At 32.6% G+C, this 70,174-nt stretch overlaps 9 protein-coding genes and 2 long non-coding RNA genes across 15 annotated transcripts in view; 8 read left to right on the forward strand and 3 right to left on the reverse strand.

Moving 5' to 3' along the window:
- The first annotated feature begins 2,667 nt into the window (after positions 1-2,667).
- On the forward strand, positions 2,668-15,242 carry ABCG31 (pleiotropic drug resistance 3). Of its 4 annotated transcripts, XM_085715879.1 has the most exons (24): positions 2,668-3,279; positions 3,385-3,505; positions 3,593-3,681; positions 3,901-3,985; positions 6,815-6,977; positions 7,266-7,342; positions 7,454-7,598; positions 7,989-8,290; positions 8,375-8,656; positions 8,830-9,146; positions 9,228-9,388; positions 9,464-9,567; positions 9,938-10,094; positions 10,258-10,317; positions 10,444-10,580; positions 10,703-11,035; positions 11,120-11,410; positions 11,508-11,591; positions 12,561-12,694; positions 13,077-13,304; positions 13,445-13,616; positions 13,707-13,794; positions 13,918-14,084; positions 14,809-15,242. In XM_085715879.1, exons 1-24 carry the CDS (start codon positions 2,948-2,950, stop codon positions 15,088-15,090), a joined length of 4,311 nt encoding a protein of 1,436 aa, XP_085572005.1. In that variant the 5' UTR covers positions 2,668-2,947; the 3' UTR covers positions 15,091-15,242. The 4 variants fall into 4 exon arrangements, with proteins under 4 accessions (XP_085572005.1, XP_085572004.1, XP_085572007.1 ...); XM_085715878.1 differs by having other exon boundaries at positions 2,733-3,279; positions 8,830-9,388; XM_085715881.1 differs by lacking the exons at positions 2,668-3,279; positions 3,385-3,505; positions 3,593-3,681; positions 3,901-3,985 and adding an exon at positions 6,310-6,759 and having other exon boundaries at positions 6,921-6,977.
- Positions 15,243-15,687: 445 nt separating this feature from the next.
- Positions 15,688-26,713, reverse strand: LOC146923166 (vacuolar cation/proton exchanger 3-like). The gene is made up of 11 exons (XM_085715882.1): positions 26,281-26,713; positions 24,420-24,487; positions 24,219-24,247; positions 23,366-23,562; positions 22,727-22,942; positions 22,167-22,283; positions 21,923-22,039; positions 21,736-21,789; positions 21,265-21,381; positions 21,072-21,165; positions 15,688-16,079 (listed from the first exon to the last, which is right to left on the reverse strand). The coding sequence occupies exons 1-11, from the start codon at positions 26,548-26,550 to the stop codon at positions 16,054-16,056; spliced, it is 1,305 nt and encodes a 434-aa protein (XP_085572008.1). The 5' UTR covers positions 26,551-26,713; the 3' UTR covers positions 15,688-16,053.
- On the reverse strand, positions 16,272-19,335 carry LOC146923167 (uncharacterized). Its single transcript, XR_015012738.1, has 3 exons — positions 19,003-19,335; positions 16,701-17,758; positions 16,272-16,505 (listed from the first exon to the last, which is right to left on the reverse strand). It is a non-coding gene; the product is annotated as an uncharacterized LOC146923167 (long non-coding RNA).
- LOC146923168 (uncharacterized) lies at positions 16,394-17,900 on the forward strand. 2 transcript variants are annotated; one of them, XR_015012736.1, is made up of 3 exons: positions 16,394-16,438; positions 16,720-17,412; positions 17,610-17,900. It is a non-coding gene; the product is annotated as an uncharacterized LOC146923168 (long non-coding RNA). The 2 variants fall into 2 exon arrangements; XR_015012737.1 differs by having other exon boundaries at positions 17,613-17,900.
- A 5,099-nt stretch (positions 26,714-31,812) lies between the features above and the next one.
- Positions 31,813-34,848, forward strand: LOC146923169 (protein FAR1-RELATED SEQUENCE 5-like). The gene is made up of 3 exons (XM_085715884.1): positions 31,813-32,030; positions 32,194-34,497; positions 34,620-34,848. Exons 1-3 carry the CDS (start codon positions 31,959-31,961, stop codon positions 34,626-34,628), a joined length of 2,385 nt encoding a protein of 794 aa, XP_085572010.1. The 5' UTR covers positions 31,813-31,958; the 3' UTR covers positions 34,629-34,848.
- Positions 34,849-49,050: 14,202 nt separating this feature from the next.
- Positions 49,051-50,183, forward strand: LOC146923170 (uncharacterized). Its single transcript, XM_085711663.1, has 3 exons — positions 49,051-49,142; positions 49,235-49,792; positions 49,923-50,183. Exons 1-3 carry the CDS (start codon positions 49,092-49,094, stop codon positions 50,181-50,183), a joined length of 870 nt encoding a protein of 289 aa, XP_085567789.1. The 5' UTR covers positions 49,051-49,091.
- Positions 50,184-51,735: 1,552 nt separating this feature from the next.
- On the forward strand, positions 51,736-52,635 carry LOC146923171 (uncharacterized). The gene is made up of 3 exons (XM_085711664.1): positions 51,736-51,819; positions 51,941-52,288; positions 52,393-52,635. The coding sequence occupies exons 1-3, from the start codon at positions 51,736-51,738 to the stop codon at positions 52,633-52,635; spliced, it is 675 nt and encodes a 224-aa protein (XP_085567790.1).
- An 803-nt stretch (positions 52,636-53,438) lies between these two features.
- LOC146923172 (uncharacterized) lies at positions 53,439-56,494 on the forward strand. The gene is made up of 5 exons (XM_085711665.1): positions 53,439-53,660; positions 53,747-53,943; positions 55,353-55,419; positions 55,514-56,086; positions 56,211-56,494. The coding sequence occupies exons 1-5, from the start codon at positions 53,439-53,441 to the stop codon at positions 56,469-56,471; spliced, it is 1,320 nt and encodes a 439-aa protein (XP_085567791.1). The 3' UTR covers positions 56,472-56,494.
- Positions 56,495-60,849: 4,355 nt separating this feature from the next.
- LOC146923173 (uncharacterized) lies at positions 60,850-62,451 on the forward strand. The gene is made up of 3 exons (XM_085715885.1): positions 60,850-61,151; positions 61,240-61,707; positions 62,031-62,451. Exons 1-3 carry the CDS (start codon positions 61,077-61,079, stop codon positions 62,280-62,282), a joined length of 795 nt encoding a protein of 264 aa, XP_085572011.1. The 5' UTR covers positions 60,850-61,076; the 3' UTR covers positions 62,283-62,451.
- A 127-nt stretch (positions 62,452-62,578) lies between these two features.
- LOC146923174 (uncharacterized) lies at positions 62,579-63,703 on the reverse strand. Its single transcript, XM_085710880.1, has 3 exons — positions 63,290-63,703; positions 63,054-63,219; positions 62,579-62,944 (listed from the first exon to the last, which is right to left on the reverse strand). Exons 1-3 carry the CDS (start codon positions 63,304-63,306, stop codon positions 62,702-62,704), a joined length of 426 nt encoding a protein of 141 aa, XP_085567006.1. The 5' UTR covers positions 63,307-63,703; the 3' UTR covers positions 62,579-62,701.
- A 2,181-nt stretch (positions 63,704-65,884) lies between these two features.
- The window catches only part of MIK (pfkB-like carbohydrate kinase family protein), a 5,797-nt gene continuing 1,507 nt past the window's right edge, over positions 65,885-70,174 (forward strand). The window contains exon 1 of the mRNA XM_085715883.1: positions 65,885-67,063. Coding sequence (XP_085572009.1) covers positions 66,221-67,063 — 843 coding nt within the window. The 5' untranslated portion in view covers positions 65,885-66,220. The remainder of the gene's footprint in view (positions 67,064-70,174) is intronic.

The following is a 70,174-nucleotide window of genomic DNA, read 5'->3' on the forward strand; positions in this document are numbered from 1 at the left end:
ATGTTTTTTTCTTCCATTTAACTTTATTTTATTTTATTTTTTTGAACCGTTCCATTTAATTTTTTACGGAGGTTCCATTTAATTTTTTTATCTTTTTTTCAAAGAAAATTTATTATCTTTTTATCACTTATATATTTAATTTCAATATCGTTTAATCATCACAACCTCACAAATATTCTTATTCACGCTGTCATTTAATGATATCAAATATTTTTTATTTCCTTTCTTCAACCTCGCGAATATATATACACACATTAAAGTTTAGAGTAATATTTTATGTCTGTCTATCTGTTTTTTTGTTATGCTAATGCATATAATTTTTTTTAGTGTTGCTTGGTTGAGTGCTACCTCACCGATTTTTTTAACTATTTTTCAATTTTTTTATATTTTTAAAAACTTTTAACTATTTTTCAATTTTTTTATTTTTAACTATTTTCCAATTTTTTCCCCCAAATTCAATTGTTTCTACACTGCCGTTGTGGGAGATTAAGATACCGTTTGACCCTTTTTTTTCAACTTCTTTACATTTTTAAGGAGAAGTTAGGCCAAATACAATATCAATTAAGTACTTACTAAAAAAGGTACTTTTTTTTAGTGCCTAAAATTGAATAGAATGAGCTTTGACCAAAAGTTGTTGAATGTTATTTCAAAAAACTACTTCTGGACAATTTATTTCACAAGCATCTCTCTTTAATTCACGTTGGAAACTTTTTCATTTATTTTTTAATATTATATTTCAATATGTTTTTTTTCTTCCATTTAATATTTTTTTGAACCGTTCCATTTAATTTTTTTAAGGAGGTCCCATTTAATTTTATTACCTTTTCCAAATGAATTTTATCATCTTTTTATCACTTATATATTTTATTTCGATATCGTTTAATCATCACAACCTCACAAATATTTTTATTCACGCTGTCATTTAATGATACCAAATATTTTTATTTTCTTTCTTCAACCTCACAAATACACACACACACACACACATTAGCATTTAGAGTAATACTTTATGTGTGTTTGTTTTTTTGTTACGCTACTGCGCATAATTTAATTTTGGCGTTGCATAATGCGTATTATTATTTTTATAAAATTTTGATTTTAATTAAAAGTTAAATTGTAGATGTCTTTTCTTCAAAAAAGGTTTAGATGCCTAAAAAATTATACTTATATATATATATATATATATATATATATATATATTTTTGCACCTTTATATTGTAACAAACAATGCATATCTTTTTCTTATTTAAAAAAACCAAACATATATGTTTCCATGACACCAATAATGTAACAAATATAATATCATATAATATAAATTCTTATTTGTTATAGATTATAATTGAAATAGAAAAAACCAACTATTTCGATATTAGTTATGTTATTATTTCAGGGTCCTTAAATTGTTTCTCCTATTCAAATATTTAACAAGTCATTTATATGATGATACATATTTGTATTCATGTTACACAAAATAAACGTTATTGAATAATATAGTATTTGTTAAAAAAAAAAATCTTTTGGCCATCTAAATCAAACTTGGGGTAGCCAACTATATATTATTAGGAGTAGCTTAATATAAAAATATACCAACTCATTCAATAATTTTTTTATCTTTGAGGTAGCCATAGCTACCCCTCTAACATGAAAGCAATCACCCTGTCCGGATTACCAGTGACCCTTTTCGCTGTGAACGGAAGGTTTAACACACACAAAATCTATTTTTTTTTATAAAGATTTTTTTTGAAGAAGCTAAACTAGTCCACTTAAGTTGACACCGGAGAGAATCGAACATGAGACCTTGAAGAGGAGCACACCCTCCAGGTCCTAAGTCCATACCACTAAGTCAACCCAAGTGGGTTATTTTTTATAGAGATTATTATAATATTCTAAACATTTATGGAAAAACTCAATTAATAATTTGAAGTGTGCACATAATTTGACTTAAAAGTAAGGAGGATTATACATGTGGACGGAATTTTTTAGAGTACTAAATGTTGAAAACAAAATTTAAAATGATTAAAACCAAAAGTTAAATTATTTATACAACCAAAAACATATTTTCTCTTTTTTTTTTAATATTTATTAACTAATCAATACATTCCTTAAAAAAAAAACTAATCAATACTCGTGCACAGTGGCGGAGCTAGAAAATATTTTGGGGGTGGGCCAAATTATTTTTTATCCATTCAAGTGGCCAATTATTTCATGTGCAAATTTACCGCGTAAAGGAGTTTTAGTGTTGGATCAACCGAAACCTAAAACCGACATAAAATTGTATAAAATCTCGCAAAATAGACCTATAATTGAATTATTTAAATTTTTTGGGTGGGCCACTACACCACTTTACGGAAATTTGGATCAACCGACACCTAAAACCGACACAAAATTGTATAAAATCTCGCAAAATAGACCTATAATCGTTGAATTTTTAATTTTTGGGGGTGAGCCGTGGCCCACCTCAGCCCATGACTATCTCCGCCACTGCTCGTGCATAATTTTTTCACCATAAAATTAGGCATTTGTTTTGGAAAATGATAGTAAATGAAAACATTCTAGAATAACTTATATGAGTATGCATGCATAAATAAGAGCACGTGATTAGTCATTGAAATTGGTTCACTCACAATGAATGCAAAATTTAAAAGCAGCGATTCGAAAGAATAGGACAAAGCATTTCAATCCAATAGTTTGACACTTCCAATTAATTTCCCATGCACAACAGAGTCACCCATACAAACTTGGAAAAACAAGTGACAGCTTCTTTTCTTTTCCCAAAACCATAACCAACTGCACCGCGAAACTCGGAGGGCATTTCCGTCATTCACCATTCTTCTTCATGTTCATTCCGTCAGAAGCATAAAAACTCGTACACACACTCACTCTCTCATTCTTCTTCTCAAAAGCCGTTAGAGAGAGAGAGCGAAAACGGTTATAGAGAGAGAAAAAAATGGCAGCTTCCGATGGAAGCGAGTACTTCGAAATCGGATCAATCGGAAGCGAGAGTTTTGCGAGAGCGTCGAATGCAGAATGGGTGGAGGAAGACGAAGAGGAGCTTCATTGGGCGGCGCTTTCACGTTTACCGTCGCAGAAACGCATCAACTTCGCCGTCCTCCGTGCTTCATCTTCCCGTCAACCTTCAAAGGAAAATACCGGCGAGAATTTAGTCGATGTGAGAAAATTGAATCGGTTTAACCGTGAACTCGTCGTTAAAAAAGCACTCGCTACAAATGATCAAGATAATTACAAGCTTCTCTCCGCCATTAAAGAACGTCTCGATAGGTTCGTTGTTCATGTTTCTATTATCGTTATAGATCTGCACTTCTGATCGACGTGTCAGTCTTGTATCTGGTGTCTGTAGCTAACGGTATTGTGTTTATGTGATAGGGCTGGAATTGAGGTACCGAAGATTGAAGTTAGGTATACGAATTTGACTGTGAGTGCTGATGTTCTAATCGGTTCACGAGCTTTACCGACTCTGTTCAATTACACTCGCGATGCATTAGAGGTTAATTTTTGTGTAATTATTAAATTAAATTTAATTTTTCTTTTGGTTCGTGATGAATGATGCATGTGTGAACTTGGTTGAACGCAGGGTATTTTAACGTCGATGAGGTTGTTTAGAGCTAAACGGCATTCACTTACTATTTTGGACAATGTTAGTGGCGTCATCAAACCAGGAAGGTGATTATTGTTTCTTCTCCTCCTTCTTCTTTAGATTGTAAAAGTTTCTGTGATTTTGATGATAAAGTTGTTGCTATTTTTGTGTGGTTGAAATGGGGGATTGAATCGGAAAAAACGTGATGTTGTTATCACGGGTAAAAGAGTCTATGTAGGTTGAGAAGTTTGAATATGTGTGATTTTGCTACGTGGTAAGCGGGTAACTCGCTTTTTGTTGTGTAGGATGACTTTGCTACTTGGACCTCCAGGTTCCGGCAAATCCTCTTTACTTATGGCTCTCGCGGGAAAACTTGATAAAAATTTGAAGGTAGCTGCTCTCTCTCTCTCTCTCTCTCTATTTTTCTTATAGAACATTCTTTGCTTTTGAATTGAACAAATTTTATGCATTAATTTTTTTTTTATATATAACTTTATTCTTCTTTTATAAAAAAAAATAAGCAAATTGTTGGTGGATATCTTATACTATGAGTGTACACTTTGAGTTGGAAGAAAGAAAAAAAATGATGTGATAAGTTTGGATAATTTAATAGAAATAATATGTTAAATGGGTTTGGGGATTAATATGGTGTTTAAAATATCAATGTTAAAAATTGAAGGACAAGAGGCTATTCTATGAGTGGTGTGTTGATCTTGTTGATTGTTTGTGTAGGGGTAGCATTCTCTTTGTTTTACTCCATTAATTTGTATATATAGGAGTTTAATTTGACCACCCATTACCCTCTAATTTATATATGATTTCATCTTTGTCTTTATAATATATATATCGTAGGATTAACTAACATAAGTCTGAGATTAATTGTATCCTACCTATATTTCCAACTTAACAATCTTCCATTTTCCCATTAAAAAAACTTCCATTTTCTATCAAATATACTTTTCATCACACTCAAAACAAAGGGATGATATGCTGGTCTAGCTTTGTGACCCTAATTTTTATCAAACTAACTTGCGAGCAAGTTCATTTAACTTATGAGCTAGCTTGTCCTTGTTTTCTTTTTCTTTTTTTAATATATTTAAAATAGTTTAATCAAACGGATAGGCTTTGTTTGTTTGTGATACGAAAACGACATTATAGTACTTAATTAATTAATGTCATGTAGTAAATCTCAAGATACATAAGTTTTCTAGATTATATATCTACGTGATGTAATACAATTGATAGAAAATCAAATTCATAAATACTCCATTATAACCCCATTTTCTCCTCAGTGATTTTTCTCTGCGTGTGATATAGATGATTTGATTATGTAGAATGTTTGTATGGGAGCATTTGGCTTCTCTTTAAGTGAATTTTTAGATTAGTCCTTGTAACTATTGGTCGGATACTATTAAGTAGGGTTTTCAGTTTTTGTCAAAAAAAAAAAAGTAGGGTTTTCAGTTACTTCATATAGTAATAAATGACACTCGACAGCCGGACTTCTTAAGAAACAATCTATTCTTTTTCCTTTTAAGGCTTGGGTACAAAAATTTACAAATAGTCAAATTAAATAATCATATTGTACCAAAAAAAAAAAAGACTAATTTAATCATATTTATCACAATTTTGTTTTCAAATTCTCATGATATTCATTATTACACTTTATGGTTTCAACAAATTGTTTCTAAACAATAAATAAAATTCCTTAAAACAATAAATAACACAATAATGTGTAGTGGTATTAATGAGAGCTATTTGTAAATGGATTGCACCAAATAATGTTTTGCAACATCAACAAATGTGCCGTTTTTTTTTTATTCCAACAAATGCGTTTGAAAAAACAAAATTTGTCGTATTTATTAATTAATCTCTTCATAAATATTTTCTTAATAAAATATTCATTAAATAATGTGACAAAACATGTGTGAAGAAATGACTAAAAATTACTATAAGTATATAAAAAATTAAATCCTTCTTAAATTCTTGTACTTATATAAAAGGAACATTAGTTTATTGTCTGCGAAAGTCAAACTAATTTAGCGTGTATATATATATATTTTGAACCTTTTTAAAGTATACAAATTTATACATAGTAAAATCCATCCAATGAAAAATAATACCCATTTTCCCTAAATACGGGATCAAAGAGAAAACGTATTGGATCAAAGAACAATATAAGATAAAAAAAATGGGGAATTAGTCACTTTAGTCCCTGAATCGGAAGGGGTTCGTCACTTTAGTCCCTGAATGCAGATAAATTGCAAAATAGTCCCCGAATGTAGACTTTGTTAGTCAATTTAGTCCCTGAATGCAAAATTCGTTAGTCAATTTAGTCCCTGAATGTAGACTCTGTTAGTCACTTTATTCAGGGACTGTTTTGCAATTTCTCTTCATTCAGGGACTAAAGGACGAATCTTCTCCCATTCAGGGACTAAAGTGACTAATTCCCCTAAAAAAAAAAAAAATATATATATATATATATATATATATATATATATATATATATATATATATATATATATATATATATATATATAAGATTGAATATGAAAATTACTCATCGCAATTATAAGCGTAGGTCATAATAGTGTTTCATTTTTTTTTTTTTTTGAAGAAAAATAGTGTTTCATTTTTGTAAATTGGAAATTCTTAAATATCACATATTCACATTTACGTTGGGTGATAAAGAGGTGAAGGGCACCCTTTCTTAAATTATTCCTCCCAAAAAAATTTCCTTCACCAATTTGCCTTAGGAATTGGGCTTCCAGTGCTACTGTTTCTCGTTGCAACTTTACCAAAAGAGATGACACCAAAATATAGATTGGATGAATTGGGGTTCATCCTGCTTGTTATTTTTTTGGGTGACTGAGAAGGTGCAAAGCCCAATTTTCTGCGTGTGAAAATCTGCTCCTGTAATTCAAGGCAGCCAGCTACGTACTGTAGTTTTGGGATGGGATTAGGAAGTTTGTATGCAGTAATAGTCTATGGGTGTTCGCACTTGTTTCCGAATCGTAATCCATTGTGGAGAAACTATATGCCTACAATCTCCTAAAATCCATGTTCATCTGATAGAATGTTACTCTCCATCAAGCATGCACATTGGGACACCACACTGACACGTAGACATTGTAATAATTTGAGAAAGTGGAAGTGATCATAAACAGGTTAGTCTCACCCATCATCTTCTTACTGTTTTTGTTTTGTCTGTTATTCTTACAGAAAACTGGTAGCATAACATACAACGGCCATGAGATAGATGAATTTTATGTTAGAAGGACTTCTGCATACATTAGCCAAACAGATAATCACATTCCTGAACTGACAGTGCGAGAAACTCTGGATTTTGGTGCTAGATGTCAAGGGGCAGAAGAAGGTTTTGCAGGTATACCAACTTTATTATGTTAATGGATTTTATTTTATATATTTGACAGTAAACTTTATGCCAAAATGCGTTTAAGAAAGTGTCCATATGGCCTAGCGCCCTAGCCCAACTGATAATGTTGATATTGCAAGGCTGGATGCCTTCGTTTGGGTTTCAACCCGAGACCTTACAATTATGTGTGTGAGTTCCTGATGGTGTTTGCCACTTCGTTTAAAATGAAATGCATTTAAGAAAGTTAATTTACTGATGTATTTCCCTTCCTTTTAATCTTTCAACTTTTTCCCACAGAATACACGAAAGATCTGGGCCACCTAGAGAACGAAAGGAACATACGACCTAGTCCAGAAATAGACGCATTTATGAAGGTTATCATCTTAAATTCGTCGTGTTGTATTGTATTTATGATATCTGATTGATCCCCCTGTATATGCAGGGGTCTCCTAATGATGTCTAATGGGAAACTATTAACTCTACAGGCATCCTCTGTTGGGGGTAAAAAGCACAGTGTGAACACTGATTACATTTTGAAGGTACTTGGTCTTGATGTATGTTCAGATACAATAGTTGGTAACGAAATGACCAGGGGAGTCTCCGGGGGCCAAAGAAAGAGAGTTACAACAGGTATCATGCTCTTCTTCTAGAATTAACTTTATTTGCCTTTAGTATCTAATGTATGTCACTGTCCCGGTACACTTTCTTTCCCTTTGGGTAAAGTTATGTTTCTAATTAAAAAATGTGTAAAGAATTTTCGGTGAGATGAATAAAAAGAAGTGTTCCGTTATCATTTGTAAAGGTTATTGCATTGTTGCGAATATTGACACACAGTTTGTGGCGATAGTGCTTGTAACTCATATATATCACATCTGTGTTTGATTATGCATAACTGAAGACAAATCCATTAATTTTATAATTTGGCTTACTTCATCTGAACTAGAAGACTTCAAATAGTGTGATGACTCTGATTTAAGTTCAGTTGCAGTAATCACTGACATCTTATATTATATTTTTTAGGCGAAATGATCGTTGGTCCTAGAAAAACGCTATTTATGGACGAAATATCAACTGGGCTTGATAGCTCTACTACATACCAGATAGTGAAATGCATAAAGAATTTTGTTCATCAGATGGAGGCTACAGTACTCATGGCACTCCTTCAACCAGCTCCTGAAACATTTGAGCTATTTGATGATCTGGTGCTTCTGTCCGAAGGGCATGTTATATATGAAGGCCCTAGAGAAGATGTGCTTGAATTTTTTGAGTCAATAGGTTTTCAACTTCCACCACGTAAGGGGATTGCAGACTTCCTTCAAGAGGTATATATATATTTATATATCCTGTAAACAGACTCTCATGGTCAAGTGCTTCATATGATTTTTGTTTAACTTCGCTTTACTCAGGTCACCTCTCAAAAGGATCAAGCACAATACTGGGCTGATCCTTCTAAACCATATGAATTTATCTCAGTTCGTGAGATTGCAGAAGCCTTTAGAAATTCTAGATTTGGAAGGTATATGGACTCCTTACAGGCTCATCCATATGATAAATCGAAGTGCCATCCTTCAGCTTTGGCTCAAAAAAAATATGCTGTGTCAAAATTGGAGGTCACAAAAGCTTGCTTTAACCGAGAAGTCCTTTTGATCAAAAGGCATAGTTTCCTTTATATTTTTAGAACCTTCCAGGTATTTTTTTTTTATTAGATACAGTATTTATACTTACTCTTTGATTTTTTTTTTTTTTTTACTTCAAAATTAAAAAGAAAGAACCTGTTATTCTTATATCATTGAAGTCTTTATTATTAATTTATTTTGTAACTAGTTTTATTTATTTATATATTTGATCATGTTGCCCCTAGGTTGCTTTTGTTGGATTCGTCACATGTACAATATTCCTGCGAACAAGGTTGCATCCTACAGATGAGTCTTATGGGAGCCTTTATCTCTCTGCTCTATTCTTTGGGCTTGTTCACATGATGTTTAATGGGTTTTCTGAGCTTCCTCTGATGATATCGCGGCTCCCAGTATTTTACAAGCAAAGAGATAATTTATTCTATCCTGCATGGGCATGGTCTTTTACCAGTTGGATTCTCCGTGTACCTTACTCTGTTATTGAGGCTCTTATATGGGCTGCTGTTGTATATTACAGTGTTGGATTTGCCCCTGCAGCAGGAAGGTATCTTTATTTTATTGCATTTTTCTGTTCAAAGTATTCTTTTATACCTTCTATGTCATTGCTTTTTGTTAAATGTTTCAGGTTTTTTCGCTACATGTTTATACTTTTTGTAGTGCACCAAATGGCATTAGGTCTTTTCGGGATGATGGCTTCTATTGCACGGGATATGGTTCTTGCCAATACATTTGGCTCAGCTGCACTGTTGATTATTTTCTTGCTGGGAGGATTTATTGTACCTAAAGGTAAGCACAGATCCACATCTTGTTAGAGAAATGTTAACAGCATTGCTGTAAGTTATTTGGTTGTTATTCCTTCAGAAATGATCAAGCCGTGGTGGATATGGGGCTACTGGTTGTCACCCCTTACCTATGGACAACGTGCAATTACAGTTAATGAATTTACTGCTTCCAGATGGATGAAGGTATTATATTTGGCATACCTAACTGCTTAATTTTCTGCCAATGAATTCATGTGTTAATAAACTGTCAAGGAAGAACTCTAATGAGAAAATTTTGAGTACTTTTAAATACCTTACTCCTGATTGTCTTTTGTGCTTTATGCGTGGTCAAAACTTAGGCCTACTAAAACTAGAAATTTTGCTAAAACTAAATTTAAGTACTATAAAGAATATAGGATTCAAATTTTGACAACCTGATTATGGAGACTTCATTGATATGCCAACAATCAACTGATCAAAATCTTAGTATGAAGGAATAAATCATCATATCTATCTTTAGTTTGAATGATTTTATAGAATATTTATGAACTATAATATTAATTATTGTCTGCAGAAATCAGCAATTGGGAACACCACAGTAGGTTACAACATCCTCGTTTCAAACAATCTACCAGTTGATGATTACTGGTACTGGGCTGGTGCTGGAATTTTAATACTCTATGCAATTTTTTTCAATAGCATGGTCACTCTGGCCTTGGCCTATCTGAATCGTAAGTTTTGAATTATATTTTCTCAAGTTTTTTCATTAAGAATATGCACTCTCTCCTAATATATAATTATTTTCTATGGGCAGTGAGAATCTAGTCATACATTTTTGTATTTATATGTTATATATTGTTATGATATCCTGTTTTTTTGTTCCTTTTAATACAGCACTTCAAAAGGCACGCACAGTTATCCCTCTGGATGATGATGGTTCAGGAAAGGATTCTGGTAATGAGCTAGCCATAATTTGCACGAATAATGTCTATTATCTACTGCACTTTGATGGACCAACATATTTAAAGATGGATAGTGTATTGACCAAAAATATCAACAATAAATGAATTGGCTATGCAGTTAGTAATCAGGTCTCTGAAATGAGTACCCATTCCAGGTCTAGAAGAGGCAACAGTAATTCGAAGGGGATGATTCTTCCATTTCAACCATTGACAATGACATTCCATAATGTCAATTATTATGTTGATATGCCAAAGGTGGGAGGATTGTAATTTCTAATTCCATAAAATACTGTCTATATATATGCAAAAGACATAAGCACCTGAAAAATTAGGAGATATATTTTCGATTAACTTATTCTAAAGGATTACTTTTACAGGAAATTAGAAATCAAGGCATAGTTGAAACAAAGTTGCAACTATTATCAGATGTAAGCGGAGTTTTCTCACCGGGTGTCCTGACAGCACTAGTGGGGTCTAGTGGGGCTGGAAAGACCACTCTAATGGATGTACTTGCTGGCAGGAAAACTGGAGGGTATATAGAAGGGGACATCAAAATATCTGGTTACCCAAAAGAGCAACAGACATTTGCCAGAATATCGGGATATGTTGAACAAAATGATATACATTCTCCTCAAGTTACCATTGAGGAGTCGCTGTGGTTTTCTGCATCTCTTCGCCTTCCAAAGGAAATCAGCATTGATAAAAGACGTGTAATTTTCTTCATAACCCATTGTATATCTGATTGTTTTGACTATTGAATTTTACAAACTTTAACTCACTAAAATATTTTACAGGAATTTGTTGAACAAGTAATGAAACTGGTTGAGCTTGATTCTTTGAGATATGCTTTGGTTGGTATGCCAGGTAGTTCTGGTTTATCAACAGAGCAGAGGAAGAGATTAACAATTGCAGTGGAGCTTGTAGCAAACCCTTCCATTATTTTTATGGACGAGCCTACATCTGGACTTGATGCTCGTGCAGCAGCTATTGTTATGCGAACTGTTCGCAACACTGTTGATACTGGAAGAACTGTTGTCTGTACCATACATCAACCAAGTATTGATATTTTTGAAGCATTTGATGAAGTTAGTTCAATTATGTCTTTTGCTAGTTGATTGTTTTGATAACTAATGGTGCACTTGCTTCTATCAACAAGTCTAAACTTCAGTTTTTGCTACCCAGTTACTTCTTATGAAACGTGGGGGACGAGTTATTTACGGGGGAAAGCTTGGTGTGCATTCACAGACATTGATAGACTATTTTCAGGTGATGACATTACAATTTATTACTGTTGTTGTTGTGTTGTTGTTGTTGTTATTATTATTTATTATTATTATTATTATTATTATTATACTTTCATCACCATCATCACTACTTTTTATTCATTGATCATATGATTATCCGTACACCATGGTGCAAACTTAACAAATGAAACTTAAGATCACACCATCTATTTAGTGCTGCATGCTGCGAATAATTTACTTCTTAGTGTCTCTCCTAAATGTCTATCTTGTGTGCACAACTTGTCTGTCGTCTACAACTGCATGAAAAGATCCTATTTTTTCTTCATAACTAATTTTGTTGTCTGACTTCTTTCTATTTTATGAAATATTAGGCTTGAATAACGAAAATATGCTTTTCTAGAAGTTAGATGTTTATGACCGTAGCTCAATTTTTTCAGTAGTCCTAATTTTAAAGATTTGAAGATTATTCTCGGCATTTCTAGCTTTTACTAAAAGGAGCCATGATCAGAGTAGTTCTACATGGATTTGGATCCTCTCCCACAAAACATTTCTGCATCCTTCTCCCACAACATTTTTCTATATATCTCTTAATTATTTCCTTTTTTTTTTTTTTTTTTCTATTTTCAAACTCCTAAGGATCCAAACCTGTTCTACAATGTGGAATTAGGTCCTACTTTGATGAATATGTGTTTAGGGAGTTGCGCGGAAAAGAATAGGACACTTACAAAAAAACAAAGAGAGAGAGAGCCTAGACAGTGGAGAATAATGTATAAATGCATTATTTTTTAAGGAGAGCACTCTTTTATTGTCTAGATTTAACTTCTCATCTATTTGTCTTTTTCCAATACCTAAGCTATCCAAGGAACATGTATTACCCAGAAATGCCTATACTTCATTATTTTTCTGTATTTCTTTTTCTGAAACAAATGTCAGAATACAAGTGCGCTTTCCTGCGATTATATTTTTGGTTGTTTTCCTATCTGCTCTGCAGGGAATCACTGGTGTCGCCCCTATTCCAAGTGGCTACAATCCAGCTACCTGGGTACTTGAGGTCACTACACCTGCTGTTGAAGAGAGAATTGGTTCAGATTTTGCTGAAATTTACAAGAATTCAGCGCAATTCAGGTGTTTCTAATGTTATGTTTATTAGCTTCTATTGCCCAAGTCTTTTCATTCCTTTTTTTAGGTAATGCTGGAGAGATATGGTATGAATGAAAGGCTCATGTTCTTGAAATGTTAAAGAACTAATAATAAACTGAAATTTGTAAGAATTCGGCACAATCAGGTGTTTCTAATGTTATGTTCATTAGCTTCTATTGCCCAAGTCTTTTTGTTCTTATTTTTTAGGTAATGCTGGAGAGATATGGTTTGAATGAAAGACTCATGTTCTAGAAATGTTAAAGAACTAATAATAAAAAAAATAGACAACCTTTAAGCTACAGGTGGTAGAATAGAAATATTATTTTTAAGATGAATTACTTAACTGTTAAGTCAATGTTTTGATCAGGGGGGTGGAGGCTTCTATTTTGGAATTCGAGCGTCCTCCTGCAGGATTCCAACCACTGAAGTTTGACACAATATATTCACAAAATCCGTTGTCCCAATTTTATCTGTGCTTATGGAAACAAAATCTTGTGTACTGGAGAAGCCCGTCATATAATGCCATGAGGATGTACTTCACCACAATCAGTGCTTTGATATTTGGTAGTGTATTTTGGGATATTGGTTCAAAAAGGTAATTTGTGTGTTCTCATTTATTGTAAAGGAGCTATTTCATGAATGCTTAAATCAAATAAGAGACTGAAATTGGAATAATAATATATACGATGCTTTATTCGGTACAACTGACACAGTAAATCTAAAAATATTCTGTAGATCATCAACACAAGAGCTGTTTGTGCTTATGGGAGCTCTTTATTCTGCGTGCTTGTTTCTTGGGGTAAACAACGCTTCTTCTGTACAACCAATTGTTTCAATAGAAAGGACAGTATTTTATAGAGAGAAAGCAGCAGGAATGTACACTCCATTGGCATATGGAGCAGCCCAGGTAGGTCTCACAACAGTGGAGATTATATCCACGACTTATTTATACCATGTTAATCAATTACTTATAATGATTTTTAAATCTGCTTGTCAGGGACTTGTAGAGATACCATACATTGCTGTTCAGACAATAGTGTTTGGCTTAATAACATATTTTATGGTCAATTTTGAGAAGACAGCCGGTAACACGTTCACTTCCCATATTTGCTTGTAAAAAATATATATATCAACTTTCGATATTCATATATTGGTTGCTTTATGTATGTTTGCATTCCGCTTTTAATGTATGATTTTATTTATTGCAGGGAAGTTTTTGCTCTATCTATTGTTCATGTTCTTAACCTTTACCTACTTCACCTTTTATGGAATGATGGCTGTTGGTCTTACACCTTCACAACAATTTGCTGCTGTTATTTCTTCAGCATTTTACTCCCTGTGGAATCTTCTTTCTGGTTTTCTTATCCCAAAATCGGTAAGTTTCAATCTTTTTAAATCTTTTAAGTTGTTTTTTTGAAAGCTTGATTATTTACATGTTGTCAAACTCTGGATAACTAGATTTTTTTCTTAGGAACTTGATGCTTAAGACAATATAAAAAGTGAGTTAATAAAGCTAATGGCCATACTGAGATTGCCTTAAATTTAGAAAGTTTCTTTGCAAACTCAAATAAATTAGTCATTAGTTTAACATGGCGTAATAAGGTGTTGAAAACTCGGAATAATATGATAGTTCATACCGTGTGTGTGTGTTAGAATTTACAATTGGAGTTTGTAGTGTATTTTATTTTATTTTTTTTATTTTTTTTCAGATGGAGTCTAATGTTTGAAATCCTATAATAATGTAGTTTATATATACTAGCATTAAGACCTGTCCTCTTTCAAATTGTAATGGTCTCCGAATGTTTAGTAAAAAAAGTAATGGTCTCTTGATGTGAAGCACTATCACGATAATCTCTAAATGATTTGAATTCACAAACACATCCGTAGTTCCTTTTATATTATTATTAATTTTAACATATTTGATGACTAAAAGACTAATAAAAGAGACACTTGTGATTTTTTTGTTTGTTGCAGTTTTGGTATATCCAAAATGTTTGTTTACACTTTCTTGTTTACACTTTCTTAAAGAGAGAAACTTTTCCAGGCTTGTTAAATATTATACTATACTAATAATGTGTCAATGATTATGGATGTCTCAGCATATTCCTGGATGGTGGATTTGGTTCTACTATATCTGCCCTGTTCAATGGACATTACGTGGCATTATAACATCTCAGCTTGGTGATGTAGAAACAAGAATTGTGGGACCAGGATTCGAAGGCACTGTGAAAGAGTATTTATCTGTAACTCTTGGATATGATCAGAAAATCAACGGAATTTCGTCCGTGGGTCTTTCTGTGATAGTTCTCATTGCATTTATTCTCCTATTCTTTGGTAGTTTTGCTGCATCAGTCAAATTATTGAATTTCCAGAAGAGATAAAAATGCATTATTGTTAGGTTTGGTATAGGGGATTAGCTACCCTTTGACATCATAGTAGTAATAGATGATTTATGCATTGTATAAGGTTTTGGATGCTACGAAATCATGTTGAAGGTACTCTAGAGAATTATTATTGCACGCTGTTTATTGAAGATGACGTGAGACCCAGCTGTTTTGTTAATTTTTGTTGGGTCATGCTGATGCCAAAAGAAATTTCAACTTTAGAGCCAAATTTTTCTGGGGATTTTCTTGAATTGTTTTGCTCAACATTTGTAGTGTTCTTTTTATAACAATGGTAAGTCCAAACAATGGTTCAATTTTGGTTTTCCCTCATTTTTTGTTATCTTGAAGGTTTTGCAGACTACTTAAAAATAATGGAATGACCAATTATATAAGAAAAAGAATAAGCTTTAGAAATAAGATCTATATATGTTATTAATTATTTGCAGATTCAATATAGGACAAGATAACTTGTGAATCGTTCCAATATTTTTAAAGAGGTGGGCAAAAATTATAAACAAAAAGATTCACCACCTGAGTTTTTTCTTCCTAGATTCGTACTCTTTTATTTAATTTAACATTCGACGCAATAGGGAATACTTGTAATGTTTTTATTTTTTGAGGGAGTGGAATACTTGCTATGTTATAGACTTGTATATGAAATTGGGTATACATGAATTAATTCCATGAATGTGGAGAATCAAAACAAACAGCCAAAAAGATAATGTTAAACCAAATTTCCAAGAACTTGACCAAAAAAAGCCTTATTGCCAAGAAAAATACAAGTATTCAAATATCTACTTCAAATTTATGATTAATCTCACAGCTTCAGTTTCGAAGGCAAACATGAAATCCATTTATAGAAATCCATCTTCGAATCTGGAGTGACGAATTTCAATCATCCGCAGGGTCAGATTGTTTTTCTCACAACGGGGAAACAAAGTCATTCAAACGACGATAGCTTCAAAGCATGGCAACACCATAATGATCTGCAACAGTAAAGAATGTTTAATCAATAAATCTTACAAAAGACAATAGCCAATTTTGCCTAATTTTTCCTGTTCATCTCCATTTCTGGTGGGTTATTACTTGCTGGGGAAGAAATTTTGGCAGACATAAAAGGACAACTTGACAACGTAAGGACACTTTCCAGCTGAAAAAGTGAATGTAGCCTCACAAAGTAAAAACACTTTCCAGATTTTGTGGGATTTTATTCCATTTTTTCAACCTTTTAGCACTACAAAAATTCATATAGCCTCTAAAAAAAAGTCTATAAATAGCTTTGTCCATTGCATTGGTGTTCATCTCCATTGTGGTGAGTTTCTCCATTCCATTCCAAAATTAACAGGTATGTTTCCAACCTTTCCTATCTACTTGATCCTTTTCTCCCTTCAAACCTTTATTTTGTATGCAATCTGCCAAAAAAAAAAAGATAAGAAAACAATTATTGAAAATACTTCATTCATACGAAATTCATAAATGTCAATCACAAAATGAATCATGATATATTTTACTACTTTTTTGCTTCAAAGAGAACAAAAATTACTCAGCATGAGTTATATCTGAATTTATATATGCACATGTATAAGTTATTGTAACTATTAACTTACGTTCATTTTTTTCCGGCAGCATAAGTGAATCGTCAAGGTGACATCTACCTTTTGTATATTCAAAATCTAATTTCTATAAGGCTTTTCTTGAGTTTTCTGAATGCAAAGTTGGCAGATCCTTCATTCATAGTTTCTCAATGTACCAGAATCCCAGAAAAGGTTGAATCACACAAATGAAATAAAATGGGAGGATGCTCTTCGGATTTGAGAATGGAGTTTACCATAGCACTACTCTCTTATTACTCACTTACTTCACTTTTTCTATTACTCACTTACCTCACTTTTTCATACTCCTAATTGTATGTATTCATCATATTTTACTTCTCTAACCTCAAAATTTATCATCCACAAAAAGAGAACATTAATCTGAACATAGCACAACCATGTTTAAACAAAAGAAAACAATACTAAAAATTTCAATATATGCAGCAAGTTGATTATTTTCAAATTTAAAAGTGGAAATGCAGGTTAATTATTCTCAATATATGTTGCACATGCAGAATAAAATTTATGGTATACATCTTCGCTTTTTTATTTTCACATATTCAAAGGTAATCATCAAATTTATGGTATACATCTTTTCATGGCATTCATAAAATTTCTATCATCCCCTTCATTTTTGCAGTTGGAGGCCATCATTAATTTATTATGAAAGCAAACGATAGATCTTCTCTAAATCGAAAAGTTTAAGATATAACATCTTAATGAAGAGGCAAGTCTAAAGCTTTATTAAAAACAGAAAGTTACTTCACAGAGATTTTTCAGAAAGTTATTAATAAAGTGAATGAATGAGAAGTAACTCAAAAGTGAAAAGCCAACATTTTCATCTAAACAAGAGATTCATTAAAACAATTTACACAAATGTTTTCATTTTTTTTACTTACATAGTGATAATGTGTATTTTGACAGCAGCCTAGCAAGCATGTAAATAGTGCCTTCAGCAGGCCCATCAAACATGTAAATTGCTATCCAAACCCTTTGGTGGCTCCACCATCAAGACAGTTTCTCAAAGTGTTTGGGTAGCAGCCAAGCAAGCATGTCAACAGGAACATGATCACCTGCAGATTTGTGTAGATTAAGAAAGTAGCATCAGCAATAAGATGTCTCCAGAAATTATAATTTTATCAATGTAACTAAACATGTGTCTAGAATAAATTAATTCTTCAACAAGAAATTATAACATACCATGTTGCCATCTTACTCATTTTTGTTTCAGTAATTAAAAAAAAAATGATTAATCATCTTAAAGGTTTTTTAGAGTTTTTTGTTTATTTTGGATGTGCAGTGGAAAGTGAATTAAACTTATTAACTCTTGATGGTTCAACGTGTAGTGGAGTGTGAGTGAAAATAAAATATTTTTTCATGTGGGTAAAACACAAATAAAGTATTGTTAAAACACACTTTTGAGATTCCTGCACATGATAATTTATTTTGTTAATAGTGGAACACCCACAGGAAGAAAATTATTAAACAATGACGCAAATCGGATTAAAAAAAACAATAAAACAATACTAAAAGCTTCCGAAAAAGTCATCACTCTCTATCACGAAATATGCTATTTTCAGATTACAATATTAGAGTTCAAAATAGAAATTGGAAATTAGAGGTTTATACATAAATGAGCACCAGAAACAGGTTAAGCAACAAACAAATACAAGATCATTAGGTTTTAATTTGAAAGGAAAGGAGATCAAGGTCTCAAGAAAAGGTTGGGACATTACTTTTTTTAATGCAATCTGGCTAACAAGAATAACTTTTCTTCAACAAAATATCAGTTTAGCTGCATTAAAGAATAGTATAACTAATTTTTAATTTAAAATGAATCTTTGAATTGATAGTGAATAGCCAAAACTCCTTAGATGTTTCAATTATCACACCAAATGTTTTTCTTATAAAAAATTGATATAGTTCACACAAATCACAAATTCTCTTTCTGGGTTATTATTGTTCACAAATCAAAACTCTAAAGCCCTTTCTAATTCAATTAGATCCAAGTATAACATAGCAGTTCAGCATGAAATGTAATTATGCTCCTTTGTGAAGGAAAAAAAAAGTGCTTGGCTATCGAAAGAGTAATGGTGGGTTCTCAAAATTCATCGCAAGATAATTTGTTGGATAGAAATTTAACCCTACTAACATAAATACATTTCATAAAAAAATAATTAAATAAAAAGAGATTTGGGGGTTTAAGTTTATACACACCGAACAAACTAAAACAAGTATATAAGTAAAAGAAAATAAAAAAGAGACATGCAGACCAACCAAACTAGAGAAAGAGAACTGAAAATAGTTTAGGATTTACCATTTTTGCTCAGTTGGTACAGTCTTCTATGGGTTTTGCAGAGAATAAGGAGATGAATGGTGATACGGTGCTGGATTGACGACACAGGGTCGGCGCTACTTGGAAACGTCATGGAAAGCGAAAACCCATATTTCTTAAATGGCTCTTTCGTGATAGAATCGTTGTGGAGATGAAGAAAATGAATGTATTTTGGTCAAACGATGCCGAACTCATCGATGCATAGGGCCGGCGACGCTTCAAAGGGAGAATGAAGCGTTAGAATTGTCTTGGGGTTTCAGGAAATGAGGAAGAGATAAGATGGGCTGAATTGTTTTGGTGTGAATAGCAATATTTGCAAAATTGTATTTTTATTGGATTAATAAATAAAACAATTGCAAACCTTGAGCTTATATCATTTTTTCCTCTAAAAAATGATTAATTTAATATGGACTAAAACTACGTGCTGAATTTTTTTTTATAGGAACCAAAATATGTTACGTTTTTTATGATGAGGACTAAAAATGAAATTGACTATATTTTTTAGGGACCAAACATTTATCTAATCCAGAAAAATGAATATGTTCTAGGAGAAAAATTGTTGTTGGATAACACGTTTGAAATACGAGAATTGATGCAAGGATATTATGTCGATTTTTTTTTTTAAGTTTTAGTGTTCTACGCTTTGTGTCTGTGTGGTGTGCACGTCGTTGAGTATGTGGCCTGTCGTTAGCTGTAATGCACTTAATATTAATTTGTGATCATGTGTTTGGTTAGTATAGGAGTCAGTTTTAGGGGAATGTTTATTTTGGTGGGTGTTGTCCTTATGGGTGTCGCACGAGTGTCTTTGTTGGTGTTTGTTTTCGGGTGTTCCGCCTATATACGGCGCCTTAGTTTGTACTTTTTGTAACATCGGTCTCTGTCCGTTTTGTGCAGATACTTGGTTTTTAATAAAATTTTGCTGATTAAAAAAAAATTGTGATCATGTGTCATGTAGAATGTGGACGAGGTGCAGTCCAATGTCAACCGTTTTCCACCCGTGCGTCGCACGGGCAAGAACACTAGTTAAGCACAAAAAAGAACAAAAAACTTGGAATTCACTCCTTTGTTTGATGGTGCACTATATATAGTCAAGTAATCACAAAAATTGACGGTTCATGGAAAAAGTGATAAACGTTCCAAGATCTTGTAATTTATTTGTGAAGAAACATTAGAATGTTTTCTTTCAACTATCCCTTTAATTTTTTGAAAGAAAATAAGAGTTTCATGACTAATAATTTGTGTGTACAAGTGCTTATAGACACTCACTTATGCCACTATTCTTTAAAATAACTTATCTTATATACACCCAAAAAAAACTTAGAAATGAAATTCTCCACTTCTTTTGAGACAGAGAGTATGATGTTGAGAGTTAAAATGGTTCTTGTAGATATAAGTATTAACTGTCCATTTTTTAAGTTTCTATAATCACAAAGAAAGCCATATTCATCTCCTATAAATAGGATTAGGAACACATGTAATCACAAAAAAAAAGTCATATTCATCTCCTATAAATAGGAAGATATGTTTGGAGTAGGATAATCTCATCCAAGAAAAACAAATACTTTTTTCTTTGGACAACCAACAGGAGCAAGGAGAGATTGATAATGATAAACAAGAGTTATAGCAATCCTCTATGTGGCAAAATGAGTCTCATTTTCACCATAGTTTGGTATGTGTTTGGAGAAAGTTGAGAGAGATTCTCTTATATCAAGAAAGCTATTGTAATCTCACTTTTTTGTGGTGGTTGTACTTCGTTAAACTAGACTTAATTTTTCCGTTTCACATGAAAGAGTTTAATTTTTGTATGATTCTTTTAACTTGTTTTCTTATTTTCTTTTTTTTGTTTGTTTTCACTTGGTACTTAAATTTATTTCACAAAGGAGAGAATTTCTGCTGATATTTCCCAAAATTAGAGATTAATATATATATGGACAAATTGAAGTTGTACTACTATTTTTCATATGGTACAACATCAAAAATAGAGATTAAAATTAAAATATATGAACAAATTGAAGTTTTATTATGTGTGATATCTAGCTAGATATACTTACTGATTTGTGGAGTTTTGAGAACGAAAAAACATGCAGAAATGACAATGTAACATAGAGTAAGAATCAGTCCTTTCAAATAGTGTGAAGTTCCATCCTACAAAAAATTTAACAAAATCACATAATTAGTAGACAAATAAAAGATAAGAAAATAAAATAAAAGAGAAAGTAGAATGTATGAAGGCATTGTGCAGACCTGTAAAGTGAAGGCTGTAACAATAATTGCAAAACCAAGACATCCAGTTTCAAGAAGATTGAAGTCCAAATCCATTCGTATACCCATTATCCATGCAACAATCACACTTAATGGAACCTGAAATTGATTATTGGATAATCCAAATTTAGTGGTGTAAAGCCACCATTTAAAAATAAAATAAGGATTGTTGTGTATGCAAACAAAGTTAGTATACTCTAGGACTATTTATGCTCTTTGCATTCAAAAATGAAAAAACAAATATATAAGATAGATTAATGATAAAGTTAAAAATACTTTAGTATAAACATATATATATATATATATATATATATATATATATATATATATATATATATATATATATATATATCAATTAAAAGATTTTAGAATATATATGTAAAACTCAAACTATCAAAGATATACATACAATAGAAGAGTACATTATTGCAATTTGTAATGACTTAGTCTTACCACAAACATAGAAATTTGAGTAGCAGATCCCATAGCAACACCTAAAGATATGTCCTGCATTATAGTAAACCAAATAGTGCCTTTGAGAAATTTTAAAGCCAGATGTATTGAGCTTAAAGCTTATAAAAAAAAAAAAAAAATTGAAAATTCAGCTTTGTAAATAATTTGGATTTGGATAAAACCGTACCAGTTTGTTCTTGTAAGCAAATATGATTGAACCAGCATGTTCTGCAGCATTCCCAACAATTGGTAGCAAAATTATGCTAATGAAGCTAACAGAAATACCCCAAGAATCTGAAGCAGCCTAGTTATTTTATTATGCATAAAAGGGTTAGATATTTAACCCATTAATCTAATTTTGAATTTTAATTTAAATGTGATTGGAAAATTCAGCTCAATATAACCAAAATAAACATATTAGTACTCTTTACCTCAATGGTTCCCACAACATACTCAGAAAGCACAGATATGACCAATGTCATACCCACCAACCAACTAAATGCACTCCAAAATCCTATCACTGCTTTTTCATCATCTTCATCATCCACCTGAAAATCAAACCTCACACATAAGTGGATTAAATTCATATACATTGTTTGTCTAAATAGTTTTTACATTATCAATCATAACTGTTAAATAATTAAAAACATTTGTCTTTTACCATAACGTAAAACTTTTTACATTGACCATGTATGAAGATAATACTTAATTTAAGTGACTACATTTATCTTACGATTCTATTTTTGTTTAGAGTTTATTAGTATCTCTCTCAGTGTACGGTTACTTTACACATATATCCTATGATGTATTGATACATCAATTAATTAATATGACAACTTATGTGTTTTCATATTTATTAATTGATATGACAATGTATCATTGAATTCATGTGTAAAACAATCGTACAATGACAGAGTATAGTAATTAAATTATCTGGTATTCATCAATATATAATTGTGCTAAAATGTGATATAACATAATTAGTAATAACCTCTTGTGCATCAAATATTTTTCGATGAGTTTTCAATTGGAAGAAGATATATGCAACATATGCTAGAAGCATAACAACACTGCTTGCTCTTGACAATTGAAGAGTAGAATTGGCTATAGAATGATTTCCCCCAGCCAAAGCGTATTTGAACATTAATGGCAGCAAATGGCATAGCAATCCCAGCAACAAAAGCAATGAATTTACATCCGCTTGTTTCTGTTCATTTAATAATCAAATAACATAACAAATTGATTAGTTAAACAAAATTAAATTAACAAGCAAAATCATATAACATGCTCAATATATCCCACAATTATCGACATATTTGACCATTTCACGCAAATTAAGAAAAATGTATAAAAGAAAGAGAGCATAATATGTTCATTATAACCTTATCGAATATTTGTGTATTAAGTTTACAACTGAGTCAACTCAAACTGATATCTAGACTTTCGGAATCATACAATTCCATGAGTTTACTTGCGATTTTAACAACCTTTTTATCACTAGATTTATTAAAAATAAAAATAAAGAAGTTAGTGACAAATTTGATTATTTTAGCTCTTAATTTAGGTTGCTAATTCCATTCCTTTAGTATGCACAATGTGTAATTAAAAAGGGAAAATAACATATACTCACTCTATCATATCTTTGCTCCCTCTTAAGGTTTGCTAAGCCACCACAAAGGAGTGAGCTGCCTAGAACCAAGAGAAGGTTTGAGAGAATGGAACCAAGCAAGGAGAACTTGACAACATGTATTTTGTTCTGATGAAGTGCTAATATTGCTATGATCATCTCGGTTGCATTACCACAAGTTGCATTTAGAAGCCCTCCAACTGAAACATTCACATAAATTGTTTTGGATAGCTCAGTTTATTGAAATTTATGGAAAACTTAAAATTTGAAATTTTTTAAAAGAAAAAGAAAGTATTTCAAAATTTTGAATTTACTTGCAAATTTGATAAATAAAAAAAATTATAAGTGATTAAGGGTAAAATGGAGTTTTTGATATATTTGTGGGTGTAGGGATCTCCGCCTGGGGGTACAAGGTAAAACTGTTCACAAATATGTATTACCCTACGAAACACGAATACTCCTCAAATTAGTGTGTTCTGGTATCAAATACATGTCGGTGTTAGACACTGACACAACATGTATTTGGTGTCGGTGTCCCATGTCTGTGTCGTATTTGGTGTTCGTGTCTATGTTCATGTACAGTATGTCTCCGACCTTCATAGATATTACTGCTTTTGGTTCTAAATATATCACAGTTTGACCATACACATTTTCACATAACCTACCTTTGCCCATATTTTTTTTACTAATATATGAAGACAAATGTTGACATAAAAGATGTTTGCTTGATTTGTCTCAAATTATATTTTCAAAATTGTCCCTTAACATGTATAAAGCGATCAACTACGATGTATTTTGAAATGGCGAGTGTATATCCGTACACTAGTCTAGTCCATGAACGAAAGAGTAATCGTACCTGTTGGTCCGGTGAAATATGCAATTTGCCTTCAAGTTCATGCCGTCCAGGTGAAAATTTTCAGTAAGAAAAAATGAGATAGCAAATGTTAGAAACACATGAATTTGATAGCAATTGTTAGAAACACATGAAATTTGAAAAATAATCATATTATTAGTGAGCAACTATGAATTAAAATTAGAATGTAACATGCAAACTTACTCAGTGAGGAAGCTGACACGTTCAGCTAGGGGAGCAAGTCCAAGTAGGCTCAAAGCAAAAATCCAAGGCTACGATGGAGAAAAACAATTATATTATTTGACAAACATACTAAATCACATTAATTTTCTTATTTCATACACGATGACAATTTTGTTAAAGAGTTCCACATCAGACAAAAGATAACCTAAATATATGTTTATAAGTGGGGTAATCTTTACCTCATAAGTCGATTTTGTATGATTGTGTTCTGAGGCGGAGCTAGGGGGACATGGGAGGTACATGGCCTCCCAAAGTTTTCATTTTTAATAGGTATGTATACACAATATTACGTAAAAGTTATATTAAATTTATATATATTAACATTCACATTTAGATTTCAAGTATTTATATCTAACTAAGTCGTGAAGCTATGTGTCATGAGTTTGATCCCTGACATATATATATTAACATTCATATATATATTAACATTCACATTTAGATTTCAAGTATTTATATCTAACTAAGTGGTGAAGCTATGTGTCATGAGTTTGATCCCTGACATGTAAATTTTAGCATTTCACTTGAATTTTGTATATATTTTTTTTTTAAAATGCCTTGAAAATAATTGACATGAGAGTTTCGAACCACAGTTAAGGGACTTAAATAATAATATCCAAACCACTTGAGCTACAACTTTATATATAAGTATTTAATGAAAATATATGTATATATTGTAAAACTATGGCCCCTCCATAAAAATACTGCTGGCTCCGCCACCGGTTATTTTAGACTCAACCACAATTTTTAATTAATCCTAAGGTTTTTAGTATATTATTCAATAATTAATTATTTAAAGGCACGTCAATTTTTTATATTTAATATATTTAAAAAAAACTTTCATTTTAAATTACTTTAATCCTATAATACATCGATTTCTACCTTTTTCTCACGGCTATCAAAGCATTCTTCTTATTTTTTTACCAAAAAAAGAAAAAATTCTTATGTATAAATGATAATGATAAAAGATTTTTTAGGCACTACGTATACTAGGCAATGGCATCATACAAAAAGCTATAAATTTTATAATTAAAAAATTGGATTATTTAGTTAAGAAAAATGACAAAACTTTTTGTGAGAAGAAAGCCACTTGTGACATTGTGGTTGGCCAGTGTCACCAACCACAGTGTCACCCAAGTGCTACCCTCGTATAAGGGTATGTATATTCTAATCTATCTTTTTAAGCACAATTACATCTATTTTTACTGCTCAAAGAAATGGTTCCCATATTTTAAATTTCATTTGTGGTCCCGTCCACATATTTATGAACTAAAAGATAGTGATAATATATATTTTAAATAACGTGAACATACAATATGATGATATGGAATAATCTATAACCATAAAATTGCAAGAAAGCTCGTTAAAAGCTTGAAACTCAACTTTAGAAATTATTTAATTTTTTAAATTAATTGATGATTTATAGATAATTTATCCATTTGGATGATTATGCGATGTATTTTTTTGAGGGATATAATGTTCTGAGTTCTAACTTGAAATCTATTTCTTGTGAAATAGAAACATTAAACGTTGTTTGAAAAAATATTTATAACTAATAACACATTTCAAGAAACAACTAATAACGATTAAGTTGAGTTCACATATAACTTACACATGTGCATACATGCAATGTGTAATGTAACTTATTAGATTAGAAGTCATGGCATATAAAGATGGTTTTGTGATTACTGGGGTGGTGAAGTTAGGAATGAAGTGATAAATATGATCACAATCCTCAGTTTAAAAAACTAACAAATGCTAATATTATAGTTTAAAAAACTAATTAGAAGTCATAGAATGAATTAATGGTGCTAATTACACTTACCCTTCCAAGGCTATAAAAATCAGCAGCAACAGCTAAAGGAACAGCCGGAAAAAGCACAACAAGCTTAGTACCCAACATAACCTCTTTCATATTTGTCATCACATTTCTTAGTATTTGGAACCGAACATTATTTGTCACCAAAACCATATCTGATTTCTTTCTCACAATAGAATTTGATGAAATGTTATGTGGTGTCTCTACATTATTGTTCTCCAAATCTTCATTCATGGTTCGAAATGGTCGTGATGTAGACTCTGAGAAGAAGCTCATATCTATATTTAAGATGATCAACACTAGCTAAAACTTTGGATTTTTTAATTTCTCTCTTGGGTTGGGGTGTTGAAGAATATATATAATAGTGTGTATAATTATAATGAGCTTAAATATTTAAGATAAAGAAGGAAATTGAAATGAGACTATATAATAAGGTTGTAAAAGATTTTGGGTGGTTGCATGGTATACATTACCATAAATGTGCCATGGTGAGTTTCCAATGTAGTACCGTGAAGCTTCGTGGAATTTTCCTAACTCTATCTTGCATAAATTCACGTACATGTTTGAAGGTATTTTATTTTTGGATGGATATATTGGCATTCATGGGAAATTGGGGAATAGGTGATTGTAAAAACAAATTAACAAAACGTAAAAGGGAAACAAAAAACTTTAATATTTAAAATTATACGAGTATAATTAATATTGTTACTCCATTGAAATGAATCTTCCTATACATTGTACATGTATATCCACTATGTAATTTGTTTACCTTTTGGCGTGGATTGTTTGTCATTTTCCATTTCCGTGTCTATAAAGAATAAAGATAATTTTTTTTTTCAAAAATTAAGGTATAAAGACAAATAGTAGTTTGTACCAATAAAGATTAATCCTTAAACTCAAATATTGCGTGAATTTTAAAGCTTTAATCCTTAAACTCGTAATGAAAGCACGACAGAGAGAAATTTTACCAGAGGCGGAATTCGAAAGTGGTTATTTTTATTAGAATTATTCCAATTAATTTTTATGTAATTTAAATATATTAGTATTTGTTCTGGACTAACTTAAGCCTAAGTTCGATACTTTTGAAGTCTAAATATATACATCTTTGGCACAAGCATTCTATACCGATCGGTCTAAGCATCACATGTGTTACTTCATCAATAGTATACCTCTGGCCTAGTGCCTAAAAGTTCAGAAGGTTAACATTTTTCCAGATTTGTAACGTTTAACGCTTCTGACCATCAATTCTCCCCAAACATTCAACGATTACAAAACCTGTCATCCGTAACATCCTACCAACGGCTACTTCGCTAACTATATCTCCGGTTGTATAAAAAGTCCTTAGACCACAATTGAAATTACACACTATCTATCCAATTTTTACCTCTCGCTCTTTACTCTCATACTGACTTAAACGTCAGAATGTTTGTAGGTACCCTTCTAAGTCGCATCTCAACAGTTGCTACTCGACAAAAGTTGTCATTCTAATCACTACATATATGTATTTAAATCATATTAGAACATACATTCTTTGATCATTATTATAAGAAAAAAAAACTATTTTTTAAATTTCTTTAATAACTGATATATTTGATCTATATTATATAGTTCATATACATCAGTTTTTCAAAAAGGATTACCTGCACAACTTGCTGATAGGTTGTCTTCCGTTTTTGTATAAATTATAATTGATACGATATATTATGATGATACAAATGAACTTACAATTGATTTTTTATTTGTAATAGTGGCGAGGTATACATGATTCTAAGGTAACCCACTTCGCCAAATCAAGTACTTCCATAGAAAAATTTAAGTTAATCACGTGATAGAAATGAAGTTTCCTATGCCAATATGTTGTCTTTGTGATGTGTGTACAATATGAACTGCTACATCCGTTGTTGTCGAGCCTAAAGCAGCAACCTTCTGCAGGTGTGTACACAAGATAATCACCAATATTCATAGAGGGGGGTAAAAGCACGGGCAGAAATAGTTTGGACCAAGTTAAATTTGGTAAGGTTTAAATTTGATCTAATAAAAAAAAAAAACTCAAATCTAATATATGTTATCTGTTGTAGGCTTTATTTTGGCCCGACTTTGATCTATTTAAAAGTGTCTTATGACCTATGACCTAAATAAGCTAGCATGCAAATAAGTCAATGAGATTAAATTATAAATTGAGATTTAACATATTAATATTTATAAAGTATGACTTTATATGACAATTATATTTTATAATAATACATTTAAATATATAAGAAAAAAAACTTCATGCAAGCTAATATGTTTAAGTTAGTGAAAATATTTGAACACAAAAACAATTTACATATATGTATGTATGTATGACAAATATAATTTTCGATAAATGCTATATACAGCGAAAAGTATCTCGTGAGTACATAGAGAACGTATTACACTAGGCAAACTTTAGTTTTTTACTTTCATCTATTTCCACAGCCTCCCTTGAATTCCGCTCATCCTCATTTATGATTGGTTGCTTTTATGTTCGGGATAATTTCGTGGTGCATTCCTTCGCTTGATTTAGTACTCATAATTTTTAGGAAAAAGTTATGTATAGCAAAAAAATATCTCACGACGGCATCCCGACATGTATTGTGGCCAAGTTTGACTTTTATTCACACACCCATGTATCAATCCAACCATCCATGTATTGTATGAAAATAGAGATCCAAGGCTGTTAATCATTCGCTTGCAATTCGTGAATTTGTGTTCGCTTTATATAGCAAAGCTCTAATTTTTATTGCAAAAGATTGCAAGGACATATGATATGTTGGGGTACAGGTTGAATCCATAATTTCTCACTTCTCAAAATTTAGTGTTTGTGAGTTTTGCTTCGTGACTCAGTAGAACAAAAAAATATTTTCCCGATGCTTTCACGACATGAGGTGGCGTATTTCAATTGGCCATTTAACACCACCCTTCCATGTTTTCCGCCAAATTCAACTAGTCAAACATTTCCCTGTAAAAGCTTTCTCAGCTCGTGATGTTTTCGCGATTAAACTTTCGCTATATATAGCAGTCTTGTATCCATATTTACTTATGTAGGTTGACATAGTAGGCCTAGAATGTTTATTCTTTTGTGACTTGAAGTTGGCCTTTTTAGATAAATAAATTTCTAAAAAGAAAATAGACTTGTCTATTTAAAAAAAGTTTGTTAACCTAGATCTTGTGTAAATTAGATCGTAGATTCATGTCCATGTCAATCGGTCCGACTTATTTTCACTTTAAAGTATTATCTTCCTCGATATTTATGGTGGAGTATTATCTTACTCCCTCTATTTCAAAATGAGTGTCGCTTTAGGCTTTGGTACACAGATTAAAAAATGGAATGAAATAATCATTGGATATAATGATTTTACTAAACAGCCCTTACTTTATAAAATTAAAGTTGCATTGAAAATTGTGAGAGAGAAAAGTTGGAGTATTTATTGAGGGTAAAGTTGAAAGAAAAAAATTAAAGTTGTATTGGAAATGTAAAGTGACATTCATTTTAAAACAATTTTTTTGCTAAAGCGACACTCATTTTAAAACGGATGGAGTATATGAGATGTTGAAGCTTGCGTTAGCATGGCTGTTGTAAACACATCCTGTGATGCATGGCTTGCACTAGCTACAATGTGCATTTTCCAACCGTTTTTACTCCAAAATCATCATCATCATTTTTTTTTTTTTTGAGGGATCATCATCATATCTTTAAAAGGTTATATTGTGCCTCCAAAAGTTCTTCATTGGTCACTGCATATATTCAAGCTATCATCTCCTCAAGGTATTATTATATGGTCACAAGACCAAATTAATATTGTTTGGACACACACATAAAAAGATGGCTTAATGGTGTGTTTCACCTCTGCAAATAGGCGGCGTTTAAAAATTGGTCCCTGTAATCGCTAATCCTGGCATTTTACCCCTGCAATTGTTAATCATTTAAAATTTGGTCCTTTGACAAACTTAATCACTGCCACGTCACCAGATTAGCAAAAATGGCATGGGAATTGACCAAAATACCCCTGGTCTAATTTTTTTCCCTTCAAAAAAAAAATTTCAAAATTTTGAAAATTCTTTTTTAAATTAAAAAAATCTGAAAAAATAATTAAAAGTCAAAAAAAATTTCGGAAAAAAACTGTTAAAATTAAAACTGAAAAAATTTCGGGAAAAAATCGTAAAAAAAATTCGGGAAAAAACTGATTTTTTTTTAAGGAAAAAAAAATAAGCCAGGGGTAATTTCGTCAATTCCATGCCATTTTTGCTAATCTGGTGATGTGGCATTGATTAAGTTGGTCAAAGGACCAAATTTTAAATGATTAACAATTGCAGGGGTAAAATGCTAGGATTAGCGATTACAGGGACCAATTTTTAAATGGCGCCTATTTGCAAGGACTAAAGACATCATTAAGCCTAAAAAGATTATACTCAAAATATTCAATCACTTTTTTATCAATTTCTTCTTTATTATTAAAAAAAGTACTTCTTTACGTGAGTGTGACCAAACACTATTTATTTGGTCTCGTGACCATATTAGAATTCCTCTCCTCTCAATTGCATATAAAGTTGCCCTGATTGGCCATTTCATTGGTGACCATGACAAATTAGTTGACTGAAATCTTTTACCAACGTGAAGATCATTCCCAATTATATTTGCTTTCGTGACTGCTAATTATGCCAATTGTCACAACTCTGGTGACAAAAGTAATGCTTCTAAGAGTCATTGAACAGCCGTAAAAATACCTATATGATAGTATATTACATGTCGATATTGCAATAAAATAGGACATAATGTCATGCAGTGTTATACGCTAAAGAAAAATATGCGCAAGCCAACACAACCATTTGCCAATGTTGTCCAAACTGAAGTTATTCTTCCTCAATGGCTTCTTTGACTCATGATTTTCCCACCATATTACAAAAATTGATTTAAAAAATCTCTCAATTAATACATTAGTTCGGATCACCTTCAAGTTGTTAACGATAAAAAACTTTCTATTTCTTATTTTAATTGCGCACTACCAAAATCGGTCCAATAATCTTTAAAAGTAAGTGAGTCTAAAACAAACAAATTTTGATATATAATATATTTTTTGTCTGCATATGAGGCCTTTTTGCTTATAAAATTAAATGAAAAATAAATTTTATGTTGGTAGGCCTAAAACAAGAGCTTTAGAGGTCTTACTCTTGGGTCGGTTCTGTCACCATTCTTACTAAACATAAAATATTATAATTATCAAATGGGTGGCACTTAGCATGCACAAATGGATCTTTTTGTGTATGGTGCACAAATGACAAAATAAATCAAAATACATGTGATACCCGGTTTTCCCGGTTTTATAGAGTTTTCGACATTGACCCCTATTGTTGTAATTAATGTTATTATAGGCACACCACAGTATTTTCCATAATCACACAATTGACCCCAGACATAATTAATGTTTTTTGTATTGGTTTTTATTAAAAAGGTAGACATAATAAATGACACAAAATGTTATATTACAAATTAATTTGGATCTGAAGATTTACCAAGTTCATCTCGTTTCGGATCCAAAGATCTACCAAGTTCATCAAACACCACTCACATTCTTCTTGTATTTCTTCTCTAACCTCAAATCTTATAATCTTAGTTTATTTGCGTCCATCGTAGAAGTAGATCTGACCTCAAGAGAAGCGGCGGAATGGAAAACTACGAAAATGAAGTTATCGCTGAAGAAGAAGAAGGGCGTTCTGAACATTTTGTAAATGATCAGGTATAGTTTAGTTTTTTAATTCATCCGTGGAAAAAAAGCTTGATTAATGTGAATTAAGTTAGTGAATTTTGTCTTGGAAAAAAAAAACTTTTCTATCGCAAAGATGGCAAGTTCGTTTGAACCTACGTGAATTAATTGAGTAAATTCGTTTTTTATTGAGCAGGGTAACGATGTTGATTTAGATTCTGCGGCCGAGGATGAAGGCAGTTGCAATAATGGACATCCTAATAGTGATAGTGATGAAGATGAACATGAAGAGTCTGAAAACGTTGGATGCTCATTTGGTGAAGAAACAGCAATTGATGGTCCGGAAGATATTGCTAAAGTTAATTTTACGCAAGTAAGTGTTGAAGATTTAATGTTGTTCCACTTTCCGGATGTGTCTGTGGCTTTCATGTTTTATAACTGGTATGCTAGCACCAAAGGTTTTGCTGGTAGGAGGGATAGGGTAGTGAAAAATGGTAGGGGAGAAATTATACAGCAGAGTTTTGTGTGCCATAGACAAGGTCACAGAATGGAAAGTCGTAAGAATTATATTCGTAAAAGGAAACCCAGGCCTAAATCTAGGTGTGGTTGTGATGCAAGATGTCTGGTTCATGTGGATCTAAATTGTGGAAGGTGGTACATTAAGTTTATATGTGATGTGCACAACCATTCATTCGTAGACAAAGTTTATAGTGGTATGCTTCCAGCACATAGGAAAATGAGTGAGTATGACAAGTATCAAATGAGCATTATGAGAAATGTGGGGGTGAAGACAAGACATATATTTGGTCTGTTTGCTCATCAGGCAGGAGGTTATGACAAAGTAGGGTATCATAGACAAGACATGTATAATGAGCAACAAAGGCAAAGAAAGAGCGATGTATGTGATGCAAAAAAGACGCTGGATTTCCTAAAAGAGTGTTCATCGAAAGATGATAGTTTTTATTGGAGGCACACTGTAGACAAAGATGGTGGTCTAGAGCAATTGTTCTGGTGTGATGGTACTGCTCGGAAGGATTGGTCTGTTTTTGGGGATGTTCTGGCTTTTGATGCTACTTATAAAAAAAATAAATATTTGTGTCCGGTTGTGGTATTCTCTGGGGTTAACCACCATAATCAGAGTATTGTGTTTGCTGCTGCTATTGTTATAAAGGAGACTAATGAAACATATGCATGGTTGCTGGAACGCTTTCTTGAGGCAATGGGTGGCAAGAGTCCAATTTCGGTGATTACGGATGGTGATAATGCCATGCGCAATGCTATTAAAAAAGTATTTCCAAAAGCTCGTCATCGTCTTTGCGCCTGGCAATTGATACGCAATGCTACCGCTAATGTGAAAAACCTGCAATTTGTAACAAAGTTTAAGCAATGCATGCTAGGAGACTTTGATGTAAGTGAGTTTGAGCGCAGATGGGTTAAGATGGTTGCCGAGTTTGGACTTGAAAACAACAATTGGGTTTCTGAATTGTATTCAAAGCGGGATATGTGGGCAACTGCCCACATTAGGGGTAATTTCTTTGCTGGATTTAGGACAACGTCTCGATGCGAGGGACTACACTCAGAATTCGGTAAGTATGTAAATTTAAAGGATAATTTGTTAGATTTTATGAAACAATTTATGCGTTGGATAAATTATATGCGGTTTAGAGAAGTTGAGGCAGATTTTACGTCCTCATTTGGGGATCATGTGTTGCAATCACCATTGCATAAGTTGGAAGAGTCTGCTGCAAAAGTGTACACGCGTGAGGTATTAAGTATGCTTGTCCCAATATTTAATAGGTCGTGTACATGTAGGGTGAAAGCCAGAAAACAAAGTGGTTCGTTGTTTAACTTTTGTGTCGTTAGGTATGGTAAGAAAGGTGTCAAATGGAATGTTACATTTTGTCAAGCAAAGCTCGAGTTCAAGTGTTCATGTCTAAGAATGGAGTCATATGGTATTCCTTGTGAACATATGATTTGTGTGTTTGTGTCGCTTGAAATTGTTAACATGCCAGGGTGTGTCATCATGCCTAGATGGACCAAATCCGCAAAGGATTCAATAGGTGCTTTTGAAGGAAATAATTCTTGTATTGATCCTGCTTGTGTTAGTGCTTACTTGTGGATTGTTGAGTCGTGTAAGAGGATGGCTAATGCTGTAGTTCGATGTGGAAAAAAAGAACATATAAGGACAACTCTAGACATGGTTGCCTTGCATACTGCCTCGTTGGAGTCTATATGTAATGGGACTGAAACTGAGTTGACATACAAGAATCCTTATATGGAGGGTGCAGTGAAGAATCCAGTTAGAGCAAGAAGCAAAGGCTGTGCTGGTCCATCGTCTTCCCAAACCAAATTAAAAACACCAAGGAAAGTCCATGTTTGTAGTGCATGTGGGGGAAAGGGGCACAATAGGAAGTCATGTCACGTTCCAAGTTCAAGTCAAGTAGTTGAAGATGAGTATGAAGACATGAGTATGGATGAGGATCTTAATGTCATAGATACGGTAATATATCATAAACTCATGATTAACTGTTGACATCGATGATATATTAACTGAATCTCATATTTGTTTTTTGATTTAATTGAATCTCATATTTGTTTATTGATTTGTGTCATACATTGCAGGATGTATGAGTGGAACAATGAAGGTTTGTCATGGACAAAAGGGTTGGATAGCATTGTCCGTGTATTTTATTTAGTATTTATGTAATATGGTATGTGTGTTGTTCTGATTTAAAACTTGGTAGTATTGAATATTTGATAGCATTGTCCGTGTATTTTATTTAGTATTTATGTAATGTGTAAGACATGGTATGTGGTGCGTTGTTATGATTTAAAACTTGGTAGTATTGAATCTTTGTGGATGTCAACGTAATTTATTTCGGATTTGTAAGACAATTACATATGGAATTTAATGTGTGTTGATGTATGAGATGCTTGGATATAGTAGTTTATATGTGAATTGTGCAAGTAATTAGTGTAACACTTTTTCCCAGATTATGCAAAGTATATGTTCATTCAAGGGTTGTAGTGTGAATGCACTATCAGCTAATTAACATTGTAGTTAGATAGGATAAAAAATGTTTGGCAACTATAGAATTAACATTATAGTATTGGCAAAGCAAGCAGGATAAAATATGTTTAGCTTTTTTTCATTCATCACCTTGACTTAACCAATGATGCAAGAAAAATAGCTAGGTTACAAGATTACATTTTAGTGCATAAAAATGTTTGGGCCAAATCATAAGATTTGGAGGAATCATAAGATTGAACTAGGCCCCAGCCCAGTCCACTCAGAACCAAAATTACAAAATAATGGGTTTCCAAACCAATTCCAAGTAAACCCAAAGGAAAGTTCCAAAAAAAGGGATATGAAGTCCAAATTAAAGAGCAAAGGGCAAAGTTCCAAAAAAAGGGATATGAAGTCCAAATTAAAGAGCAAAGGACCCCAAAAATGCAGCAGTCCTCATCTCAACATCATCTTTCAACTCATTATGGGGTCCAAGTATCAAAGTCGCAGCGGTTCGCATACGGATGTTGTTCTCTTCAAGCTACACGTAAAATGAATATTGCATTAGTTTAGTGTTGACACATAATGTTTTACGATTTTGTAACAACATGCATTTGTGTTTGGATTATACCTTCCCAACCACTTCATCAGCGAAACAATTGTGACGCTCAAGCCAATCCAAAACCCACAAAGCAGAATTTTCACTAGATCCACAGTTAGGAATACCTCCCACTTCTTCTACTTGCCAAGCATTGAAATTGAATCCACAACTAGCAAATGTTGCTCCATATTCAGGGGAATTGACAATGTTTGTCAAAGTGGTAGCCTTGCAAACATAAACCATGATCATATTAGAATGTAGAAATATTAGTTGATCTAAATGAACATGAATATAAAATATAAATAACGTAACTTACCACGGCAGAAATCATTCTACGCCTATCCACTTTGTTGCTTGCACACAAATATGAATCTAGGTGATAAATCATCTTCTCTTGTATGCAAATTACCATCAAAAACCAATGAGGGTAGACAGTGTCATACATTGTTTGAATTGGAACATACACCTAACATGGAAAATATAAAACATATTAATGGTAATTTATTTGGTTGATCTTAAGCTATATTGGTCCAATATCTTACATATTTGAGTCTTCTGAATGGTTCCATCCATTGGTTTGCGTATTTAAGCAGCAAGTCATGGCATATTTCACCTTTGAACACATCAACCTAACATTCCAGGATGAGTTAACATGTTATAAGAAGAGCACACATTGTTATAACTTGAAATGGATCTAAGCGTTGGTGTATTACCGCAAATGATGGTGGAAGACACCAAACTGCTTTTAATGGGGTATTTGCATGCTTCCAACGAACACTTTCACATACAAGAGTGATAATCTTCAAAGCATTTAAATATCCTGTGTTACAAAGTTACGAAAAAAAGATTACGATTATTTAAGTAATTAGCAGTTTATTTTTACCTGAGGTGTAACAAGTTTCCCTGGTACAAGACATTCAAAAGTCCCCCGGTTTGCCTCCAAATCTCTAGCTTTGACAAACTTATCACTAAAGATAAAAAACATGACACTATTATAAGTAAAAAAAATTAATGTTTTATATATAATATTAAGAAACTTGTTGAATACGAAAACTTACTCCTTTTTCCCAAATTTGTAGAATAAATATGCACAAACTTGTATCTCAGCTGGTTCAAGAAACATCTCAGCTGTGCACTTAAACAGAAGTTTCGTTGTAAATTTCTTTGGCAAATAAGATGAAGGAGTTCTAACAGCCTTTGGAATGTCCGGCGTCCTCGATCTCTTTTTGATATTCAGCAACGGTAGTGATGGAGTTGGAGTCTCCAAGGGTTCACTGCCAGTTCCTTCGTCAAAGTTCATCATATTGGTCCCTGAAGGTGGTGGACTTCCAAATGTGAGTTTCTTCACAATCTGATGGTCAGCTTTTGTTGACTTCTTTGAGTTTGAAGTGTATGGTTTTGTCCAAATCTCTGGTATTACAGGCATGACCGTATCCAAAGTTGTTTCAACATTCGGGGTTGGTATATAATGATAGGTTTTCATGGCATTGTCATCGTTTTGTTCATCAGGTACATCAAACATGATGTCGTTGTTAGCATCATCATCATCCCACTCAACAGCTACACCCTTTCCTTTGTCAGAATCAACACCCACTTCCATATGAACCTTTCTTGAAGTTTTATGACTTGTTGGTAGTATGTCTCGGTCTTGGGTACAGACGGCCACTTCAAGTAACTTCAGAGAGCTACGCATTTCAGCTAGTGTTTCATTGAGTAATGCTTGATCAGCCTTCATCTCCATCAAAGATACCTTATTTTGGTTCACGGTTACCATGAGCTGTTTCAACATTGTGAAAACCTCCATTATCAAAGCACTTGGTTCATCAGCATCAACTAGTTTTGAAGTGATATCTTTGTTGGTGATATTGATGGTGTCTGAATCGACATTCATTTTCATTTTTTGTGATTTCTTGTCCATGGTATGGAGTGAGTTGAGAGGTTGAGAGAGTTTGAGAGGTAGTACGATTCAATTACACTTATGCAGCATTGTTTGCTTCTATGTCAATGTGGGACCTTCACAATGGTACTTTTGTTTTCTTAAAGTACTCTATAATAAGACTAAGAGAATTGACATGTTAAACTCCTTACACAAGTTGAATAAATATAATTAATAAATTGATTGCAATATATATTAGTTAATGGCTTAAATATGGGAATGGTCCCTGCAAATATCTGGCGTTTTGGTTTTAGTCCCTATAAAAATATTTTTTTGGTTTTAGTCCCTGCAAATATAGAATATTTGGTTTTTGTCCTTGGTATTTTGTTTTAATCCTTGTAAAATCATTTCATATTGAAATTGGTCCCTATAATATTCATTTTAGTCCTCATTTTGAGGGACTAAAATCAAATATTCTACATATTACAAGGACCAAATCCAATATAAAATCAATTTTACAAGGACTAAAACAAAATACCAAGGACCAAAACCAAATTTTTTATATTTGCAGGGACTAAAATCAAAAAAATATTTTTACAGGGACTAAAACCAAAATATCAGATATTTGCAGGGACTATTTTCATATTTAAGCCTTAGTTAATTGAGAATTCTCAAACAATTTTTGAAGAATAATTAACAAAGATAACACAATCAAAATGAGTAAATCAATATTTTTTGCAAGAACAAGTACATGAAAAAGACAGTGTAGGTTTAGGCTTTATTGAAAATAAGCTTTAGAGAATTCATCATTGTTATAGAGTGTGATTTGATTCCATCAGGCAAAATCTCATCTCATTACTTAATCTCTTTCCAAACTAGTTCAACATGTTTCAATTGAAATCAATCCTCAAACTCATACTCATACTCATTTGGTTACCCAATTAATTATTTATATTAATAATTAATCAAAACGAATTTATCCAATTAACATTAATATAGTGAATCACTTTTATTTTATCTTATCTTATAAAAATAAATCCAATGAAGTTTAAACAAGAAATGACAATTAATAATTCAAATTTGTAAGTATAAAATAATAAGTAAAGTATACGTAATAGTACACAATTATTTCATAATTAATCAAAACGCATACATTAATACATTATTGATTAAAAATAAAATATAACAAATATTCGTTATGAACATTCTTATTCGTCCAACATAATTAATAAAAACGCAAATACATTAGCATAAAATCAATGAAATTTTATGTGACAGCATAATTTATTAACAATTTTTCAAGAATTAATAAACAAAGATAACACAAAAAAAAAAAAACAATATTTTCTTGCAAGAACAAGTACAAACAAGGACAGTGAGTAGGCTTTATTGAAAATTAACCTTCATCATTGTTGTTGTAGGTGTGATCTCCATTTTGCAAAATCACATCACACAACTAATTCCAAACTAGTTAAATATGTTTCAATTGAAACCAATCCTCAAACCCATTTGGTTACCCACTTTTACCCCCCTTTTATTTTTAAAATGAATATTGATTTTCAATAATTTAATAAACAAGCACGATATTGTTTTTATTTTATTTTATATAATTAAATCCAATGAAGTTAAAACAAGAAATGACAATTAATAAATAAAAAATTGTAATTATAAAATAATAACTAAAGTATATTACATAGTACACATTTTCCCATAATGACTTAAAACGCAAATACATTAATACCCATTTTTCAAAATATTAATACATGTTTATTAATTATTAATTAAAATATTAATACATGTTTCCAAAACATAAATACATTTTTAATTAAAAAATATACGTTAACAAAAAGAATATAGTTCAAGAACATTCATCTACTTCCTAGTTCCTACCACACCTGCAACTTCTTCATCCTTGTCGTAATTGATATGAAGCATGAGATATGGTTTTTAGATCTTTAAACTTAGTTTACCCTCCTACTTAAAAAAAAAGAAAAAATTACACTCAAATTAAAAAAAACCGTTTATTACACTAAGTAGTTTACGCTCCGATTATAATAAATTATCTTTTAAAAAAATTGATACAGCTTGAAACAACAAGGATTATAATAGTAGATTAGGGTTTGGCATTGATGAATTTGTAACCTCTCCCAATGTCAAGTTCAGCGCTTTCAACAGTTATTGCACTGCACATTCACGATTCTTGGCAATAAAATTGGGGAAACCAATTTGTTTGGTATTTGTTGCAAAGTTCAACTAAGAATTTCCTCATGTTGATAATATTGTTAACTTATAATAATTAAAATTCAAACAAAAAAAATTCAAACAAAAGGAACAACCAGATACAAACATCCATAGTAGTAAAACCTTAATGACCGAATTAAATAATTAAACATGTGGTAAACATAATTAATAAATTCCAGGATACATCACTATCTTTTTATAACATTGAAAGTACAATACTAATTTAAATAATTAATTAAGAAAAGACATATTAATCACCAAACCTTCATCTTCTTCCTTCCAACCACCAAACCTTCAACTTCTTCCTTCCAAACACCAAACCTTCATCTTCTTCAACATTAAACCAGCAGTTTCAGTTCATTTTCCACATTGTTAAAATCACGAGCAGAATGAGGAGTGTTATAAGATGCTTCAAATTCGACAAAGATTTTTTTGTTTTGTTCATGTCTGTGTCCATTTTGGAAACCAGTAAATCATGTTCTGCCTTGAACCTACTTCCATTGTCCTCAATCTCTTTGTTCATGTTTTCGACAATCGTTCCTAATCTACATATCTGATCCTGTAGTTCTTTTTTCATTTGTGCTAGTTCTTTCTGAACTTCCAATCGACCCGATTCAATCTCAGCTGCATGAATGACGACCATGTTGTTGACTCCTTCTTCCAACCTGTTTAACTTGTCTTCAACTTCTCCTACAGACATTGCAGGTTCATCTGGCTCGCACCATTCGAAGAAACTGCATCGTTTTGGATCGTCACGTCTACAGGTGTAATATAAACGATTTGGATTGTCTTCGGACATTGAGACAGCGATTGCTGCTTTTGGTCTACAAAAACATCGCCTGTTTGAGTACTTGATCCATGTAGCATGTGAGTTTGTTCGTGGATTGCTGTTGCATGAAGACATTGTTGAATGGAACCCAGAATATTTTGAGAACTATGGATGTTTGGAAAATTTGTAGCGTTTTAATGGACTGCACTAATATGACTTACAATATATGACTTACCATTATAAAAGGAATAAAGATGTGTTTGTTTGAATTGAAAACATGGCATAGGATTTTTTAATGGAAAATGCTACATGTCCCGAAAATATATTCACGATAACATCACGACAAATGTAACAGTGTCGCGTATAACATCTCTCCATTTTCATCTACCCATGTATTCCAATTTGTCCAAAAGATCCAACGATTGCCATTAATTCGCAGTACCTTCGTGATGCATTTGTTCGCTACAAATAGCATCGCTATTTTTTAATATTATAAAACAATTGAAACCCTAATTTAATATTCATTATTCTATGTCATCCAAGATTAAATCACTAATTATGAAAAATTAAGTAATCAATGATGAAGTAAATTAAATTAACCAACTAGTAATTATGTAAGATAGGTTAATCAATTAGCTATCATTTGAACTTTATTAGTTTTGATTAAGAACTCGACTAATAGATGTAAGTGTAAGGATAAATGATCAAGTGACTAAGATCGTGAGTAATTTTGAATAATTATGTAAGCAATGATCGTATATATACTCTACATGTCTTATTATACCTAATTGAATCATCAGGTAGTCATTCTTGTACTTAATCCAGTCACATATGACGTAATTGATTCACCATTTACCATTGTGATTTCCATTCTTCTACTTAATACAGTCACATCTGACCAAATTGATTGACCATTTACCATTACTCAACCATTCTTCTACTTAATCCAGTCACATTTGACCTAATTGAGTCACCGATGAACATTAGTTAGTCATTCTTCTACTTAATCCAGTCACATCTGACCAAATTGATTCACCATTTACCATTGCTCAACCATTCTTCTACTTAATCTAGTCACATTTGACCTAATTGTATCATTAGTGAGTCATTCTTCTACTTAATCCAGTCACATCTGACCAAATTGATTGACCATTTACCATTACTCAACCATTCTTCTTCTTAATCCAGTCACATTTGACCTAATTGAATCACCGATGAACATTAGTTAGTCATTCTTCTACTTAATCCAGTCACATCTGACCAAATTGATTGACCATTTACCATTGCTCAACCATTCTTCTACTAAATCCAGTCACATCTGACCTAATTGTATCATTAGTGAGTCACTCTTCTACTTAATCCAGTCACATCTGACCAAATTGAATCACCATTTACCATTGCTCAACCATTCTTCTACTTAATCCAGTCACATCTGACCAAATTGATTGACCATTTACCATTCCTCGACCATTCTTCTACTTAATCCAGTCACATCTGACCAAATTGATTGACCATTTACCATTACTCGACCATTCATCTACTTAATCCAGTCACATTTGACCTAATTGAATCACCGATGAACATTAGTTAGTCATTCTTCTACTTAATCCAGTCACATCTGACCAAATTGATTGACCATTTACCATTGCTCAACCATTCTTCTACTTAATCTAGTCACATTTGACCTAATTGTATCATTAGTGAGTCATTCTTCTACTTAATCCAGTCACATCTGACCAAATTGATTGACCATTTACCATTACTCAACCATTCTTCTTCTTAATCCAGTCACATTTGACCTAATTGAATCACCGATGAACATTAGTTAGTCATTCTTCTACTTAATCCAGTCACATTTGACCTAATTGTATCATTAGTGAGTCACTCTTCTACTTAATCCAGTCACATCTGACCAAATTGATTGACCATTTACCATTACTCAACCATTCTTCTACTTAATCCAGTCACATTTGACCTAATTGAATCACCGATGAACATTAGTTAGTCATTCTTCTACTTAATCCAGTCACATTTGACCAAATTGATTCACCATTTACCATTGCTCAACCATTTTTCTACTTAATCCAGTCACATTTGACCTAATTGTATCATTAATGAGTCATTCTTCTACATAATCCAGTCACATCTGACCAAATTGATCGACCATTTACCATTACTCAACCATTATTCTACTTACTCCAGTAACATTTGACCTGATTGATTCATTAATTAACATTGCTATGTCATTCGTAGACTTAACCCACTCACATTTGATCCGCACAAAAAATTATTTATATTATTCTTTACCAAATTATTATTAATTAATAACCGCATAAAAGAAAACCAAAAATAATTATTCTTTACACATATATTTTTCAATCATTTTTTTTTTGAAAGATTTTCATCGAAGAATCAAGTTATTTCAATAAAAAAAATTGATTGAAAAATTTAATCCTAAACCTATACGAAATGTCGTTAATTCTTATTAAAAAAACTATATATAAATCATAGAAATTTTTATTTTTACAAAATATAAAATAAATTAAATGGTTTTTAACTTAACTAAAGCAATTAATTATTATCTTGAAAACAAAAATTAAAATAACTATTGAAATTTTTATTAAATATATTTTTCCATGCAAATTAAGCTGCAACCGAAACATACAGGGTGTAACCAAATCAAACTAGGCCTTAAATAGTTTAACTATGTAAAAGAACATAGCTACAGATTTGGCAGAAGAACATGCATGGTGCAGACTAGCCACTGTTACCGCATAGAGATTCTGCAATTTTTTTCTGTTCATTCTGATAGTTTACTTACACAAGGACTGCAGTCGACATTCTTTTATCTGGTCATTAGCAAGACCCACTGTACACTACACACTTCAGACTGCACTATACATCCTTTATACGGTTTAGGGTTAGACACACTGCACACTTTTGAATTGACAGACACAGACAAACAGCGCTGGTAAAGTTTGTTTCTATAAATTTATTTAATAAATTTCATAAATCCCTCAATATTTTTTTTTTATTAATTTCATAAAAAACTTAAAGAAAACCGAAAATGTGATAAATATATATCAGAAAATTAACATGCCATAAATAATAATGTTAAAAAATTATGTAATTTTTTTTTAAATGATAATCTATATTATAAATGGTTGTATAGATTTGAAGCAACATAAAACCCATTTGAGTAATTATATGTCTAAAAGCAACTCTAATCTAAACCATCCAAACACAAATTACTTTTTTACAGTTTTCTTTAATATCATTATTTAAATACCATATTACGTGATTCAAATTACAATTTAGTTTAATTAATCAATCAATTAAATAGAATAAAATAAAAACACTAAAAACAAAAGTAGATTAATATAGTAAAAAAAAAACATAGTTTCCGTAAAAACTAAAAATACATAAGAAAGGGATAACAAAATTCATTCTAGCTTCCTTCTAGCCAAACACGTGAGCCCTTGGTAGGGCTGCAGGTTCTTTTATCTTCCCTTCAACCAAGACATAGATAGCAAATCCACTTCTACAGGGCCACCACAATATCTTACCATATCTAGTTAGGTATATGGGAGAAAATCGGTCTCAATCAAGGTGGTGGCAGAAAGAACTTGTAGGCCACTGTTTCCAACTTTCCATAGCCTGTACTGATTTGAGACATGCTAGATCTTTTTGACCTTTACAATCCCAACTCAAGCATCGCAAATTGAAGAAATAGTAATGTCATCTGTGAATATTTTATTTTTTTGGCTAAAATATGGTATTTGTCCCTGCAAGTTTTGGTTTTAATCCCTGCAATTTTTTTTTATAGTTTTTGGTGTCCCTGCAAAAATATGCTAGTTTTGGTTTTAGTCCCTGCAATATTTTTTTTTATAGTTTTTGGTCCCTGCAAAAAATTTTGTTTTTGGAAATATTCCCTGACCTCAATTATGTGATGATTTGTCACTTTTGTGCATATGTGCTTATTAAAAAGAATATTAGTCCGTATAAAAATAAATCAGACTTTTTAGTCTGTACAAAATTTTCCGTTATTGTTTTTAGTCCCTGTTAAATTAAAAATTGTTTAATTATGCTTAAAATTTTAAATTTTTCAATGATTTTTTGCATTTTTTGTTTAAAACATTATAAAATGTTCCGCCACAATAAGTTAGCTCAAAATTATATTTTTAGGTCCAAATTTTCATTACTTTTTTCTTGAATCTTGGACGTTTAAAAAAATTATATTTAATTCATTACATGTTACAAAATTCTAATTTTTTATAAAAGAGACTATTATAATGTTCTTGACATGTCTGTTAAAAATCATTTAAAAATATAAAAGTTTAAGTATAATTAAACAAATTTTAATTTAATAGGGACCAACACATACTTTTAGTCCATGTAAAATTATAATTTGCTTAATTGTGCTTAAATTTTAAACTTTTAAACATATTTTGTATATACTTCTTTAGAACATCATACAAAAATTTAGAAGAATGTCCCCACATAATGCATTGGCATTGCCCGATTTTTTAAAAACACAGAACTCCAACATATAAACTTATTAACATAATTATCCCAATAAACACACAACTTCCCACAATGACTAAATATAAACTGTATATTTAATTCTACTTTTATTATTAATTTAATCAAATATTAGATGGTCATGAGTCATTTACAACTTGTCTCCCTTATCCATTTATTTTGCAAAATAGAAGACAAAATAAAGCTTTACTGTACTTTGGTTGGTGGTGGTGTTGTGTCTCTTTCGTGCCTCACTCAAGTCCTTTCCCTTTTCATCGCTTTAACAATGGCTGTATCCCCCAACAACAACACGTGAGTTCCATGGTTTTTTTACACTTTTCTGATCAATTCCTTACAGTAGTACTTCTAAGATTTGTTTGTATATAGCATGCATGCATGTGACCTAAGTTGAATAATGTTTTATGAAAAAATTCTTTACTTGTATAACGTTCCATTGAAAACTTCCCTTTTATATTTTTCATTAAAATTTTCATATTATAGCAAAATAATATAGCATATTGTTAATATGTTTTTTTTTTAAATAGGAACAACGGTTGTGGAAACAACAACGAATGGGAAAGAACGTTTGAGACCATTATTGATCCGGACAATGTATGTAATGCACTAGTTTATACCTTTTTTTTTTGTCGAATCTATATCTATATGTACCTTTGTAATAAACTTGGGTTTCTTACAAGTTACGTTTCCTTATTTTTAAACAGGATGATATTCAAATCCCTCTTCAGTTTGTTTCAAGGTGGAAGAGTGAGGTGGGAGTACATACTTATGGATGGTTAAAAGATCCGGCTGGAAATTATGTAAGGATTGATACTAAAATTATCTTGTCCAACAATATTATATCCGGAGGGAAAATGATATCCTTACGTTGCGGATTCAATGCTCCCCAAAGAGTTATCCTTAGTTATCAAGTTGAGGAAAATCAATTCAACATGAGGATTGTTGATGAACATGGAGAAGATATTCCATATTATGGAACCCATTACCCAACCAACCACCACGCAATGAAGGTTGCTGATCCAAACTATGTCCCTCCGATTGAATTCTTAACTCTTGTGGAGCCTGAAGAATATATATGGTCCTTGATTGTTACCCAAGATATTGTTGATGGCGGAAGTGAGATGGTAATTTTTCTGCTCATCAAGATAATAATTTAATTTTATTACTTATCATATGGTTACTTACTTATTTTAATTTATATGGTGGTGACCTAGATTAATTGTTTAATTTACCCATTCTGAATCGTATAGTGACTCAATTTTTTTTTTTTTTATACTTAGCATTTGCCTAGGTATGTTGTTGAGAATTTTGAATTCGCTACTCCAACTCAAATTCAAGTTTACGACCATGAGACTGAGGAAACAGCTATTTGCATGCTTGAGACTGTTGCCAGCCCCTCGGGAGATGTTCATAAGTATCTCAGTACGGGTTGGTACCAGTTCATTCGATCTAGGAATTTGGCTGTTGGCGATCGACTTGTGTTTGGTGTTGGCAACCCTGTGCTCGGTCTCCTTGTTCATGTGATCCGCCCATGATGCTACAACTCCATGTGAATTGAATCTTGTTTTGTTGATGTTGGTTTAACAATCGGCACTGTTTGACTACTGTTTTGGTTATCCCATTTTGGAGACTTGTTGTTTGTAATATTTGTCAATATTTTTATTTCAGTTGAATGTTTGTTTAATTACGTTGTGCTTTTTAAACAACCTATTTTATTTATTAATTAATCTTGTTTAGAATATTTTAATAACCGAACCTTCATGGTTCATGCCTTGTTGTCCCTTAAATTATTAGGAAGGTCCTCAAATTAATTATTTTAACACAATTAAATTATTAAACGTAACTTTACTAATTTTTTTTTATTAAACGTAACTTTTTTTTCCTTCAATAAATATTGAAGGATGGCATACAACGTTATAAATTATTTTTTTATCTAACTGCGAAAATGATTTTAAAATTATTTGTACTAAATTTTTTTACTATTGTAACTTGAATGATTATTAATTGCACCATGATGCATTGCATCTCTTCGAAGGTTTGCATCTCTTCCATATTATTTTAAACCTTTGTGACTTTTGATATATATGTGCACCTTTTGGATCCATGATGCATCGCATCTCTTCAAACGTTTGCATCTCTTCCATTTATTTTAAACCTTTGCGACTTTTGATATATATATATATATATATATATATATATTTATATGCACCTTTTGGATACAACTTCCATCATACGTGTATATGTATATATATAACAATGATTGGATTTCTTCCTATCACAAAATTGATTCTTTCTTCTTCAATACGAAATGAATCATCACCAAAATCCTCATGAGATATCCTCCCAAAATTCTGCTATATCTAACTTCCATGACGAGAATAGGATTACTCTAACAAATCTGTTCAACCGTATTAGGGTTTTACTTAATCATGATTTTGAGGCTATTTCTACAAATAGATCAATTATCATCAACTTGAGTGAAGTTCTAAACGAAGTTCGTATCTTTAAAAATTCCCTCAATCATGTGGAACTTGGTTTCTATCTAGCCATGCAATTTTTTGTTATGTCTTTTCCATATAACGTGCGCATCATGAATAGGGATATTCATGCCTTTCAAACCACTCAACATCAGTTTCAGTTATCAGAAAATGAATTCAATGCTCTTGACGATGAGCGTAGAGAAATCAGTGATTCAATTTGTAACTTGAAAATTGATGAAAATGCCCAACATGCTCTAATCAACAATCTACAACATAAGATCAAAATTGGATTCAACAGATTAAATTCATGCACACAACCCGGCTCTCAATCAACATTTGATGATTTCAGTATTTATGTTTTACAGCATAACCTTGATGTAGCTTACAAGAAAAAAGAGGCTTTTGTAAGGAAGATTGAAGAATTAACTCTATGTTATAATGGCATCATGAAAAATATTATCGAGGGTCACAGTGAAAGATCAATAATTCAATCTAAATATCGTCAAGCCGAACTTAAATATGAAGAATCTATGAACATCAGGACTAATTTGATTGAAGCATGGACAGACTTGCAAACCTTTATTCATATATGATTGTGTTTCCTTAATTTTTAAATCGTTCAATGTATAATATAACATTATGATCATTTAGTATGGTTTAAATTTATAACATTCAATTTATGTAATTCAGTTATGTTTATAACATAATATCATGTATTATTCTATATTCTATCTTTTTTAAATTAGATAATTTTTTTAAATTAGAGTTTATAGTTAACTCGAAATGATATTCACTGATGTTACAAATAATTGCCGTCATTTTCACGTAAAACCACATTGTAAGCACAATGTTTTTCTTCTTCTTTTAATTTATTATGTTCAATATCGGTTTACAATTAGCAATAAATAAATTATTAATATTAATTGTTTATTTTAAGAGACTTTTACAACAAGTCCCTCTATATCCCTTATCCGTTTCTTTAACAAAACATAGACAACGCAAAGTTAAGGTTTAGTGTACTTTGGTTGGTGGTGTTCTGTCTCTTTCCATCCCTTTTATTTTTCATTGCTTTAACATTGGATATGGATCCCAACAACAACATGTGAGTTCCATAGATTTTGTTTTCTTGCACTTTTATATTGCTAGATCTGAATAAATATACATGGTCCTTTTACGATTTGTTTGTTTGTCTCGCCTTTTATGTCGTACTTAATTTTTTTATGTCTCTGCTACTTCATCTGGTCATTGTATATTCTTGATGCATGTCATGTGTACGGTTGACATATCTATTTTGATCTATAGTTCTTTACCGTTTATTGGAATATTCGTACTTCATATCTATTTTGATCTATATTGTTTGTTCATCAGGAGAAAATACATACTTGTTTGTTTGTTGTTTGATGTTTCATGCCAAATCCCTTGGTTGTTTAATGTTTCATAGATTAATCCATAACTATTTTTACTTTTTAATCAATTTTTCCTAAAGCCTTAAAATTATATAGACTTGTTACTTTATCATGCAACTACGTCAATATCATAAACCATATTATTTTTTTTTTTGTTAGGAACAACGGTGGTGGAATGAACAACGAAGGGGAAAGAACGTTTCAGACCATAATTGATCCGGAAAATGTAATGCCCTAGTTATTCATATTTTATTGGTGAATCTATATGAACCATGATTTTTAAAATTGGATTTCTTATTTTTCCTTATTTGTAAACAGGATGAGATTGAAATCCCTATTCAGTTTGTTTCAAGGTGGACGAGTGAGTTGGAGGCACAGAATTATGGATGGATAAAAGATCCGGCTGGAAGTTATGTAAGGATTGATACTAACATGATTTTGTCAAACAATGTCATATCCGGAGGGAAAACGATATCTAGACGTTGTGGATTCATTGCCCCCCAAAGAGTTATCCTTTGTTATCAAGTTGAGGATAATCAATTCAACATGCGAATTGTTGATGAACATGGCGAAGATATTCCTTATTATGGAACCCATTACCCAACCAATCATCACTCAATGAAGGTTGCTGATCCAAACTATGTACCTCCGATTGAATTCATATCTGTTTTGGAACCTCCAAGCAGTAATGTTGGTCAGGTTAGTACGGCCATGCCATACGAGTTGTTTAAAGATAATCTCCATGGAGTTGAAGAGGTTGAAATTTTGGAAATTGGGGATGAGCCAGTGTATGTTGATGGAGAAGATGGGCAGCCAGAAGAATATCTCTGGACTATGAAGGCTACCCAGAATATTGTTAATGGTATAAGTGTGATGGTAAGATTTCTTATAATCAATATAGTACTTTAATTGACTTAGTTTAATTTAGATAGTGACTTACAAAGTTGTTTGATTTACTTTTTTTAATTTGTGTAGTTAGTTAATTAAATTTTATTTTTATACTTAGCATTTTCCTAGGTTTGTTGTTGAGAACTTTGAATTTGCGACCGCAACTCCAACTGAAATTCAAGTTTACGACCATGAGACGGATGAAACAGCTGTGTGCAGGCTTAGGACTCGTACTAGACGTGGAGGACGTGTTGAAAAGTATCTCACTGTGGGTTGGTACCAGTTCATTCGATCAAAGAATTTGGCTGTTGGTGATCGAATTGTGTTTGGTGTTGGCAATCCTGTGACCAGTCTCTTTGTTCAAGTTATTCGCCCATGATACTACAATTAGGCGGATATGAATGTTTATGTGACAATGTGTGTATTTCAAAGAATTTGTAACTTTCTATGACTCATGTTTTGGATCACCTATTTTGGAGACTTGTGTTTTGTGGTAATGTTTGACAATGTGTGTATTTCCCTTGAATGTTTGTTTCTATTTCGGTTTGTACGTGGTCTGTACCTACCCTGTTTAAATTTATGACCTTTCATTCCCTACGGTTTTCCCTTTTCAACTATTTTTTCATACAACACTGTCTAATTATTTGTCTTACACTATAAATTGTTAAATAATACATACTTGTTTAAGGAAAACTATACACTTTGCCAAGACGAGTAGCACTTTGGTGACATAATGTCACCGTGACATTAAATCTGAGTCACACAACACACACCTTTGTGTGACTCAGATTTAATGTCATCCATACAACACATCTGGGCCACACAACACAACCATTTGTGTGGTTCAGATTTACTGTCACGGTGACATTATGTCACCCAAGTATTTCCCTGCGAAGACATAGTATAGATTAATTAATATCATAAAAAAATGTATTTCATTATAAAAAAATAAACACGTCACAAGATAAAAAAATTTATTTTTATCAAAAAAAAAACATTGAGCAAATTTGTTGGCCAAAAAAGTTGGTTTAACAACCGTTTTATTTTATTTTTTAGGTTAGTATTTGGGGAAAAAATATTTATTTAAATCAATTAATAATATGTCTACATTTATATTATTAATTATACATTAAAAATAATTTTTTATCAAAACTATCCATGCAGCATTCTTCGGGTTAGGTGTATCCAGATGTTGGGCAATTGTCGTGTCGAAGATGGATGCTTGTAATTACACCGAATTATGTAATTTTACAAATTATTAAATTGTATTGGCGTGTCAATGTCCATGTTGTGTCCGGTGTCTGTATCCATATAACTCACATTTAATTATATTCAAAGTTGCACCAAACAGATTGTTAACAACTGATTTACTAACTATCCTAAGAAACGAACCAATTTTGTCGGGAAGCACTTGGGTGACAAAATGTCACCGTGACATTAAACCTGAGCCACACAACACACATTGCCACACAACATCTGGGCCACACAACATAATACCTTTGTGTGGCCCAGATTTAATGTCACGGTGACATCATGTCACCCAAGTATTTTCCAATTTTGTCCACCAAACAGCTTCAATTGTTGATTAGACAAGGCAATGTAAGGAACTGGCAGTAGGATTTGCTTTCAAACTGACTGACCCATGTGAAACCCACCTCACTTTTGTCTTCCTTTCACAGCGTTATGGACTTGTATGGTGTGGGTGTTGCCACGTGGTCGAGCAGGTGAAACCAACACACATCACATTATCTTATTAAGATGTAGCCACATGTGGGTTGGATTGGAGAACATGTGGGACCACATTTTCAACAAGGGCGACCAATTAATTCATTCTCACCCTAGTGCCAAGTCATCAGTTTATTACGTACCATTTTCACATGCTATATATCAATGTGAACAACTTTATTTTCCCTTGCTATATTCAAAAGAAAATGGCAAACGTTCATCAGCTAATGAGGAACTTCATGTCCCAACCGGAAATTGGTGGTTTCATGACCGTGCATGTTCAAGGACAGGTAATTTCTTTATTTATTTGACCTAATTAATCTATATGTTCATTTATAATATGATTGTGTTTTGTTCGTCGTACACTAAATAATTTTTGTTTTGTTTCCTTTATATCTTAATATATCAAAGCTTTTTGGCGAAGTGGAACCCAGCTTTGCCCAAGAGTTTGCAGGACAACTTGGTGCAATCTGGACTGTAATATCTGGCACTCGATACTTTTATCTTTCCTATAATCAAAATGTAGAAGATCCTATGATAACTGAAGGTTGGACGTGGATGAGAACACGTTTTCGCATGGAGGGCCACCACAATGTCATTTTTAGGTACCATGGGGGAAGTCATTTTCGCATCCAAGTTATGTCACAAAGAACATACCTTCCACTTTTTCCTAGATGGCACAGCATGAGCATTGATCTGAGGCGTTCTGTCACTTTTCCTTACACTGTTCCAACTGAACCACCTTCCCTACAAGAAATTGTAAAAATGTTTTCCTTTATAATTTTTAATTTTTCTATAAATAATTTTTGTATTGTTTTAAATTTTGATTTTAATTTTTTTGTCTTATCTAAAATATCTTGTAGACATTACCTGAGGAGATGGGTAACTTTCTTAGGAGGACACATGTTACTCAAGTGAGAATGGAGGGTCCTAGAGGTGAAAGACAAGTATGTGGTGTGAACTATGGCTATGAAGACGTGCAAATCACAGATGGATGGAGGGAGTTTGCCATAATTTGTGACATTAAAGGTGGAGATAGACTTAAATTCACATTGCCCAACTTTTATGAGAACAATTTGGTCAAAGTGACAAATTTCGGTCCGTGATGGTGTTTGTTGGTGCAGTGGTGCTAGTTATTATGTGTTTAGGGTTCGTATTATGTCTTTGTTTTGGTATTGTATATGTATATGTCATGTGTACCATGTCTATGTTTGGGTAAAAATTCGAAAACAATGGTGCTACTATGTTAATTAACTTTTCTAATATCGGTTATTGTTTTACCATGTGACTTCTTTAACTATAATATTAATAATATAAATTTTATTAACTAATATAACTAATATAAATAATAATATTAACTACCATGTTTATGACAAATTTTTTAACTAATATAAATATTATATTACTTAACTAATATAAATTTTATTAACTAATATAACTAATATAAATAATATTATTAACTACCATGTTCCATGTTTATGACAAATTTTTTAACTAATATAAATATTATATTACTTAACTAATATAAATTTAATTAAATATAATATTAATAATATAAATTTTATTAACTAATATAACTAATATAAATAATATTATTAACTACCATGTTCCATGTTTATGACAAATTTTTTAACTAATATAAATATTATTAATTCTTCAAAAAAAAACTAATATAAATATTATTAACTAAATTTACCCACAAAATTTGACAAGACAAGGGTTGTACCATTTGGACCCACTCATACATAATTAAATATAATTTCCTCACAATTGTCTTTCTAAAAAGGGGGGAATTACGAATTTTGAATTTTGAATTTGTAGGATTTCATTTTCCCCCTTTAAATTTTATATAAAATGAACCAATCTCAACTATTTTTATACCTACTTCCTAAGCTTCCATTTTTCATAGATGTCAAGCAGCAGGGGGAGTGGTAGCAGAGGTTCGCATTCATATTCAATCTCAAGACATGGGTCAAGTAGAAATACCGGTCGAGCTGTACAAACTGCCCTTGGGTCAATACCTTCTATGCTACCCATGTGTGGATGCAATTTACCAATGAAGATGTATATTGCTAACACCTTCGAGAACCAAGGACGTAGGTACTGGAAGTGTCGCAATTGGTACATTAAGGTTAGTTTGAGACAACCTGGTATTAAGTTTAATGTTAATATCTTGTATTGGATTTGTGTCATCTTACATGGATGATTATTCTACAGGAACTCTATAAATGTGACTTGTTGCTTTGGGATGAAGATATTATTCCTGGTGTCACACCCATGGTCGAAGTGAATCATGTCACCGAGATGTTGTCAAGTGGAGAACGAATTGCTAACCAAGGTTGCTTGAAATGTAACAACATTGAGGAAATGATGATGGCTTTGGAGACGAGGGAAATTGCTGATTGGAAGCTGAAGTATGTGGACGCGAAGAAAAAGATTAAATGGATGTGTTTGGTGTTGTTTATGTCATGGGTTTTTTTCTATCTCTATAAGCATTAATATCAATGGCCTTGGCTTGTACCAAAGTTGTTGAATGAAATTAATTTAAGATGATAAATGTTCTTGAGGGAAAAATGAAACCATAGATAGAACTTTCAATCTCATTTACGTTTTATATAATATTTTTAAATTAATTGTTAAAAAATATAGTGTTTGTTTAATTTAACAAATAGATTATGTTCCTTCAACAATAAAAGTTAAGAAATTATGAATTCAAAGGGTGCCATGTTGCAACAGTAACCCATATAAAATTTAATTAAGTCGGTTGACAAAATAGTTTTCTAAGTAAAACATTAAATTTAAGTATATTTTTGTCTTTTTGGGTTTTATATTTTATACATATTTTTTAAGAGGAAATAAAATATTAAAATAAAACAACAAGGATATATATTTCTATTTAATCTCTAAAAATAAAATAGATATAAATTTATTAAACGACATTAATAACCTTTTATTTTATCATCACTAACTATTTCAGTGTTTCTTAAAAAAAAAAAAAAACTAATTCTGTGTTAGTATCTCAAACCTTTTATGGAATTTTCAACTATCTATTTGGATAGATTGGGTTTTATGCCCGACCCAATACCTAAGCCCACTTATTTATGTCTATCTGGAAGTCTCACAACCAACACGTTTCCTCTTTCATCCTTTGAGGTTGCTAACACAGCTTTTCTCGGAAGCCTTGCGTTTTGCGATTTGGGACCACATCACAAACATGGAATCCAAACAAACCAGGTATTTCTATTTTCTCTGACTATTGGTGTACAATATTCGAATTGCATGCTAAAAAAATATGCAAACACACTTTAAATGGGAATTTCGATGAAATCGCGTATTTAGTTTGTGTTCCGTCATTTTCGTTGTCCTTTTTCAGAAAAACTCGTTATACCTTCTAGATAATTGATAGATACAAAAAAATATTCTCAAAATTTAGTTTGTGCTCCGTCATTTTCGTTGTACTTTTTCATGAAAACTCGTTATACCTTCTAGATAATTGATAGATACAAAAAAATATTCTCAAAATTTTATTGTGTTGAACAAATCTAGAATGGGTATTTTGTACCTTTAATTTAGGGTTTCTGTACATTTTTATTCCCTAACAAAACAAATTTTTAAAACTTGGTTTACTGAATTTAGGGTTTCGGATGTAAGGGGTACTGCTCGAATTTTTATTATTTTCTGGGTCAAATGTGGAATAGCTAGTTTCTAATTTTCATTAATTTTTTTTAAGGTAAATTAGATTACAGTAGTAGATATTTTTTCCCATAAACATTATATGATAAACAGTTTTATAAATCTAACTATGTGATTGAATGCAATGTAGAAACGAAGCAGGTTCAAGTTCATCCCCTCCATATGATTTTTTTGAAACTGAGGTTCATCCTAACAAGGTTTGTATAACCTACTTTAATTCTGAGTTATCATTTTGATATTTAATTTTGTCGGAGTCCCTGGTGATGAATTGGTATGTACTTTACATCGTAGGAACATATCTACATTTCTTTTGATTTTTTCAAAAGAAATGAAAAGGTGCTTGGTTTTGGTCGGCTTGGATTTCTTGGTGATGATAATGGTAGAGGCTCTGTTGTTCTCTTGCGACGTGATAATCAAGGGATTTACATGTTGGGTGGCAGGGAGGTTGCACATGCATTTGGCTTGAAAGTTCCAACTGAAGCAAAGATTGAACTTCTTGCTGATTGGAAAGCTGAGAATATTTTTAGGATCACATTTCTGGGTGATGGTAACGTTGGATCTGATAAGCTAAAGGTTCAGCAACAAGTTGAAGAAGTTCAGCAAGTGCAGGCAGTGAATGAAGCGCTGCAAGTTGAAGAAGTGCAACAAATTGGAGATGGAGAAGTCCAGCAAGTTGAAGAAGCGCAACAAATTGGAGTTGGAGAAGTGCAGCAAGTTGAAGAAGTTCAACAAGTTGGAGTTGAAGAAGTGCAGCAACTGCAGGAAGTGAATGAAGTGCAGCAAGTGCAGGAAGTGCAAGTACCTGATGACTTTGAAATTACTGTTACAGAAGCAATGTGTAACTTGGAAAAACTGCAAGTGATGGTACTAATTAACTATAGTATTTTTTATTACCATTTTAATTTTGTATTATACATACTTATTTTTTTATTAACATTGCAAGACATAACCTACATTAACTTATATGATTTAATTTTATGTGTTTTAGCACTTCCCTTACTGGGTGTCCAAGAAATTTTTGAGTGAACCCCGTACGACAATCACTCTCATTGACCCCCAAGAGTTCAAGGCATATAGATGCAGACTCATCACTGCAAAAAGATGCAAGCATGAGAAATATCTTGGTGATGAATGGTTTGATTTTATCAGAGATCGTGCTCTTAAAAAAGGTGATAAGTTGCTGTTTAATTTCGATGAACCTCCTGCTAGATTGTTTGTTGAAGTTGTCCCGGGAGACAACCTTCCTTGAGGTGTTGGTGAAATTAGGAAGAATTTTATGATAATGTTAAAACTGTTGGGTTTTTGTCATTTATGTTGTTTAGGGAAATTTGCATGTAATGTTGCTCTTTTGGTGACTGCTGACGTCAATGACTCAATGTGTGTAATATGGTGTTATACATTATAATATAACTCTTTAATTCACCCCCACCCCCCCCCCCCCCCCCCCCCCCCCCCAAATACCCTACTCTTTTTATTATATTATACGTCAGTTTGGTTATTAAATTTTATTATAAATCCCTCAAAAAAAAAAATTAAATTATAATTCCATGTGATTAATGTGCTTAATATTTTAACAACCCTATATTATATATGGTTAATATTTTTTCCAATTTTTTGTTTTATTTTAATACCATGTGATTAATTTGCTTAATATTTTAAGAACCCTATATTATATGATTAATATTTTTTTCAAATAAGTATTGTGCTTCTATTTTAGCATTTTTCCGAAAATATTAATTATTATTTTTATACTTGAATAAACTATGTGATTTTAAATGTTGCTTTAACTGTATTTTAACTACATAAATGTAATCTTTTGCTTTGCTTACCACAATTTTTATGAATTCTTAATCAACTTTTTAATTTTTTTTTTTGAGGGAAACAACTTTTTGAATATAGTTTAAAACTTCAAGGTAGTTCATAAAATTACAGATATCATGAATATTTTTTATAGTTAATAAAAAAATTTAAATATAATCTTGTTAATTTCATGTAAAGTCTGCCAAAACAATTAAATTGCTTATTTTGCTAATCTCATGTACGTTTGATTTTTTTACAAACAAAATGTTCCAACTCAAGTTTGATAACTTTAAATTTTTCCAATGGGACCCACTATTTCGTACAATCAATGGAATTCACGGTCCAATTATTTTATTTGAGTGAATAAAATATTAAAAGTTTCCTTAAAAAAAAAATTAAAACTTAATGTTGGGTTGGGCCCCTCCGGACTCTTCTTCTCCTTCTCCAAGACGTTATCCACGCCATTTGCTTTGTTTCTCTCTTCTGCTCACCCTTGAACCCTTCTGCTCTCATGGCTGCTCCTAACTTGTAAGTTGAAAGTGCATTTTTTGTTTTTTAGATTATTAGATCTGACTTTGCTATCTCATGCTTATTTTTTTCATTATTTTGAGAACTTGTTAGTTTTTGGTTTTGTTTGCATTGTTTTAATCGAAACCCATACATGCATGTCTTTAAAATTTACCTTGTTAGTTACTTGAAAATAAGTATTCATGTTTTATTCTTCTTTTTAAGCTTAAAAAAATTAGGGTTTCTTCCTACACTTCAAGTTGTCGTTGTTTCCGGTTTTTTTGTCAATTTATTAATTGTGGGAAATGTACAATGCTAGGAACAACGGTGCTGGAACAAGAGATGAAGGTGAAATGACTTTTCAAACCTTCATTTCTCCTGAAAACGTAAGACACTCAGTTAAAATTACACTTTTATGTCTGGAAATTATTACTATTAACTTATGGAAAAAATTTTAAGCTGCACTCACTCGTTTATATGATTGGTCAGGACAACATTGAAATTCCACCACAGTTTGTTGAAACCTGGAACTTAGTTCTGGATGCTCAGAAACATGGTTGGTTCAAAGACCCTGCCGGTACTTATCTAAGGGTAGATACAACCCGGATTATCACTGAAAACGTGATACTAGGAGGGAAAGCCATAGCTTTGCATTGTGGATTCGATGCTCCTCAAAAAGTCAGCCTATGCTACAAGGTTGTGGACAATCTATTCTATATGCGGATAGTTGATGATCAAGGTGAAGACATTCCTTGGTTTGGAGCCCATCACCCAGAAAACTATCATGCAATGAAACTTGCTGATCCAAGTTTTGTTGTCCCCATAGGATTTAAATCACTTGTGGAACCTGGACAAAATGAGGAGGAGACTACTATGGCACTTCCTTATGAGTTGTTTAAGGATCGTATCAGGCAGGCTCAACAAGAGGCTATTGGTGGGTTTTTTGAAATTGGTGATGAACCAATACATGTTACTGCTGGTGATGGAAAACCTGAAGAGTACATATGGACCATTAAGGTTACTAAAACTGTTGCTGAGGGAAAAAGTGTTATGGTAAGTTTAAATGAATGTCTGCAGTTTATTTGATTTAACTTGTATTCAATTTACCAGGTCTCTAACACTCTAACTTCTTTTTGTTATGTGTTTTACACAGCATTTTCCTGCTTATGTTGTAGAGAAATTTGGATGGCATTCTAATGATGAGATTACTGAGGTTGATGTCTTGGATGCTGAAACCGGCGAGACAACCAAGTGCACCCTAAAGACTTTAACCAGAAGATCAGGCTATGTTGAGAAGTACCTCACCATGGGTTGGTATCAGTTTGTCAGATCAAAGAATCTGAGTAAACTCGACCGGATTGCCCTAGGTGTTGAGAACCCGGTGGACCATGTAATTGTAATGGTGCTCCGTCACAAGCCTGGGGGAGTTTGAAGGTTTGCTTGCCTACCTCTTTTTGGGAAGTATTTCGGTTATCTGCTGTGATGTAGTTTTGATGGTGATTGAACTTTGAAACTTTGAAGTTTTAATATTTTGTTATGTTATGTACAACTATGTATTGAACAATGGTGATGGAACTGTGTTCTGTTATGTTGCATGGTGTTTTAATCTAATTCTTCACTCCCATGCATGTTTTGCCTTGCTTCCCACGTGTTTGTCTTTACCCTGTTGGTGTTTTTGCCCTTTCTGTACTTTCACAGAATTTTGCCTTATTTGGACAAAACTAATAATATGCTTTTTGCTTTTTGTCCCACATAGGTAAATTCCATATTTGGCAAATTATAAAACCATCTAATTTTGTCCACATTTGGCAAATGTGGAATACAAACAGTACTTTTTGAGAATAACTATTTTTGAGAATAACTATTTTTGACAGTTAAAAAAAATTAAATTAAATTTCGTAAATTTTTTTAAATGTTTTATGAAAAGGTTTTCAAAATAAGATATTTCAAAACTTAATGACTGATGGTGGTATCATTTTATGAAAAGGTGTTTAAAAATTTCAAATTTTGAATCAACATGTCCCTTCATTTTCATTGGTAATCAAATTATGAAAAGGTGTTTTAATCAAATTTTGAAACAACATGTCCGTTGGATGCAACACCTAACACCTATAAATAGTAACATAGTTTCAACATATCCCTTCAATTCTCTCATTTTCAATAACAACCATAAACATGAGCGGTGAAGTAAACCAAGCGGATCATTTCAACATCTCCACAAATTCTGTCAATTCTATCAATAATGACTCCAATATGATTAAAATTGTGGAACTATTTCACAAAATAAGAAAGTTATTGTCCATGAACTTTGATTACATAACGTCAGATAGTTCCCTCATCGACCGTTTAAACCAATTGATCATTGAAGTTGGTCTTATGCAACCCTATTTTAACCGTTCTCAATTAGGATACTATCTTGCTCTACACTTTTTTATGATGCTCTACAATAACAATACTTCATTGGTTGATGAAGCACTGGGCCAACTTCATCGTTGTCAAGAAGAATTTTATGTTTTGAAGGACTCAATGTCGCAAACTGAAGCAGACATCGAAACGGACCCTACCATAGTAGATCTTAAGCGCAAGTTGGAAAAAGCATCAGATAGGTATGATGTTATCCGTAAAAAGAGAGAAGAAACGGCTGATGCATGGACAGCTTTGCAATGTTTGAAACCATTCATTCACTTAGTTGAGTAATTTTTGTAATATTATTGTAATTTCAACTTTAAGGATTGTAATTTAGTTTGCACTTTGGTTTGTAATTGTTGTGATTTGGTTTGTAATTTGCTTTGTAATTGTTATGATTTGGGTTTGTAATTTTGGTTTGTAATGTAATCAATCTCTTGTAAACTTCATCATTTTAATATTCTCTTGTTTGGAAGTTCAATTATTCAATTTTTTTTTTTTATCGAAATAATAAGAGGACGAGATTGAGAGTTATAACAGTAATTGGATGAAAATTAAAAGGAAAATGAAAAGCATTTTATGTGGCAGTTATGGAATCAGCATTTATCCTCTTTCCACTACAAGTTAAACAAACAATCACTTTCACCATTACTCTCATACATTTCACGGTACTCACCCAGCAAATCCCTTTCTCAGCCGCAGACAAAGATTTCGGGACCACTTCATCATCATCATCATCGTCATCATCATGGAAGGCGAGTCATCAAGGTAAACCATACCACAACTATCACGCTTTTGTCGCATTACAGTTTATTTCCATGAGATACCGCCGCAATTGTTTAATGTCAAAACCAATTTATGGAACAAACAAAAGAAGGGATGGGGTGGAAAGGGAAAGGGGTGAACGTTTTTGTTCTAGATTTGTGCTTGTTCTATTATTGTTTACCTTTAATTGTTTCACCCTAACTCCCAATTAGAACTCTAGGGTTTGACATTATGTTTTTTTTGTTTAGTTTGGAAATTAGTTAGATTTTTTTTTAGGCAAATGACTCTCTTTTGTTAGTGTATTTGTATTTCAACTCTAGGGTTACGAATTTTTTTTTGTGACAATTAGAAATTATATTCATCTACAAATAATTATATGTTGTATTGTAGATGGTTTTCCAAGGAAGCTTTAAGAGGTGAAATTCTGGAGACAATCATCTGGCCTCAACAGGTAAACAAAAACCTCTATGAGGCACCAGCTTACATCATTGCATATTATACAATTTACACTTAACAATATTTGTTTTATTTAAATATAGGGGAGGATACGTATTCCAAAACAATACTTCGAGGACAATCGGAATAAATTCAATCTAAAAGCTCCTGGAACGTTAAAAAATGGTGAAGAGATAAACATCACAACACATTTTGGAAAAGATGACATAGGTGTGTATATGACTCCGGGAGTTAGGGTTGCTAAGGAATTTGGATTCGAAGTTCCAACCAAGGTCAGGCTAGACTACGACGGTGCAAAGAATTTGTTTAGGTTGACACGACTAGGAAATATCCAAGTTCCAAATGTATTCCCGGCACGTGTTAAAGAGGAGCCTATTGAGATTGGCTCTGACAATGAAATGGAGGAAGAGGAAGAGGAAGAGGAAGATGAAGATGAAGAGGAAGAGGAAGAGGAAGAAGATGAGGAAGAAGAACCTGAAAACGTGCATTTCTATCACTTTGAGAAGAAAGTCACGGAAGCATTGGCTTCCGTTACAAAGCCTCAAGTTTTGGTATGTGAACTTCATAATATTTTCCAATTACATGTTATTTCACTATCTTCATTTGTTACCAATCATAGGTTTGTTGACATGGATTACTCATTACGAATACCAAGTACCTTTAGATATATAGAGCCATGATGTGAAAACTTACTACACTTGAACTTTAGGCATCTTGTTTTGCTGTTGTCTACCATCGGTGTCTTATTCTACAAACTTGTCTATTTATTTTGGACTACTTGATTTATTTGCGTTTTTCAAAGATACATACGTTGTAAGTCGTTTCAAGATTGAAATCAACCTAACTTAATTTTTTCTTTAATTCTTACATGTAGCATTTTCCAAATTCAGTATCTAGAAAGGTGTTGAAAAGAAAATATATTAGAATGATGATGGAGGATGTGGAAACACACAAGACCTACGATTGTTGGGTTAGGACAGCCGGAAGAGGAAACTCTGAGAAGTCTTTAGTTGGTGGATGGCATGATTTTGTCGCTGACCGTGGTTTAAAGGTCAATGACAAATTGATATTTGATTTGGAGGAACCGCCTAACAAAATGTATGTTCGACATATTCGTCACCAGTAGGAGCATGAGGAAGGAGTAAGAAGCAGGATATTATGTGTAATCTTCAGTTTACTTTTGGAAATACAATCGTCTAACGCTTTTAGTAATTATGTTTTTAATTTGCTGTTGTAACTAATTTCGGTTTGGATATTATATTCCACCCATGACTTGACCACTACGGTGGTCGCAACTTTTATCTTATAATGTTAAGTGGTATTTTTTAAAATTCTGGGTTTGTAGAAGTAAAATTCTTGGTTGATGTTTCTATAATCATATAAAGTCCTTCGCGTTAACAATAAATTGGTTGCTTTATAATGTTGTACAATGTAGTTATCGGTTTTCATTAAGCAATCAAACCAAATTGGCGAAATGGTGGTCTACAAATACACAATCAAACCAAATTGGCAAAATAGTTATTCGTACAATCAAACCTAATTTATCTATCTAATCACTGATACAAATAATTTGTGTGGAGGATTATCAATAGTGAAGAACAAAGAATCTCCTTCTTTGAGTTCTTTTGCCCTAACAAACTCAAACCATCCACTTCCAACGTATTTCTCCATCCAATTTCCTTTATCACGAACTTCACATTCATATTCTTCTCCAGTTTCATCATCAACAATTCGAATTTTGAATTGATTCACATACATACTTTGAATTGCAATCTTCCGAGGAATACGCTACACATTAAAAACAAATAATATTACTTTTCAACCAGAAAGCCACCACCCATGTGCAAATACTCCAGCAAAAATAAAATAAAAAACAAAAAATAAAATAAAAACCAACCAGAACTCTCCGTCCAGCAGCCGTAGCAGAACTAATACTATGCATCCAAAAAGTATGATCACCGTTTTGAAAATTTTGAAATTGTGCAAATACTTGGCCATCGACTTCTTCATTTGGATTTTCGTCTACAGGTTTCAATTCGTCCAACTCCGGATCAATTACATCGCTGCAGTTTCAACAACATCTAATAAATAACCAGATGATTAAAAAAAAAACAACTCAAACATTGAAGTTACCTGCTAGAAGAAGACATTTTCAAATTCAAACCCTAGAATTTTCTTCTCAGACGTCGACAATGCCAAGATTCACAACAACCCTTAAAATAGCCTTCTAAATGGGCCGTGACCCATTCATTTTTGCCCGGTCCATAACTAAAAAGCCCAATCTTATTGCCGTCAAAACGGTTCGGAAAACCCAATCAAATGACCCGATCTTCAACTTCTTCTTCGTCCATCTCAAAACGGCGACGATGGCAGACCTGCATCCGCCGCACATTTCATCGGTCGCCATTTTCATCGTTCTTCGCTGATATAAATTGCTAAAACCTTATAAAACCTCAAAATATTGTTTCAAGAGATGAATAATCAAGGGGAATAAATAATGACTTCGTTTTAAAAAAATTGTCCAGATTTTTTTTTTTTTTTGACAAGTAAAAAAATAAAAAAACAACAATTATATGTAATATAAAATACATTTCTTTACTTATTTAAAAAGAAAATATTAAATTTTTATTAACTTACAAATTTAATTATATAAACGTGAAAGTATATTTAAAAAGAAAATATTAAATTTTTATTAACTTACAAATTTAATTATATAAACGTGAAAGTATATTTCTGCAATTTACAAATTTAATTACATTAATGTGAAATGACATTTCTGCAATTTATAATTTTAATTACATTAATGTGAAAGGATATTTCTGCAATTTTGAAGAATATTCGAAAATACCTACTATTCAAGTACCAAGTGTGCAATCTTGGCCATTGAATTGTTTAATATTAAATCAATGGTAATTTTGCAATTTGTGCACCATACACAAAAAGATTCATTTGTGCATGCTAAATGCCACCTATCAAATGTGTTGTTTTCCCAAAGACAAAAAAACTTGGTTTAAATTTCACAATCATGTCAATCTAACAATGTTTCTGTTGAAGTTTTTCCTTGGTATATGATATGAGCACGGGGTGATTCTCTAGTAAGGCATTTTGAAATTTTTCCCATTCACCCCTTTTTTGCACAATCGACTACTCACCTTCATCTCTTACATACTTGTCTTGGTCATCTAGTATGGAGAGGTTGGTCTATGGTAGCATCGTTCGAAAGGTCTGTTGCTCTTAATGTGGATGGTAATGTGTAATGTGTTCATTGATTCAGACTTTACTGGCTTTGAAAGCCTTATTAGAGAATCACAATGGGGCGTTTCTTCATGGATTTTTTTTGACATCAGTGATAATTATTGTACCATTTAAGTTGAGATATATATGTGCACTATCAAGGCCTCCTCTTAAGTTGGTCCTTGGGTTTTCCGCATGTTATTTGTGCTTTGGACACTCTTCATGTCACTCAGCTTGTTGAAGAGCCTTTGAATGATCACGCCATGAATTTGGGAACTTGTTAGCTGCTGTTATTAAGAGCAACATTGACAAATTTGTAACGGCCCAATCAACTGAACAGGGAATTGGTCATTCTATATGTTCATTCAACCACGATTAGATTATTTTTCCGATGTTGAAATAAGTCTAATTAATACATCCTTACAAAATCGGTTTGGAAGGTGAGAAATGTATCCTCTTTATAAACTCTTATCAAGAATAGTATATATCGGTTGGTTCAACCACGATTATTTCTCATCCTTATAAAAATGGGTCTTGTTTTCAAAATATCTTGTAATAATGTATCATCTTTATAAACTCTTATCAAGAGTATTATCTATTCAATGTGAGACTTGTTTTCTTCTTTCTCCCCAATATCAATTACAAAGAATGAGATCATATCAAATTGAACCATGATTGGTTCAATCAAATCAATTTTTTTTCCAAAATAAATAATTTAATACCTTTTATTTTATTTATTGTTTTTTATTAGTCATGATTTTCAACCGCGATTTATCCGATTAAATCAATTGAACCATGACTTAAAGTGTTACTGACTCCTCCTCCACTTTGATTTTTAAAACATTAACCAACCAAGATGTTACTTTTTTTAGACAAAATGAAATCAAGATGTTACTTGTAACATCCCAGACCGCTTTCAAGATTGTCAACTGGCCCCACAAATCAACACAATTCTTTTCAGCGTGTTTTATCCTTACTCACACGCTTTTCGAGAAACATTCCAAAAGGCCACTCATCTCAAAATTGCTCCCAGTCGAGCACGCTTAACTGTGAAGTTTTTATGGTTTATGCTATTGAAAAGAAGATGCATCTTGTTTATATGTAGTACCAAATAATTTTTATAAACCTTCCTTCAACCATGCAGTCACATACCAGCACGACTTCAAGATCCCTCTCATTCTGATGTGATTCGGTTTTGCCTAGAAGCTGTCAGGAGCCGGACCACTCCCCGCCCTCATCAGCCTCGAGCGTTACATGTTCACCAAGTGGAGGCGTTACATTACTTCTTTTGGATAAAATGAAGTTGATGTGAGTTATATGATTTGAGAGTTCATCAAGATCAAGATAAATCTCATATTCAACCGATGCTAACAAAATATATACAAATCATCCACTAAAGAGGTCTAGAAAAAAAAAATTGAACCTCCAAACTTAAGACTGAATCAATTTTTACCAATTTAGCCAACCTTCATCAAAGAATCAACATGTTACTTTGTGATTGGACATTTCCTTTGAATCAACTTGTTTTACTCATAAATGGGTTTCTTTGTTGCTCTATATTCAAATGTCGTCATTTTTCATTCATTCAAATTAAATAACTCTGCTCTATTTATATTTTTAAGTTTGGTGCCTGCTTGCTTGGTGTCTTCTAAGCAGCCATTCCAAATTGACACCTAAATCTAATTCTGGCGCGCGTCCTTTATATTCCTTTCTAAACCATCACCATCATCATTATACAAATCTTCATCAACTTTTCTTCTTCTTGCATGGATTCTCTCATCATCATCATCATAAAACAAAACATTCCATGACCCATAAAACATCATCATCATGGTCACAGATTCCAAACCCATTACCCACCACCGTGGTCTCATCGTCGGAAATTACACCCACGACATCCTCCTCCACAACAACAACATAATCGCCGAATCCCTCGGCGGCGCCGCCTCCTTCATTTCCACCGTCCTCGACTCCCTCTCTCTCCCTTTCCATCTTATCTCCAAAGTGGGCCCAGATTTCTCCCACAAAACACCCCACCTTCCTCTCGTGGTCCCCACTTCTCATACCACCCTCTTCCATGCCCACTTTGGAACAAATCACCCCGACCGGATTCTCAGACGGGTTAGATCATGTGATCCAATAACCCCGTCTGATATCCCGGCCGGGGCGAGGTTTTTATTCGGAATGGCTGTTGGTGTTGCCGGGGAGATTCTCCCGGAGACATTGGAAAAAATGCTTGAGATTTGTGATTATGTTTTCGTTGATGTTCAGGGTTTGATTCGAAGATTTGAAGATGAAGATGGGTGTGTGAGGCATGTGGGGTTAAAGGAGAGTGGGTTTTTTCATCTTTTGCCAAAGGTTGCGTTTTTGAAAGCTTCTGAAGATGAAGCTGCGTTTATTGATTTGGAGGAAGTGAGAAAATGGTGTTGCGTGGTGGTCACGCATGGGAAAGATGGGTGTGAGGTTTTTTGGAGAGATGGGTGTTTGATGGTTGATCCGTTTGAGGCTTGTCAGGTTGATCCTACTGGGGCGGGGGATTGTTTTCTTGGTGGGTTTGCTGCTGGGATTGTAAAGGGTTTGGGTGTGTATGATGCTGCTTTGTTGGGGAACTTTTTTGGTTCTTTGGCTGTTGCACAAGTTGGGCCACCCAAAATTGATTTGAACTTGGTTCAGGTTTGTTTCTCGGGTCCATTTTAACGTTGTATGTTAGTATATGATCGTGTATGTGAATGATGATTATCTTCATGTGTGTGTGTGTTTGGTTTTGTGGTACTAAATATTTGATTTTGAATGAAATGATTCTGTATAGTGAGTTGAATGTTTATTGATTTATGTTTGGATACAACAATGTTGAGTGGAACGATACATTCAAGGGTAAAAATCAAAATCGTAGAGGCAAAAGCTCCAAACTGTCACTTAAGTTAAAATCAATTCTGGAGGCAAAATCTTTTCTACTAGAGCATCCAAACATGTCAAAATCAATATTACACACTAGAATAAATTTTGACTCCTTCAAAAGAGAAAACAAACATATACACGAATATAAGAAGTTACTTGGGTTTAAGGGTAGGGGAATTGTATGCCGTTGTGTTTTATATTAATACACAAATGGTAATAAGTTAGTGGTTAATGTTAGTTTGTAGATCTTGCCTTGTATCTCTTTCTTAGCCCAACAATCGAGCTACCTACGTGTACTATGTTATTAAGATTAATTCATTTAGTTGGGATAACAATGATTAATTGAATGGCCACTCGGGCAGTGGAGCTTGTTCTAACCTGGGTAGTGAATCCCAGATAGTGGCATGGACCAGGTAGCTGGAGTGCAAAGGATAGAATGTATAAGAACAGAGGAGCGATTGTATAAAAAACAGAAGAGAACAAAAAATACATATGATTAGGCAATTATTAGTTATAGATTCAATGTAACAGGGGACATTCAATGTGCCTTTTAATGTCTATTCAAGTAGTAGCCGATTCCAAGAAAACCATATGATAAAAAAACCAGAGAACATGTAATGAATGAAGGGTTTAGGGTTGAAAACGGCGTATACAGAGAAAGAATGCAAAGGAGAACAGAGAAAAGGGTTAGGGCAGAATCGTGATTTTCCTGGAACGAGAACCTGTGAACCAGAGCACACGAACCGGGAACTCGCTCTCCCACATGGAGCAGCCGTGAACCAGAAGTGGTCTGGGATTCGCATTCCTGTTGCGGTTTTTCACTGTCATGCGCCACTCCCCTGGGATTGGCCGGGAGCTGAGAAGCCTCAATACTCCAAAAATGGCAAAGAATCGGTGTCCGACACGTATCCGGCATTAATACGCGTTCGATACGTCCCGATACGTATCGAGGAAGTATCGATCAATTAATATTTAGAAGAAAAAAAATTGACCGATGCGTTTGCGATACGGCTGACTTGGTACTCTGATACGGCTGGATGATACAATACGTGGTCGCGATACGGATTGAGGATTTTTGTTCTTTTTTTTTGTCCACATCTTCTTTCTTACAATTTTGCTATTTCTTCTATTCTTCTCTCTAATGCTCTGTTCTTCTCCCTTTAATATCTTCTTCTCTCTTTCTTCAAAAAAAAAATATCTTCTTCTCTCTTTAATCTCTTCTGTTTCATGAAAAAAAATTAGTCTCTTAATAAGATTGTTTGTTTTAATGATTGGCTTCTGTTTTGGGAAACAATTGTTTGTTTTCAGATTAACAAAAGATAATAACTGGTTCATCTGATGATTCTATCTTATGTTTCAATTAGTGGTTAGTTGTTGCATCACGTTTTACCAATGACTGTCAAAAGCTACAATCAGCAGCTGCTCACCAAAGCTTTAGTTCATAAACAAACCTAAAATATTGTGCATTTCATTGTCACTTGGTTGCTCATTTTGAGTATTGTGAATGTTAATTTATTATCATTATCAATTTTAGTTATATTTACATATTGTGAATTTATATATTTAATTTTAAATTTAATTTTTTATTAACGTATCGACGCCGTATCATATCGGGAATTTTGAAAAGTTCCCCATATCACCGTATCGGTATCATATTCATATTGTGTCAAGTATCGGGGCTTCATAATCCGAGAGTGACTAACTAGGTTCTAACCAAAGCAATCCTCGAGTCGGATTCAAAATACGTTCTGGATAGCATAAAAATAATCAGGAAATCCAAGCTGAATGTGAGTTTATTATCTTAAATTATCGGAGTCTTTCATTTTCACACGTTTTCAACTTTTTTCTTAGAATTAGCTAGATGGGAAGTCCATAACTTGGTACAGATGGATGCATATATGATTAGCCTTTAAAATTGTGATGAGAATACCAATTGTATTAAGGATTTTTATTTTAAAAAAATTACATCTGTCAAAAAAAGGATAATGAGACGCTGATATATGGATTCTCACTTTGTTGGCGTATTTGTTTATGTTGCATGTTGTTAACAATTGCGCCATTTGGCCCCTAGATGTTTAGCGGTAGGCTGGTAGCCGGTAAGAGGAACTAGGTGCGTGCCTTTTCTGAAATGGTAAACATAGTTTTAGGAAGAGTATTTGTTGATTTGTGAATTGGGCGTGAATTGAATGGGATATTTTGAAAGTTCTAAATGGTGTGGTTTAGTTTGAGATTTTCTATAGGGAGATTAACCTTTAATCAGATTCAGAGCTTTCCATATGTGACTGTTAAAAGCAGAATCAGAGTTTGTTTGTAACCTAGGATATGCTATCTGCTATTATAGTGATTAAGCCAGTTTTGTCATTTCAGACACTGTTCCAACTTTGCTTGTTTTTTCCTTGGTATCATTTTATAGAAAATGAAAACTCTGTTCATGATCTTTGTCAATCTTAAGGAAGCAAATCACAATGATAAATTGTAATTATTAAAGAGTTGTATTGGAAATAAGACAGATATTGTAAGACTGAGGAAAATATCTGCAATCTGTTGCAATAAATATACAGATAATGAGCATGAGCATGTGCTGTGGAGTAGATTTTGTTAGTAGATCACTTGTCTATTTCGCACTCACTTGGTCATGTATCCATCTTATTTTTGCTTTCTGAAGAGGTGTCTCTGTTCAGTTTCGGTGGCAGCATCATAAGAAGTTGAGACTTGAGAGAAATGTAGCCAAGTTCGCGAGCTGCACATAGGATCGTATGATTCTACGATCCACGTCCATGGTTCTGAGCTGTGATACGGCCAGGATCGCTGGAGGTGTGTGGCATGATCAAACTCATGATTTTGAAGTGGGAACGTAGGATCATGCGCGTTGGGCGAACCGTTTTA

This window comes from Medicago sativa, chromosome 5 (assembly GCF_051527215.1).
Source record: "Medicago sativa cultivar Bolivia chromosome 5, Bolivia_mono, whole genome shotgun sequence".
In the NCBI taxonomy this organism is placed as follows: Eukaryota; Viridiplantae; Streptophyta; class Magnoliopsida; order Fabales; family Fabaceae; genus Medicago; species Medicago sativa.

What these genes read in the sequence shown, in the direction of transcription:
- LOC146923174 (XM_085710880.1), bottom strand. An exon ending in CTGCTGGACGGAGAGTTCTG is followed by an intron (nt 62,945 to 63,053) that starts GTTGGTTTTTAT and finishes TTTAATGTGTAG; the next exon opens with CGTATTCCTCGGAAGATTGC.
- LOC146923169 (XM_085715884.1), top strand. Translation starts at nt 31,959, where the DNA reads ATGGAAAACTACGAAAATGAAGTTATCGCTGAAGAAGAAGAAGGGCGT. An exon ending in AACATTTTGTAAATGATCAG is followed by an intron (nt 32,031 to 32,193) that starts GTATAGTTTAGT and finishes TTTATTGAGCAG; the next exon opens with GGTAACGATGTTGATTTAGA.
- LOC146923171 (XM_085711664.1), top strand. Translation starts at nt 51,736, where the DNA reads ATGGCAAACGTTCATCAGCTAATGAGGAACTTCATGTCCCAACCGGAA. An exon ending in CCGTGCATGTTCAAGGACAG is followed by an intron (nt 51,820 to 51,940) that starts GTAATTTCTTTA and finishes AATATATCAAAG; the next exon opens with CTTTTTGGCGAAGTGGAACC. An exon ending in CACCTTCCCTACAAGAAATT is followed by an intron (nt 52,289 to 52,392) that starts GTAAAAATGTTT and finishes AATATCTTGTAG; the next exon opens with ACATTACCTGAGGAGATGGG.
- ABCG31 (XM_085715878.1), top strand. Translation starts at nt 2,948, where the DNA reads ATGGCAGCTTCCGATGGAAGCGAGTACTTCGAAATCGGATCAATCGGA. An exon ending in AAGAAAGAGAGTTACAACAG is followed by an intron (nt 7,599 to 7,988) that starts GTATCATGCTCT and finishes TATATTTTTTAG; the next exon opens with GCGAAATGATCGTTGGTCCT. An exon ending in GTTTTCTTATCCCAAAATCG is followed by an intron (nt 14,085 to 14,808) that starts GTAAGTTTCAAT and finishes TGGATGTCTCAG; the next exon opens with CATATTCCTGGATGGTGGAT.
- LOC146923170 (XM_085711663.1), top strand. Translation starts at nt 49,092, where the DNA reads ATGAACAACGAAGGGGAAAGAACGTTTCAGACCATAATTGATCCGGAA. An exon ending in CCATAATTGATCCGGAAAAT is followed by an intron (nt 49,143 to 49,234) that starts GTAATGCCCTAG and finishes ATTTGTAAACAG; the next exon opens with GATGAGATTGAAATCCCTAT. An exon ending in TTAATGGTATAAGTGTGATG is followed by an intron (nt 49,793 to 49,922) that starts GTAAGATTTCTT and finishes TTTTATACTTAG; the next exon opens with CATTTTCCTAGGTTTGTTGT.
- LOC146923173 (XM_085715885.1), top strand. Translation starts at nt 61,077, where the DNA reads ATGTTGTATTGTAGATGGTTTTCCAAGGAAGCTTTAAGAGGTGAAATT. An exon ending in CAATCATCTGGCCTCAACAG is followed by an intron (nt 61,152 to 61,239) that starts GTAAACAAAAAC and finishes ATTTAAATATAG; the next exon opens with GGGAGGATACGTATTCCAAA. An exon ending in TTACAAAGCCTCAAGTTTTG is followed by an intron (nt 61,708 to 62,030) that starts GTATGTGAACTT and finishes TCTTACATGTAG; the next exon opens with CATTTTCCAAATTCAGTATC.
- LOC146923172 (XM_085711665.1), top strand. Translation starts at nt 53,439, where the DNA reads ATGTCAAGCAGCAGGGGGAGTGGTAGCAGAGGTTCGCATTCATATTCA. An exon ending in ATTGCTGATTGGAAGCTGAA is followed by an intron (nt 53,944 to 55,352) that starts GTATGTGGACGC and finishes AATGCAATGTAG; the next exon opens with AAACGAAGCAGGTTCAAGTT. An exon ending in CTGAGGTTCATCCTAACAAG is followed by an intron (nt 55,420 to 55,513) that starts GTTTGTATAACC and finishes TTTACATCGTAG; the next exon opens with GAACATATCTACATTTCTTT.
- LOC146923166 (XM_085715882.1), bottom strand. Translation starts at nt 26,550, where the DNA reads ATGAGCTTCTTCTCAGAGTCTACATCACGACCATTTCGAACCATGAAT. An exon ending in ATATTTCACCGGACCAACAG is followed by an intron (nt 23,563 to 24,218) that starts GTACGATTACTC and finishes TGAATGTTTCAG; the next exon opens with TTGGAGGGCTTCTAAATGCA. An exon ending in TCTCAAAACTCCACAAATCA is followed by an intron (nt 16,080 to 21,071) that starts GTAAGTATATCT and finishes TTACTGTTGCAG; the next exon opens with ATCATTATGGTGTTGCCATG.